The following is a 72089-nucleotide window of genomic DNA, read 5'->3' as shown; positions in this document are numbered from 1 at the left end:
TCTCCTGTGGCTGGTCTTCCGTTATGCCACCCCCCACCGCTGGGCTGCAGAACCGACCAGGTGGTTCTGCCCCAGGTGCCTAATGGACCCAGAATGGTTCCATTTGGCGCTTGGTTCTATACCCATCGCCCTCACTCACAGCCCAGTTGATGCCTTGGTGGGTGCCTGGGAAAGGGCGGCCACTGAGGCACTCGACCGTGTTGTACCCTTGCGACCCCTGACCTGGTGCAGATCCCGTTGGGCTCCATGGTTTTCTGTGGAGCTCCGGGAGATGAAGCATCACAGACGGGGTCTAGAGAGCGGTTGGAAGTCCAGCCATTCCAAATCTGACCGATTGCAGTTAAGAACCTTTATAAGGTCTTATCTTGTGGCGATGAGAACGGCAAAGGCTAATTACTTTGCTGCCCTCATCGCATCCACAGAAAATCACCCAGCCACCCTGTTTAGGGTGACTCTCTCCCTCCTTAATCAGGAGGTGAGGGAGGAGCCCTTGCAGGGGCGGGCTGAGGAGTTTAGTCATCATCTGACGGACAAAATCTCTCAGATCCGGGCCGGTTTGGACTCTAACTGGGCAGAGTCTGATGTGGCGGAATCGGACGGTCTTGAGCATGTTATCTGGACTGAGTTCGATCCTGTTTCCCCTGATGATGTGGACAGGATTATGGGGAGGCTGAGCTCCACCACCTGTTTATTGGACCCATGCCCCTCCTGGCTGGTTTTTGTGGCCCGGGAGGAGACACGAAGCTGGTTCCAGGCAGTAATATCTGCCTCTTTGAGTGAGGGTGTCTTCCCTGCCGCTTTGAAGGAGGCGGTGGTGAGGCCCCTTCTCAAGAAGCCTGCCCTGGACCCAGCAATTTTAAACAACTATCGTCCGGTCTCCAACCTTTGCTTTTTGGCGAAGGTTGTTGAGAGTGTGGTGGTGCATCAGCTTCCTCTGTTCCTGGAGGAAACTGATTATCTGGACCCGTACCAATCAGATTTCAGGCCCAGGCACAGCACGGAGACGGCATTGGTCACGCTGGTGAATGATCTCTGGTGGGCTCGGGACAGGGGTTATTCCTCTGTCCTAGTCCTATTAGATCTCTCAGCGGCTTTTGATACCATCGACCATGGTATCCTACTGCGGCGTCTCAGGGGGTTGGGAGTGGTAGGCACTGTTTTACGGTGGTTCTCCTCCTATCTCCTGGGCCGCTTGCAGTCGGTGTTGACGGGAGGGCAGAGATCCGCCTCGAGGCCTCTCATTTGTGGAGTCCCTCAGGGGTCGGTTCTCTCTCCCCTCCTGTTCAACATCTATATGAAGCCGCTGGGCAAGATCATTCGTGGTTTTGGGGTGGGGTATCATCAGTACACTGATGATACCCAACTTTTTTTTCTCCACCCCGAACCAACCCAGTGATGCCCTCACCGTGATGTCCCACTGCCTGGAGGCGGTCCAGGTTTGGATGGGGAGAAACAGGCTTCGTCTCAATCCTGCCAAGACTGAGTGGCTGTGCATACCGGCATCTCGGGTTAACCAGACTATTCCATCATTAACGATGGGGGGTGAGGTGTTACCCCCTGTTGATAGGGCTCACAACTTGGGTGTCCTCCTGGATTTGCGGCTCAGTTTTGAAGACCATATAGGAGCCGTGACCAGGGGGGCCTTTGCCCAGGTTTGCCTGGTGCACCAGTTGCGGCCCTAACTGGACCGAGATGCCCTGCGCACAGTCACTCATGCACTCGTGACCTCCCGATTGGACTACTGCAATGCTCTCTACATGGGGCTGCCCTTGAGGACCACTCAGAGGCTTCAGCTGGTGCAGAATGCAGCCGCGCGGGTTGTGATGGGGGTTTCACGATACTCCCATGTAACACCTCTGCTCCGCGAGCTGCATTGGCTTCCGGTTGCCCTCCGGGTGAGATTCAAGGTGCTGGTGATGACCTATAAAGCCCTAAATGGCTTGGGTCCAGGATATTTGAGGGAACACCTGCTGCCAGCATCAAGCTCCCTTCGTCCTGTGCGCTCCCACAGGGAGGGTCTTCTCAGGGTACTGCTGGTAAAAGATTGCCGGCGGATAACACCCAGGGGGAGGGCCTTCTCTGTGGGTGCGCCTGCCCTTTGCAACCAGCTGCCCGTAGAGCTTAGGACTGCCCCTGACCTTCGCTCATTCCGCCGGGACCTGAAGACTTGGCTCTTTGAGCTTTCTGGCCTGGACTGAGAGTATTAATTGGGGTTTTAATTGGATTTTAATTGGGGATTTATATTTATTCAAGGTCTAAATGTAATCATTTTAACTGTTCTTAATTTTTGTAATTGTTGTATTGTTATTTTAAAAACCTTGTGAATCGCCCTGAGTCCTACAGGAGAAGGGTGGTATATAAGTCTAATAAAGATAAAGATAAAGAAAGATTTGGATGCTTATCATAAAATTTATGTATTAATCTATCAGCTTTTTCATCAGCACTTTTCACCCAGGTAGTGGGTAACCCTTCCATTGCACTAGATACTGCAACATACCCTTATACAACCTTGAATCAAGGATTCATTTTATTTCATAATGCGTCTCTCCCTCCACAATAAGTGGACCAGGTGCCTGTTTGGGAGGAGTTCTCAATGTGGACTCTCTGTATGGCTTCAATAGGCTGCAGTGGAACACAGGGTGAATTTTCGTTAGAAGAGGAGGAAGCTTTAATTCCACTGTGACTGGATTTATAATCTGTACTATGGGGAAAGGTCCAAGGAATTTTGGCCTCAATTTTTTACTAGACTGTTTGAGTCTTAGATATTTTATAGAGAGGCAAACCTTTTCACCCAGATGGAATGATCTTTGAGGGCTCCTCCTCTTGTCTGCCTGCTCTTTGTAAATTTTTGAAGCCTTTGCCAGAGCTGCTTTTGCATTGTCCCACATGGTTTTCCAAGAAGTCACCCATTAATCTAAAGTTTGAGAAACAGGAGCACAGGCATGGGAATGAATTCTCTACCAGTAGCTATTTTAAAAGGAGTGAGTCCAGTGCTACTATGTACTGTGTTATTGTAAGCCACTTCAGTGAAGGGGAGGAGATCGGCCCATGTGGTCTGTTGGTAGTCCACATAGCATCTAATATATTGCTCCACCATCGAGTCAACTTTTTCAGCAGCTCCATTAGTAGATGGATGAAAAGCTGATGACAGTCGCTGTGTGGACCCAATAAGCTTTAGAAAGTCTCTCCAGAAGTTGGCAGTGAATTGCAACCCCCTAGCTGATATAATCTGCTTCAGATCTCCATGGAGTCGGTAGATGTGCTTGAGAAACATCCTTGCCAATTTCTTTGCAGACCGGTGCAGGCAATGAAATGAGCTTGTTTAGAAAAAAAGGTCTATCACAGTCCATATTACCATATTTTCCCTACTTTCTGGCAATTCTACAATAAAATCCATGTCTATTTCTTCCCATGGCTGGGAAGGGTCTGCAACTTGCTGTAATAATCCAGGGGTTTTTCCTGGACATTTTTTCATGGTAGCACAAGTTGCACAGCTTTTCACATAATTCTCAACATCCTTCTTCAATCCCAGCTACCAAAACTGCTGTCGAATCAAATGTATAGTTTTTAGATAGCCAAAGTGACCCACCTGTTTGCTATCGTGGCTGCACTGGAGAGCCTGATAGATACAGTTTTGATCCCTTCAAGAAAACTTTGCCATCTCACAGTGGAGGTTGCTGTAGGGGTAGACATTTCACAGGATCTCGCTTTGATAGAGATACCAAAGCAGCAGGGTTGTGGTACTGTGTCAACTCGATATCCATGTTTGTAGCTAAGCAGTACAAATCATGGAGTTGATTAGGATTACCCCTGCAGATGCATGTCTGGAATAGGTTGTGATCCAACCCAGCTTTGAAATAGTGAATTAATGATCACTCAGGCCATTGCCTGATTCTTCCTGCCAATCTTTGAAACTTTCTTATGTAGTCTCTTGTTGGTCAACCCCTCTGCTTCACATTGTGGAGGTCTTTTTCCACTTCTACTGCTTGGGATTCATCTTTGAATCTGGCCCTCAATCTATGTGTGAACAGATTGAAGTCCTACAGTTCAGGTGCCTGCTCTTCCCGTGGACCAGCTACCCACTCCACAGCCTCCCCCTCTAGATTGGCAGCCATGTCACCAATCATCTCAGCTTTGTACAAATATGCCCATTCATAACAATTAACCTGAACCTGGTTCAGAAAGATAGTCACCTTTTTGGGGTCTCTATCAAAAGTGTACTTAAGAGGAGGTGGGTCAGCTGGGCGGTGGTTCCAAAAGGCCTGCAGTAAGCCAGAGAACTGTAGTTGGGCCTGTTGCAATCCCCCTCATCGGAAAACCCCTGGTGGAGGTCTTGGGCTGGCAGGATGCTGACAGTGGTCAGGGTTGGCATGACATTGATAGGGGTCAGGTTCCCCTAGGCGCTGGTGGTGATCTGGGCTGCAAGGACGCCAGCGGTGATCAGGGCTAGGAGAATGATGTTGCCAATCTGGGCTAATGGGACACCTCCATCACTCGGGGATGGCAGGGCACGTATAATATTCCAGACTATCCTGTCATTGGGGTTGTTCCAGGCTGGCTTGGCATTGGTAATGATTAGGGCTCTGTCAATGCACCAGGCTAGACGTCAGGTAGGGCTTCGACAATTGGGAGGCTGCCTGCTTGCTCACCACAGGGCTAGGACTCCATCAAGGTGGCAGAGGTGTATATGACCACTTTTCCTCCCACCCACCTGAAAACACATGGCAGATGGCCTGTCCTCTTTTGCCCATCTCCAGCCGATTGAACTTCTCCATCCGGCATTCCACTGAGTGGCTGTGGATGGCTGTCAGATACTTCCACTCACTGGATTCATCCCAGGCTGCTGGCCACTTCGCTTTCATTGTTACAGGTGAAGGGAGACCCTGCAATGAAATCAGTGGGAACTTGACCTCTGCAACCTTCAGCATACTCTTAAGTGGCAGGGCAGCATCGGACCGCCAGGTCCCTCCGAGGATGATTGCTTCCTCCTTCTGAGTTAGCTTCTCCACCAGGATCTCATAGACCTTTCATCTCGCTCCAGTAGATAGGACCACATCTCCACAAAAGTAGCAGCCTGCATTGCATCCACTGCAGTTGCTCCAAGGCTCAAGATGATTTCCCTTTCTTTTCCATCTCTTCATCTTCCCTGAGTCTTTATCATCCTCCCAAGGTTTGGGTAGGTGACCGGGGCTCAGGACCCTGTGGATAAATGAAATTTGGAGTCTTGGTTTAATGTCATGGTTCCGATAGATGAGACCAATAGAAATAAGAAATTTGAGGCAATTGCTTTCCTCAAAGAACACTTTTTAAAATAATATTTCATTAGTTTTCTAATTTTACATTTAGGTATTTAAAAAGCAACATGGTAGCTGGGTTAATCAATAGTTCAATAACATACAAAAATCTTTAGTACAAATTTCAAGTTACAACATCAAATATTTCCTCTCTTTTTCCCTTAATACCTACTATCTCGTATTTAAGCTAATACAGTTCTTATTATACCAACTAAGTAAAAACATCATTATTACATTTATCAATAAATTTTTAGTTTATATATATCTTGATTACTTTTACATTCAATCTTTATAGACAATCAATGTCTTGTTATTGGTTTTACCCCAATTTTTAGTTTCCCATCAATATTCAAACTTAACATTTGATATTTATAATTTCCAGGCTTTAGGAAACCAAAGTTTCCCTTATCTCAATTCATAACAGAATCTAATATTCAAAATACGCATCTTATCTGAGTATCATCTTGCTCTATTTTCTAAAAGTTATCTATTTCCTACCACATTAAATCATCTAATTAATAATGTCTGGGTTAATAATAAATCAAACATATTCATATTTTTTTTCTTTTGGGTCTAATTTTTAAATATGAAACAAATAGAATCCTTATTTTCAACTAATTTCCAAATATTTTAAACTTAATGACCAAAATTCTCCCTTTAACCCTCTAATTAGTAATATGAAATCCCCTCAAATAAATCAAAACCCCAATTTTCTTAGCCTTATTCTGGCTTTTTTCCTTTGCCAACTAGCCTTCCATGTCAGTGCTTTTAAATTATCAAATAGATCTCTATTATTATATATATTATTTGAAATAAGAGAGACCATTTAGTTGCCATTTTTGGGAAGGGCTAGCCCATTTGTATTCATTAGATCATCTCCCTATTATTTCAATTCACCATGATTGTCCTTATATGTTTATCTTCCATTCAATCTGTTCTTTTCTCCTCAAATTTCTTCTGATTTATATAGAAAGTCTTTTCCATTTTCAGTGTTGTCACTCCCTTACCTGGATTTTCCATTAACTGTATTTGTTGGTCAATTGAGTCCTCTGTCTTAGTATTTGATTGTTCCACTTTTTCTGTTATCTTCTGTGTTGTTAGTTCTTTGGTTGTAGTCAAAATTTGGGTTTGTATATCTAAGCTGGCATCTTGTTCTTTTATGTTGCATCTTATTTTGTCACAAGTTGAAAGAATGAATGGTTTCATGTATTGCTTTCAACATGGAAAGGATCTTTTCCTGGTCTTTATCCATATTCTTTTAATAGTGTGTTAAGTTGAGGACTTTAAAATCAGACATTAAAAATAATTTTATAACTAGGTATGGGACCTCTCTTTCACGTATTATAGGTGGTCTTTATACTAAAAATTGTTTGTCAAGTAAGATTTTATAGTCCAAGGTATTTCATCATCTCATGTAATAACCAATGTTCCTCAGATAAAAAATAAGAAAGGAATTCCCCACATATAGCTCTGAAAGTCAATAAAGGTTTACATTCATAGTTCAAGCAGGCCAGTTATGCCACCCAGAAATTATTTTTACAGCTGAGTTTCTCACAGGTGGTATCTATTAAGGTCGAAGGAATTTTATCTGAAGTCTGGGCTTCAAGCCAAGTCTCTTTTAGGCAATAACAATTTGTAATACCAAACCTTGCCACAAGGTGTCACCAATGTCATTTAAAGTGTCAATGCTGCAAACATTGGATGTTTTTGCTCTGACAATTTAAGAGGCAGCCTTTTCCTTTAAACTGTTTTGCTTTGAATCAATGAAGTTGGGGGGGAGGGGAGGAGAATGCTAACCTGGTTGTTTTAATAAGATAAGGAATGGTGCACTACAGAAAGGAAGTGAAACTTTGCATGTTAAACTAATTGGAGAATGTGATTTATGACATATAATTAAGGGAGGGAATTGTGTATGATACGATGTGTTCAGGGGAGGAGAATTCAGATTCTGGCATCCATCCATGAGTGCCGATCCTTCGTTGTCATTATTATAGACTTTTTAGAATAAACAATGCCTGAATGTTCTTTAATCTGTCTCATTAATCAGAACCATGACATCATGCCAGAATCTATTTTCTTTTCAAACAACCTGAGGGTCCTGAGCCCCGACCGCTGTCTCTAGCCTTGAGAGAAGCTGGCTAAGGGAACACCTTCGTCCTGTGCGCTCCCACAGGGAGGGCCTTCTCAGGGTACCGCTGGCAAAAGATTGCCAGTGGGTAACACCCAGGGGGAGGGCCTTCTCTGTGGGTGCGCCTGCCCTTTGGAACCAGCTGCCCATAGAACTCAGGACTGCCCCGACCTTCGTTCATTCCACCAGGACCTGAAGACCTGGCTCTTTGAGCTTTCCGGCCAGGACTGAGAATTTTAATTGTAATTTTATTTAATTGGGTTTTAATTAGAGTTTAATAGGGGTTTTATTTTATTCAAGGACTAAATTTAATTATTTTAATTGTTCTTAACTTTTGTAATGTGTATTGTTATTTTAAATTCCTTTTTTTTTAATTGAAAAGTTTTAAAATACATTTTATCTTTAACAATCCCCCCCTCCCCCTCCCCTACCTATCCCTTGTGAACCGCTCTGAGTCCTACGGGAGAAGGGCGGTATATAAGTCCAATAAACATAAACATAAACATAATGATAAGGAATGGTGCACTACAGAAAGGAAGTGAAACTTTGCATGTTAAACTAATTGGAGAATATGATTTATGATGTGTAAATTAAGGGAGAGAATTGTGTATGATACGATGTGTTCAGGGGAGGAGAATTCAGATTCTGGCATCCATCCATGAGTGCTGATGCTTCGTTCTCATTATTATAGACTTTTTAGAATAAACAATGCCTGAATGTTCTTTGATCTGTCTCATTAATCAGAACCATGACATCAAGTTTAAGTCCAAAAATTTTATAATCCTTTTTCTAGTTTTATTTCTTTTTTATAGATAAAAACAAAAGTATCCAGTAAAAATAACAAAACTTTTGATCCCCAAGTTTCAGAAATATAAATCCAATTAGATTAAAATTGTTCTTTTAGTGCTTTAACTCCCCTGGGTAGTCAGTTGCTGCTCTTCTTAGAGGGTGGGGTAGAAATTCCCTTCCCTCTCTCCTCTCAGGGGGAAAAGATACTTTGGGCAGTTTTTACAGGAAAAGAAAATACTCAAGATCGTAAAGAGAAGATCAGATCTCACCCAGTTTCATCCGTGTTGCTTTAGAAGTGCTTGATGGTAAGTTTGACTTCAACTGTCTGCAGCTTAGTGATGAGCCATCTTGCTATGGTAGGTCTTTCCTCCGCCTGTTTGGAGGGCTGTCCTGGATTGAGCAGAAGGACTTCTGCCTTCCTGTGATCAAGTGGGGGTCCCCTCCTTCCTTGTCACCCCTACAGGGTGACATTTGACCCTTTCCAGGGTCCCCCAGCAGAATGAAATCAAACATGGAAGACGGAGCTTGTTTTCCAGTGGCTGCGGCAGCTGTGATGGCGAACCAGAAGTCTCCTCAAAGAAGAGGTCTGGTTTCTCTTCAGATCATATAAATCTTTCGCCTTTTACTCAAAGAACACTTTTAATGGCTACAAAATATCAGCATGAACAAAGGTGAAACCAAGACTGAAAGTTACCCCCCCCCAAAGGTTATAAAGTAAAAGTTGAATTACCCACCCCTTAGTGTGTCATAAATCACAATCCTCAATTAACACATTTGGCGGGCTTCCTAACGGTAGGTCCAGCCTGCCAAACCTTAAGTCTGCTTGACCTTGGTTCCCACAAGAAAGTTATTGTTTTGATTAAACTATAAGAATGCATCTCCCCCCTCCCATCACTGTGGCAAAAATGAAGAAACATGGCTGATTTCAGAACATTTGAAGGTTTGACAGTCTGCTTTTTGGGAAAAAGCTAAATACTTTTTTGGGAGGAGGGAGATCTGTCTTAATTTTTTTATAATTCATTTTATTTTTATTACCGTAATTATTTTTTATTATTTAAACTCTGAGACTCCTATGACTGCAGTGGCATACAAATTTATTATATATGGATAAATCAATAAATTAGACATAATTTTGACAGTGAGAAAAAAACATTGTGAATCCAGCATTTCACAATACAAGCAGGTATCTACTAGTCATCACACAGCATAAGTCATATGACAAGTGTGTGGATATGCATACATAAGCATACAAACATTCATGGAGGAGAATTCAGGGAAGTGATGAAATACGTGTTACAATTATCATGATGCAAAGCCCACCTCTTATATTGATTTTACAGTGATTTTAGTCATAGTTAGTATGCACACATGCACTCCCCAGTAACAACAATGCAGACACACATTTCTATTCCATGTGCATTTGTGTTATGTGTAATACACATGCTCCATGATAATCTCTTTTTCTTGCTATACTAATCTTCATCATGCCAACAATGTTTAACTTTTTGCTATAAGGCCAGTCGCTAGACAGTTCAGACACATTTGCCCTTTTGTCTTCTGTTTGTTGGCTTACACTTTCACAAGTAATTTGTTTCACAGAATTCAATAACAAATGCTGTTTAATCAAGGTCAAGTAAGAATGCAGGTCACATTCTTAGTATTCTGCCTGTGTGTGTATACAAGAGAGGAGAACAAGAGGCAGTTTGTATTTTTCCAGAAGAAGGGATTTTCATAGCTGGCTGGGGGGGCAACTATTGTGGCTTTTACACGCTGTGAATATTTTAGGATATGTGAGTATGACTCTTATTTCTTCTTCTACTTTGGTATGTGCATATAGGCATAGCTTGACACATAGTTTACTCACTCCAGCCTGCAAATGAAACAAATTCCATACATCTATCTTTGGGATTCTCTGCTCCCTGGGCAATAGTTTCTAATGGATGCCCTGGAACTCCCTATCACAAATAACTTCAGCTTGTAGTTGAGCAAACCATCCATTTTCCAATGGCATGTGACAACTTGCTCATCTTGATTTATGTTTCCTTTTTTCTGCATTTTCCCTTAATTAAAGTACTGTTGAAGAAGAATAGGTACAGTATATTCTAGGTGGGGGAAAAGAGGGGAGGGTATAAGTACAAGGGCTTCTCAGCTGTTGACTAGGGAGGTCCACATGACCCCAGTTCATTACAACATTTGGTGACACTGGGATGCCTCCTCCAGAGTTATCTGGTAAATCTCTTTGATATTTGATAGCCTCACATTCTTCTTGATGTGCCTGATTTTTGCTCTCTCAAAAAGAAAATCTTTGCTTTGCTATACAGTACATCTTTTGAAGACAAAATTGTTGTCTAAACCATCAGGCTCTCAGCCTGATATATAGGGTCCCCTATAAACACTTTTCCCCCTTACAGATGGCCTTAAGTCTGAAATTTCACTGAATAACAACAGTATGCATATTATTAACTTCAGGTGGATTTACAAAGAAAAATGCAAATACACAGTTAGAAAAAAAGATAAACATATATTAAAATAATTATTATAAGGAAGACAGCAATTTAGTAGATAAACTCAAAGAGTTGTGCACTTAAAATAGGCTGAGCTTTAGATATTAAATGTGCTCTTTGTTTTTAATGAAAATAATATCAGTGCAAATAACAGCAGACAAAAACGCTGCCAATTTGTAATTAGCAGGACAGCAGCAATGGAAAGTAAAATCATGAAATCATGAAAATTCATTATTTTAATCTGCTATTTGCAACAAGCAAAACTTTCATTTTCTCAATGGTAAGTAATAAGTTTTAGAAGAGCATTTTTCATTTAGATTACAAAATAATCACTCCCACTTGCTCTGACCTTGATACTAATTAAATTCCCTAATCACTGCTCTTTGTATTAAGATATATGCTTGTAAAAAAGCACTGAATGACATGTCTTTTTTCACCTTCTTTGTCATTATTCATTTTTTCTATACTTTTCTTAACCTTTAGTATCTTCCATTACTAACTCTACTCTGTTCCAATTATTGAATCTAGGTACTACCACAAGCCATGGCTTGTGCTCCCACTTTATATTAGGTTCCATAACTCCAGCAGGAAACTATGGAGACTTGAGATTCATATATTGTAAGAAACTAACTTTTAACTAAACAAACCTTTCATTCATATTAAATATGAACCCAGAACATGAACCCAGAACATGTTATGCTTTCTTGTAATAAAAATGTACATCAATGCAGTCTTTTCTCTAAATATTTAATAGATGTTTATAATAGGATGTACCCATTGCCCAATCTTACATATGTTCATTCAGTAATTACTATTATGTTGAAAGATGTCATTCTCAGGTTTTATTTATTAGATTTAATATCTAGCCTTTCATTCTGGTGCTCAGAGAAGCAGTAATAATGCTTCTTCCTCCTGTTTTTCCCTTTGGTAACAACTGTATGTGGCATGTTGTATGCAAGGGGGTGTCTCATCTAAAATAATCCAGTAAAACTTCCATGGTTGAGGGTGGACTAGAACCACCATGCTGGTGTCCTGCCATTTGGTTGGGGGAGGGGAGGAAGGTTGCTGGCATTCTTTGCATACTTTCACTTTTGTTGTAACCATCTGGGAATTAGGGAGGAGGATAGTCTTTGGAGAAGAAGCAAACTCCTTCCCAGGTGGTTCCAGCCTGGTTCCAAGGCCATTGTGTCCTGAGGGTGACCTGTTATCTAGCACCTCAGAATTCTCATAATAATCCTGCAGCATCACATTGGCTGCCAGTGAACTGGTTAGGGGGGTTGGGTTTGGGGAAGTGAAAGAATTGCTTATACTTCACGTGGGACCTTCAGATTCTGCTGATGTTCTCTCGGTAAAAGTTATTTTGATTAACCTCAATGGAGTCAAGAGTTTTACTTTCCTGAGGGACCAGCTAGGGCAGATCCTTACATTAGGTGGAATCTGCAAATTTGTTTAATGCAGAGAGGCACTCAGCCCTACTGTAGGGATTGTGCAAAAGATGTCAGCTCAAGGCAGTGACCAGAAGGAAGCTGAATGCTGGGGGGAAGCCTCCTCCAGGGCTTCCCCTGGACTGGACCTCTCTGAATGGATGGAGGAGGTTGCCAGCCTGGGAGACTCATCAAGACCTAGGTGGTCCATTGGCATCGGCAAGAAAAAGGAGGGAGCCACATGAAGGGTGCTATGGCAGCCAATGATGTGAATTGCAACCAGAGGTGGAAGAGCTTGAGGATGAGGATGAGGATGGCAGGGGGACTGACCATACCAAACTCCTGATGAAGTAAGCCATCTGGACGCTTTCTAGACTCTCAAGGTATGCGAATCCCATGCTACAGCTACTGTAAGAGTGACTCACTAAGCCCAAGAGGAAGATGACGGTGGGAAACCATCACCACTAGATACCACAGCAGGAGTTTCAGCAACCCTAGAATTTAGTGCCATGACTGTGGGCACAGCACAGAAGGTGGACACCAGAGCTAATGCCTCAGGCATCCTGAAACCAAAGAGGCACAAAGCCCCACCCCTTGGTGTGAAGTTCAGTTGATTTTTTTAGTTATAATCACAGTTTGAATTTGCATATCTGAGCTGCTTTCTCATTTTTCTCCAAAGGCTCTAATTTCATTCCCAGCTGTAAGGAGGATTTGATAAGTTGCTTTTAGTGTATCCAGAATTTGTGCCAAAATTTCCTTCATAAGAAAAGTCTGTTCCTGGTCTTCTTCCATAATGATGAATTAAATTAAAAACTTTTACAGTTTTTTTCCCGGTAGATAAAAGAGCACAGCTAAGTCTCTCACAGCTGGTGTTGAAGGTTACAGAAATCTTATCTTATTTTCTGAACTGCAGTCTCTTAAAGAATAACAGATTGCACTTTCAGATTTAACCACAAGATGTCACCCCACTGTTTAAAAATTTCCTTTGAATTTCAAAGTTATTTTAATCCTTTCAGTTTTTCTTCTACTTTATGAGGAAATGCCCCAATCTTCAATAAAAATAGAGTAAAGAAATAGATAATGAAGAGTCTTTTAGTCCACAAATTTTAGGAAATAAAGTTCCAATTGGGCTCCAATTATTTTTTCAAATGTTTTAAGCTCCCCTGGATCATCAGTCACCGCTGTTTCTGGAGAGAGGAGTAAAATCCCCCTTCCCTCTCCACAGGGGGGAAAAGTACTTTGCAGCTTTCATAGGTTAAAAAAAGAAGTTAGAATTTAAGAGAGGTAGATCTCACCAAGTATCTTCCATGCTGCTTTAATGTTGCCTGATGGTAGGTGTGACTTCAGCTGTCCTCAGCCTAGTGACCGGCCATATTGCTATGGCTGGTCTTTCATCCGCCAGTTCGGAGGGAATGCTGGCTCTAACGGGAGAGCTACCACTTTCCTACAATCCAGCGAAAGTCCCTCCTTGCTGGTTGCCTCTCCGGGGTGACTTTTTGACCCTTTTAGGGCCCCCCAGTGATATGAAACTGGGCGAGGGAGATGGAGCTCATCTCCCAAGCGCCCATGGTGGCTGCATCAGCAAACCGGAAGTCTCAGGAAATACCATTCATTATATGGGTCATGACTGATTTTTCTAAACAAGTATACTTTATCCTGTGTCCAAAAATTCCATTGGCATGGAGCCTAGCCAAACTATTCTTACAGCATATTTACTGATTACTTGGGGCACCTCAAAGCCTTATTTCAGACAGAGGGGTGCAGTTTATTTCTAAGTTTTGGCGGGCCTTCCTTAACCTCCTTGGGACTGACTAGGGGCTTAGTTCCAGTCATCACCCCCCCAAAAATGGGAGGGGAGGTTGTGAATGAGTGAACTCAGTGTTGGAACAGTACCTGAGATGCTTTATAAACTATCAGCAAGATTATTGGACTGATTTGTTGCCTTTTGCAGAAGTGACATAAAGGTAAAGGTTCCCCCGCACGTGCGTGCTAGTCGTTTCCGACTCTAGGGGCCGGTGCTCCTCTCCGTTTCAAAGCCGAAGAGCCAGCGTTTGTCTGAGGATGACTCCGTGGTCATGTGGCCAGCATGACTAGACACCAAAGGCACACGGAACGCTGTTACCTTCCCACTGTAGTGGTCCCTATTTTTCTACTTGCATTTTTACGTGCTTTCGAACTGCTAGGTTGGCAGAAGCTGGGACGAGTAACAGGCGCTCAACTCTGCTATGCAGCACTCGGGATTCAACCTGCCAAACTGCCAACCTTCTGATTGACAAGCTCAGCGTCCTAACCCACTGAGCCACCGCATCCCTAGAAGTGGCATACAACACTTCTATACATAGTAGCACAAGATTCACCTCTTTTAGAGTGGCTACTGGCCAGGACTTTAAGCCTATACCTGAACTACCTCTAAATGACCTCCAAGGCTATCATTAAAAAAATAGGTCTCCTAATTACAAAATAAATGGCTGGTGGTGAGAAAAGCCCTTGCAGATGCCCAGGAGGGTTACAAGACCCAGACCAACAAGAAACTTATGGAACCCAAACTGTTCAACATTGGTGATTGTATCTACCTCTCTATCTTCAGTCTCTACCATCTTCAAAGAAATTAGTTTATAGGACCTTTTTTCATCAAATGTATTATAAATGCTGTGACAGTAGAGTTGGACCTGCCAAAGTCTCTTCATTGGGTCCATCCTGTGTTCCATTGTATATTAAAACCTGAGGTCATTTCCCCTCTTAGGCCTAACTTTCCACCACCTCCCAATGCACTGATGGTCAAAGGAGAGCAACATTTTGAAGTTTGAGAGATATTAGATTCCCTCAGCCATAGAGGAGAGCTCCAATATCTTGTAGTGTGGAAGGATTTTCCAAAAGTTCAAAATGAGTGAGTGCACCATCACCATGTTAGAGCTTCCAGACTTGTAAAGTGGTTTCATAATCAATTTTGTGACCTGGCATGCCAACTTAATGACTGCTTGGAGGACCTCCTCATGAGCTGTTTCAAGGATGGATTTAATGATGACTTGTACAATGACAGTGTTGCAAGGGGAGCCCCTGCAACCCTCCATGGCTGGTACATCCTAGATGAGGAGGTAGAAATTGACCAGAAAGCAACAAGTATTGTATGGCATGGCCATGGAAAAAATGCCCTCCAGAGAAGAGGGAGGCAATGAAGCTGCAAGCTCCACAGACTCATTCCACTAGATAAAATCCCTCCAGAATGTATATGGGTCGATATAAAAGGGGGGGAGTGACATTGCCATTGGATATACTACAGGCCACCCAACCAATCATAAGAAATAGATGAACTCTTTGCCAACCAGTTAACAAATGTATGTAGGAAGCATACCACAGTAGTAATGGGAGACTTCAACTACCCAGATATCAGCTGGGAGACAAACTCTGCATTGAGTGGAAGATTAAACAGATTTCTAACCAACCAATTGAAAAAGGGCTGATGTGGTTCCCATCTTCAAGAAAGGAAAAAACAGATCCAGGAAACTACAGAGCAATCAGTCTAACCTCAATACCTGGGAAGGTCCTGGAAAAAATAATCAAAAAACAAATCTGCAAACAACTAGAAGCAAACAAAGTTATAACCAGTAGCCAGCATGGGTTTGTTAAAAACAGATCAGGCCAAACCAATCTTCTTTCATTCTTTGATAAAGTGACCAAATTAGTTGACCAGCAAAATGCTGTGGACATAGTATACTTAGATTTCAGTATGGCATTCAACAAAGTAGACGACAATCTACTGCTTGTTAAGGTAGAAAAAGGTGGAATAGACAACATCACCACCAGATGGATTTGTAGCTGGCTGACAAACTGTACTCAATGAGTAGTCCTCAATGGTTCAACATCCACATGGCGTCATGGTTCTGACAGATGAAACTCTTCAAAAGAACTTCGAGGCATTGTTTACCTTAAACAATCTTTTATTTGAGAAGCATAATATCGGCGCTACATAACTGAAGCCAAAAACTCAATTCCTCTCCCCTTGGCACAAAGTAGCAAAGCACAATTCCCTCCTCCAACTAACAGTCATAAAACACATTCCCCAATTAGCTTGAAACATGGCCTCTCTCCACAGCTCTCCAGCCTGCTAAATCATTATCAGCTCTGGGCTCAGTAACCTTGATTTCCCATGACTTGAAATTGTTATTATGACTAACTGTACTCTCATCCACATCCCCCATCCCAGCATCAATCAGCTCTAAAAGCGAAAGAGAAAAATGAATGCATTTCCATCTGTTGTCAAAGCAATAACACCCGATGTTAGCAGCATTGACATCCAGGCCCCCTTAGAAGAAGGACAAATCCTATAATGCAAACAAAAGCATAGGTTAGGGGTTGCCTCTTGGTTTGTTAGGGTGTTTCTTATAGAATCTATTAATGAGTCTGTCACCCGATGTTAGCAGCATTGATACATGGAAAGAAGTAAGCAGTGGGATACCACAAGGCTCCCTTTTAGGCCCAGTATTCTTCAATATCTTCATTAATGACTTAGAAGGGGAACTCATTAAATTTGCAGATGACACTAAACTGTCAGGAATAGCCAACACCCTAGAACCGTGGTGGTGAACCTATGGCATACATGCCACAGGCAGCATGCAGAGCCGTTCCTGTGGGCACGTGCGCCATCGTCCCAGAGGAGTGCAGGGCTGGGCTTCTCCCCTCTCCCTCCCCCTCTCCATGTGCACCAGCACTCTTGCTCTCTTTCTCTGCACCGGGAATCAGGAAGTAGCTGCAAGAGCTGGAAGGGGAGAGGGAGAAGCCAGAAGCAGCACAGAGAAAGCTCATGGGCCAGGGAGGGAATGGGGAAAAAGATTGCTCTTGCCATGATCTCTCTCCTGCTGGCCCCGGACTTCAAAGTGAGTTTCGGCACTCCCCAGGTTTTAGTGCACAATGGGACAAAAATCAGCAAAGCACTGAGTTCTCTTCGCATGAGTTTGTGGTGCCTTCACGAGAATGGCTGCTCCCCTCCACCTTCCCATCTCCCCTTAGCTAAGGGGCATGGGCAGCTGGGGAAGGGGAGGCCCAGCTTCTCTCAGAGGGCTGAATTAAGTGCACATTGGAAGGGGAACCTCTGAGTTGGGGGCATCCAAAGTTAGCCCTCCAGCTTGGGAGAGGAGCTCCTTCCTTTCTGCATGCAGCGACTCCCACCTCCTGCAGCAAAACTCTGCAGGGGCAAGAATCACGGAGTTTAGGTGGCAAGTAAAATGTGCAAGATGATTGAAAGCCCTTTTTAAGATTTTAGGGGGGAGCAGTGGAGGGGGGGAAGGTGGCGTGGAAAGTTTGGTAGACGTTGCTAAGAAGTGAGCAAACGACTTCAGTTCCAGAATCTCCAGAATCATGTGGAAACATGTGCAATACCTGGAGTATGGGTTGGAAAAGGGCGGGCTATTCTTCTATTCTTTTGTGAGTGGAAGTCTCTAAATTGGGAGAAAAGGTGGGGGGAGGTTCAACCAGTGTAAAGGAATAATCTATATGTCAAGGAATTCGACTTTAGAAATTGAATTGAAACACACACCCTCAGATAGCAGAAAGCATTTCTGCCTCTCCCCCCCCCCAAAAAAAAACCTGATAAAAGCAAATTTCAGCATTATTTTACTCCAGTCCAATCAGATGCAGAGGGAAACTAAAACTGGACAAGAAACCAACAATAACTCTCCATTCTGTGTATAGAAGGTGTAGTTTTGTATAAGGAGAAGAAAGATAAAATTAATAATACATGCTGGATAAACCAGTACTGTAAACTCCAACTGTACTTGCAGTGTGACAGCAGTTAAATCAGTGACACTCTTCTGTTTTAACTTTTTTTCCTTGTCACTTTTTGGAGTTTTCATCCTGCTTTCATGAGAGGGCAGCATTTGGGAGGGGAGTGTAGCTACCCCTTCCCTCCCCCAAGCCATCAGCTGAGCAAAACCCCACCTGCCTGCACTCTTTCCCCTGCCCGAGGCTTTCATTGTCATGAGCATTTCTGTTGAGGATTTGGGGGGGGGCTGTTAGGTTGTTATTCCGCTCCCATCTGATGGGTGGTTGCAGCAGGTTTGGGTCTCTTCTGTCATGCTGCGAGGTTACCCACAAAACACGTTTGTTTTTTGGGGGGATCCCCACTTCAGTTGCTAAGCTTGCTTAAACCCTCTTCCTCCTCCTCCTCACCAGAGCCCCCCTTTGTCTGCAACCAGCCCCTGCCTCGCCTTGCCTTGCCCCACAGCAATGGCACCCCACCCTGCCCCTCCCTCACCTTGCCTCATCCTGCAGGATGAGCCTCCTGCCCACCATCCCACCCACCAGAGACCCCCTGGATCTCCCCCAACCCTGCCCAGCTCCCACAGGCATCCGTCTCCAGGAGCAACATCAAGGTCGCCATGCTCACCCTGGCCACACTCACCCAGTCAGCCGTGACCACCATGGGTGTGCCCACCCTGTGGGCCATGCCCACCCAGCACCCAGTGATACATAAGTGGGTTTTGGGTTGCAGTTTGGGCACTCGGTCTCTAAAAGGTTCACCATCACTGTTTTAGACTTTAACACCATGACTCCAGGGACAGCTTAACAAATGAAAGTTTAATATTGCACTGATAACCTCAGAGAGCACCAAGAACACAACAGATGAAGTCTAGTCTAATCCTGTATAGCAATTTAGTTGTGATGTCTAAAATGTGCTTTGATACTTCATTGAATATGAACATACCACCTGCCTGCAACATCTTAAAACAATTTTCTCAGATTGTGTAGGCTATTTATATATTTATTTACATTTATTATGGCTGACCTCTCCCATACACTTTGTATTCTGCAGCAACTACATGATTCATTTGTTCAAAGAGTGGGTATCATAACACTAAAAAGCCTTTATGGCTTTATATATTTCATCAACAAAAAGATACAGAAACCTATTGTTATGTTTTCGGTTTGGTAGGCATTGACGAGGCAGAGCGGTGAAAACAGCAACATGTTTATTCAGTAACAACAGAAGCAGCCCTAATGGCTGCTGAACTCCTATTTATATGGATGGCCACTAGGCAGCAACCAATAGAATTAAAGTAACACTTCCCATGCAAAAACACAGTTAACAGTCCTGGATACAAGCAGTCTGGGTTTCAAACAATACAGCCATTAAGCAATCATTCAACTGATTACAGCAATTAAGGCCAATACATTACACCCCTTCCCCCTAGATAGTTCATAATCTCAATGCTTGACATAGTCCTGTAAATACTTAGGTGGCCTTTGTGACCATTCTGAATGTCTTGGGGTCACTGGAGGCTCCCGGTCTACCTGCTTGCCTGCCTGGCTGGGTAGACAAGGACCTTGAGACCCGATTGCTTCGGGTTGGCTCAAGTCCCTTTGGCTGGCCTGTTCCAGTAGGCCCAAACCAAAGTCCATTTGGGGAACAGAGTCCGCCGGGCTGGAAATCAGAGCCGTTTCTGCTCAGTGGGTGCAGTCTGTATGTCTGGAGGAAATTCACTTAGGGCCAACCCCCCATCTCCTTGGGTGAGAGTTCTCTCAGAGCATGCAGACTCCACCATTGGACTGCTGTCATGCCGATCCTGTGACTGGCCCTCATGAGAGTCTTGAGCCAGCAAATGGTTCACTAGCCTCCGACGCAGTTGGTTGATGTGCCGTCCAATGTCTCAACCATCTTCTAGGACCACTTTGTACAAACGTGGTCCTGACACCTTAGCAACCACACCTACCACCCACAATGCCCCTTGACCATAATTCCAGCCCCAAACCCAGTCACCAACTTGCAAACTTCATGGTGGTTTTCACTGTGCTGTGTCTGAGACAACTCGGTCGGGGTGTAGCCAATCCAGCTTAGTAATTAAGCGCCGGCTCCATCTAAGTTCTGCCCATGGAAGTGCAAGGAGTTGTGCGTTGGCAGAGTAAAAAGTCTGCCAGCCTGTGGTGCCAGTCCCTGTGATGATCTTTAAGGATTCCTTGGTCGTTCAGACCATGTGTTTCGCTTGGCCATTTGAGGCAAGGTGAAAGGGGGCTGACGTGGCGTGCCTTATTAAATTAGCCCTGAGAAAGGACTGAAATTCTGCAGCAGCGAATTGAGCCCCATTGTCTGAGACTAGTACATCTGGTAACCCATATGTTGCAAAGATCCTGTGCAGTTCCTAGATGGTCCTGGAAGTAGTCATAATTGGGATTGGTCTGACCTCTAACCATTTGGAGTGACTGTCCACCACAATGAGAAAAAGCTGTCCCTGAAATGGCCCTGCAAAGTTGATGTGGATTCTTGACCATGGTGCATGTGTGGCTTCTCATAGGTGGACAGGAGCTTGAGGCATCTCGGGCCTGAGCTGCTGGCAAGTGTAACAGCCATGTACTTGGGCCTCAATATTTTTATCTAGCCCAGGCCACCAAAGGTAGCTCCTCTCTAGTGCTTTCATCTGGACTATTCCCAGATGTCCCTCATGCAGAGACACTAAAACCCTGGGCCACAAAGAGTTTGGGACTATGACCCGACTCCCCCAAAGAATGTAACCCTTATGAGCTGAGAGCTCATCTTTCCATGTGTAGAAACTCTGGAATTCTGGCCCTGGACATTTGTCCGGCCATCCTGTGTGCACCCAATTGAACACGTGGCTAAGTGTCTTGTCAGTGGCTGTCTCAGCAGCCACGTTCCCAGCATGAAGGGGAGACTACGGTAAATCATGGATAGCTGGGATGCATGCAGTTGGAGTAGGATCTGGCTCTATGTTTGGCAGGGGCAACCTGCTAAGGCCAACTGCATGGCCCATTTCTCTGCCCGGTTTATGAATCAGCCTGTAGCTATAGGCTGAAAGGAAGATAGACCACCTCAGCATTCATGGAGACAGAATATGAGGTGTCTGCTTGTGAACAACCCTAGAAGTGGCTTGTGGTCCATGAAGATCGTGAACTGGTGGCCATACAAGTAGTTATGAAACTTTTTTATGCCAGCCACTATGGCCAGAGTCCCTCCTTGTCTATTTGCGCATAGTTGTGTTCTGCTGATGACGGGGTCCTAGAGTAGTAAGCGATGGGAGTCTGTCCCCCATCAGCCATCAAGTGGCTCAACATGGCCCCAACCCCATACAGAGATGCATCACAAGTGATGCAGACAGGCAGCTTCTCATTAAAATGGGTGAGGACTGAGTTCAAAGACAGCAGTGATTTGACTACCGTGAAGCTTTTCTTGTGGATGCTAGTCCACTGCCACTGTGCCTTTTTGTCCAAGAGCCAGTGTAACGGCTCTGCCACTGTGGCTTTGTGTGGAAGAAAGGTATGGTAAAAGTTCAAAAGCCCCAAAAAGGCCTGAAGCTCCCCGATACACTTTGGACTGGGAGCCTGCTGAATTGCTTTGAGCTTGGAGTCGGCTGGATAAATGCCTGCGGCATCTATGTGAAAACTGAGGAATTCGGTTGAGTCTACCCCAATCTTGCATTTTTCTTTTTTCAGCTTCAGCCCCACTTCGTGGAAACGCTGGAGGATGGCTTTGAGCCATTCTGCCACAATCTCCTCTGACTCCCTGGCTATGAAGACATCATTGAAATAGGGGCACACCCCTGGAATGCCCTTCAGTGTGCACTTCATCACTCCCTGAAAAAGGCCTGGGGCTACACTGACCCTGAACTGTAGGCGCTTAACCCTGAACCTCCCCCTGTGGATGACAATGGTCTGAGCTTCTGCCATGGCCTCATCAACGGGCAGTTGCTGATAGGCTTGGGCCAAATCTAATTTGGCAAATACATGACCTCCCTGTAGTGATGCCAAAATGTGGCTGACTACAGGCACCAGATATTTGTGTTGTTGAAATGCCCTGTTAATAGTGCACTTATAATCCACACATTGGATTATAAGTGACCATTGGCCTCGTGGTGTGACTATGGAGGCCTCCCACACCCCACTGTCTATGAACTGCAATACCCCTTGTTGCACCAGCTTGTCCAGCCCTGCATCCATTTTGGGTTTGAGGGTGAAAGGCACTCTATGAGGCTTGATCCATATTGGGGTTACAGTATGATCAAGGTGAAGGGCAATAGGAGGACCCTTGTACTTTCCTAAACTTGAGCTGAAGACATCAGCAAACTCTTGGCAAACTGCAGACAGGTCTGCCGCTTGTGTTCTGTGAATGCCAGTTACTTAGATGCACAAGGCATCAAACCAGTCGAGGCTGATGAGGCTTGTGTGTTGGCCCTCCATTAGTACGACATCCAGTGGAACTTCAAACCCCTTGAACTGTACATGGAATGTAGCTTCTCCCTTGACTGCTATGCAGGAGTTTTGGAAATCCGTCAGCAAAAGGTTAGATGGCCTGAGTTTGACTCGTCTGCCGCTGCGACTGCCAATGTGCCTGAAAGTCCCTTGGGAAATTATGGATAGGTCAGACCCTGTGTCCAGTTCCATGTTGCATGAAACTCCCTGAAGCTTGACCTTGAACCTAAGCTTCTATTTAAGGGGGGAATGGGCACCAGCCCTGAACATGCTCCTCCGGCTGGAACAAAAGCCTACTCTGTGTTGCCCCGAGGCCCCGGTACTTCTCCTGAATTCTTCTTCTTGCAGTCCGTCCCTCTGGCAACCTCTGCAGATGACGGCAATGTGGCCTGGTTTGCCAAATACCTGGCACATTGCTGCTCAGAACCGGCATTCCGAGTGTCTATGATGGCCTCTGCAGCCCATGCACCAAGGGAAGGAAACTGCCTTGTCAGCTGGCCTCAGTCCCGTCTCCAGTGGCTTCTGCAGCTGATTGACTTTGAGGTCCAAGTCAGAATCTTCGCCTTATTTGGCGTCCTTGTGGTTGATGGTATCTGGGCTGGGAGTGTTCTTGGAGGGCCGCAAGGCTTTAACGGCCCCTCTGGCAGCTTCGGCGGCCATCACCTCCTTCAAGGCATCTTGGAGTGAGAGGGTCTGTCTGCTTCGCAAATAACTTCTGCTGGAGCTCTCGGTTTCGCAGTCCACAGACTAAATGGTCCCAGAATCTTTCCTCGAGGTTTGCAAAGTTGCAAAGCAGAGACGCCTGTTGGAGAGTGGCTATGAACTCAGTTGCAGACTCGCCTGGCTGTTGCTCCCACTGTTCAAATGCGTGTCTCCAAGCTATGAAGGAGAGTTTCAGCTCGAAGTGGTCCTTGAGCTTCTTTTTGAGATCTGCGTAGGCGACCGACTTGAGCAGAGCAGGGGCGACCAGGTTCTCGGCTATGTTGAAAGTAGCCAGGCTACACATGCACAGAAGTGTTGCAGCCTTCAAACCATCTTTGCTAACCTAGTTAGCTTGCAGATAATTCTCGACGCGAGACATGTAAGAACTCCACCTCTTGGGATGCACCACATCAAATTCCTCCAATTTGCCGACCTTGGCCATGTTGAGTTGTTTCTTGCTCACAATGCCTTGTGCTGCTAGGCTTCTGTGCTGGCCCTAGGTTGTTGAGAGCATGGTGGCGCAGCAGCTCCCTTTGTTCTTGGATGAAGCTGATTATCTAGACCCGTACCAATCGGGCTTCAGGCCCGGGTACAGCACGGAGACGGCATTGGTCGCGCTGGTGAATGATCTCTGGCAGGCTCAGGACAGGGCTTGTTCCTCTGTCCTAGTCCTATTAGACCTCTCAGTGGCTTTTGATACCATCGACCATGGTATCTTGCTGCGACGTCTCAGGGGGTTGGGAGTGGGAGGCACAGTTTTTCAGTGGTTCTCCTCCTACCTTCTGGGACGTTCGCAGTCGGTGTTGGCAGGGGGGCAGAGGTCGACCTTGAGGCCTCTCATTTATGGAGTTCCTCAGGGATCGGTCCTCTCGCCTCTCCTGTTCAACATCTATATGAAGCCGCTGGGTGAGATCATTTGTGGTTTTGGAGTTGGGTATCATCAGTATGCTGATGATACCCAGCTTTTTATTTTGACCCCAAACCACCCCAGTGATGCCCTCGATGTGATGTCCCATTGCCTGGAGGCGGTCCGGGTCTGGATGGGGAGGAACAGGCTTCGGCTCAACCCTGACAAGACTGAGTGGTGGCTGTTCGTGCCGGCATCCAGGGAAATTCAGATTACTCCATCTCTTGCCATGGGGGGTGAGGTATTACCCCCCGTAGATAGGGCATGCAACTTGGGGGTCCTCCTAGACTCACAGCTCTCTTTAGAAGATCATATTGGAGCTGTGACTAGGGGGGCCTTTGCCCAGGTTCGCCTGGTGCGCCAGTTGCGGCCCTATCTGGACCGGGATGCCTTGCGTACAGTCACTCATGCGCTCGTGACCTCTCGTCTGGACTACTGTAATGCTCTCTACATGGGGCTGCCCTTGAAGACCACTTGGAGGCTCCAACTGGTGCAGAATGCAGCCGCGCGAGTTGTGTTGGGAGTCTCCCGATACTCCCATGTTACACCTTTGCTCCGTGAGCTGCATTGGCTGCCGGATGCCCTCCGGGTGAGATTCAAGGTGATGGTAATGACTTACAAAGCCCTACATGGCATGGGTCTGGATTACCTACGGCAACACCTGCGGTCGGCATCAACTTCCCTTCGTCCAGTGCGCTCCCACAGAGAGGGCCTCCTCAGGGTGCCTCCGATCAAAGAATGTCGACTGGTGGCCCCTAGGGGGAGGGCGTTCTCTGTGGGCGCGCCAGACCTGTGGAACCGCTTGCCAGCTGAGCTCCGGATGGCCCCCGACCTTCGCTCCTTCCGGCGGGATCTAAAAGCTTATTTATTTGAGCAATCCGGCCTGGTTTGATGGGTTTGGGGTTGGGGTTTTAACATGGTTTTTAATTATTGTATATATCGGGCATAATATTTAATTGTTTTTTAACTTTTGTACTTTGTTTTTTAATATTTATTGCCCTGTACACCGCCCTGAGTCCTTCGGGAGAAGGGCGGTATAAAAATTTAATAAATATAAATATAAATATAATTTAACTCAATAAAGTCTGACACATTTGGAAATGATGAAATATTTCCTTTCTTTACTTGGCCTATCCAGAGAGAGATTTTCTTGTAGAATGCACAAACTTTGTCTTCCATGATAAACACATTATGACCGTAGCCCTGCAGTGACCAATTAATTTCATTTAGCTTTTTAAATATGTCAGCCAAATAGGCAAGACACCCAGAAGACATTTTCAAACTTTTCTGCTTATAGCAATGAAACATTCGTTAGGAACAGGTGTGTTTCATCTCATAGCTCGAATAATCTCGATAGTGTTTCACCTCTTGACAATCAACATGCTTCTGTATTAGAGAACAGTGCTGTGCTCAGAATTCAAATCATTGCATAATTGTTGGAATAATGGCCAGATTTTGATGTAATTTATTATTTTTGCAGCATCCTCCAAAATCTCATGCAACAATGGACTCATCCGTTTAGAAGCAAGTGCATGTCTATGCAAGATGCAATGATTTGAAACAATGGAACTGTTTCTTGTCTTAGCTCATACTATCATTCCCGAAGCTCTTCCTGTAATAGCTGCTGCACCATTGGAATAAATTGCTATACACCAAGTCCATAATATTCCATGTTCACTGAAAAAAATTGTCGATTATTGTGAATATTTCTTCCCCAGTCATTCGGCCAGGTAGTGGGTGGCAATATAATATGTGCTTCAGTATATTGTCCAAATCAGGAACACGCACAAAGACAATTAATTGTGCTTCACCAGGAATGTCAGTGCTTTCATCCAATTGAAATGCAATTTTTTCTGCTGCTGTGGTCTTTTCCACCACTTGTTGAACAACATCTGTGGCCATATCTTGTACTGGTATTATCAGAACATGGAATATTACAAATAGCATCAACCATTTTTTTCATCCAAGAGAATTGAAGCAATTGCAATGGCAGAGGAAACCACAATTTCTTCAATAATTGTGTGAGGCTTATTTATTTATTTATTTCTTTTTCAAATAAATACAGGTTTAATGCATGCTAACACACTACAAGAATCTGAACTACTAATAGTTAAAACAAATTGTCATTAGATCAGAGTCAGTAGAATTCAAGGTGGGGTGGACTTAGATCTCCTGTGAGCATGAAGAGATTCAAGACTAAGCCCTAATAGACTCTTTAACCATTCCAGCCCTAAAATCATTGGGCATTCCATGCCTGGGGTCACTATAAACGTTATGTCTTCCTCATGGGTCCCCAGGGACAGGTGAACTGGTAAGGTGGCTAGGGTAGCTGGTACCCCCCCTGCTATGGACCCATCTAACTGGCCAAAGGAGATTGGTTGCTTTAGCCTCCTCACCGGAATGCCCAAGTTCTCCACTAGTGTCAGGCTAATGAGGCAGCGGGTGCAGCCAGAGTCTATTAGGGTTTTTACTTTGATGGCTTTGGGCATGGAGGAAGCTAATATAGTCACTGTCTTAAGGATGGGTGGAATGGATCCACTTACCAGGATTTCGCCCTCCGAGGTGTTCTCCGAGGTGTCCCCTGCCCCTGCGGTGTAGGCCGGACTTCCCTCCCATTCTTTGGCAGATACTGCTATCATGTCTCCCCTATTTCTTCTTTTCTTTAGACTAGCCAAACCCAAGTCCTGCAGCTGTTCTTCATACGTTTTGGTCTCTAGGCCTTTGATCATCTTAGTTGCTCTTCTCTGAATTTTTTTCCAGACTCTCAACATCTTTTTGTGATATGGTGACCAAAATTGGCTGCAGTATTCGAGGTGTGGTCTTACTAGGGCTTTATAAAGTAGTACTAATACTTCATGTGATCTTGATTCTATGCCTTTGTTTATACAATCCAGGATTGCATTAGCTTTTTTGGTTGCTGCTGAACACTGCTGGCTCATAGTTAAGTGATTGTCCACTAGGACTCCAAGGCTCATTTTATATGTTACAGAATGACATTTTATTCTATTATAGTGATATCAGCCCCTCATATTCTTCAGCACACAGCCAGACAATTGCACACATTGGTCTTCAACTAAAATTCTCTTCTCCTTCCATTCCAAGCTAAGCCATATAGTTACTACCATGCTGAAATGCCATAGACACCCAAGTCTGGAGATTTCATAGCAAAACAGTGCCTTGAATTCCAAATCTCTCTCCACTTTGATGACATAATCCCTTTAATTTATAAACCTAGAATGAATGCAGAGGTGAATTGACAATACTTTTTCTGATGTTACCTTACTGCCATCACTTCCTCAAAAGATACAAACTTGCATGTGTGTATGTGTATAGATGAATGTGTACTGACTTGTGTGCACAAATTTGGAAATACAAAGAAATTTGCAAAAACTTAATACATCATAGCACACCAAATGGTCAAATTAGCTCAGCATGACTGATCACACATAAATGTTTGGTTTGAACTAGATGTATTTGCATAAAGATTTGTTTGTATAGCAATGTCTTAGCACCAATACTAGTCCTCATAAGAATGACAAAGCAAAACAAAAAGATGGAAATAGAGGATCATGGTTCTTCAAAAAATAAAAGAGGAGGAGATGTTTCTAATGGTAGGGAAAGTTTCAGCAGCAAAAGGTGATCACACAGCGAACAAAATAGCCAGATGGCAGAAATGCAGAGAAAGAGAAGTTACAGAATGCTAGTTTCTGTAATAAAAAAGAACATCATATGTCTTGTTCTAAGAACAGTTGGAATGTTACAGATGTTTACTAGAAATTTAAAGGAGCAATTTGATAGATATGAACAGACTTAAAACATAAAACCCAAGTTAATTCTGAGAGATGATAAAGGAAATTTCTTTGGATTTGTGGCAATGTAGCTGAATTGAAACCTGCTGAATAAGCATGATTAAACATCTCTGAAAGACACCTAAATCATAATCATAATAGTAAAGTTCGAAGGCACCTTGGAGGTCATCTAGTCCAATCCCCTGCTCAGGCAGGAAACCTATTTCAGATACTCAGATAGATACTCAGAACAAAATAAACACCAAGAAAATAGGCCCAGATGATGCTTTCACCATAGCTTGAGGGGAGGATGTTTGAACCACATTTTCTGCCCGATCTTAGATGACTAATTTAAGAGTAACTTAAAAGAAAGCAGGTTCATAAACTCTTTCATCTAATTAGAGCAACATAGCCATAGTGATACATTTCTAGCTAACAGATGTAGAGTTTTTCACATTACAAACTACATAACAAATTGGTAGATGTGTCTGTTATAAAAAAGCTCATTCTATTGCAATAAACTATCTTAATGCTATATAGCAGTCCATAAGACTCATACCTCTAAAACAGAGGCAAAAATCATATCACATTCTATTTACATGGAATACAAATATTTATGGTGAAAAAGTAAGGATTACGGTAAGTACAACCTTGGATATTAATGTAGTTTTGAAAGAAAAATCTTCATCAGAGTCCAGTCCAAGCCAGGAATAAATAAAATGGAGACTGCTTTAGAAAGATGGTTGCAATTTATTGAAGAGCAGAACCACAAGACATGTGGCTCTAGAGCAGCTGACCACATGTTGCTGGGAATAGTGGGTTTTAATCAGTGGTGGGATTCAAATATGTGAACAACCGGTTCTCTGCTTGGATGTCACTTCCGGAAGTCCATACTGGGCCTGGGCAACAAAAAATTAGCTACCAGTTCTGCCAAAGTGGTGCGAACCAGCTGAATCCCACCACGGGTTTTAATACCTTCTTGGGCTTTTGTGTTTGGAGTTGTTCCTGTTCCTTTGGTTTTGAATTTCCTGTGTCATGTACTTTGACCTGAATCTGAGTGTGCCCTTTTTTTATTCTGATGGTGGTAGGTTACTCCTATTATGTCCTAAAGGTCATGTTCTGCTTTCCTGTGGCTGTGGCTGATGACTATGTCTTGTGTTGGATGAGTTGGGGGGGCGGGTTTGCTGGTTCTAATCCTATCACTCTGCTATTGTTAACTATCAGTTTTGCTGCAAGGGATTTCAAAAGATCCTGTCTTGAATGGGTTTCTGCAGGCAGTATTTGCTCATGAATGGGGCCTCAGACTTTCTGAATGGGATTATCAAATCTGCATTTCTACAGACCTGGCCTCTGACTAGTTTCTGCCTGGGGCTATTAAGAAAAACTGGGACTGTTTTTCTGCCTTTAAGATCCTTTGGGGAAATATAATATTCTGCCTTTTTAATATTCCCCAAAATATTTTTTTCTCTGGTTGGGGGGCTGACTATCCACAGTAGATTAAGAAGAAAGGTGCACCTTAAGATATAAAACTGTTTTCTGACTTAATGAATCAGACTTCAAAAGTGGTCTTCTCCCACAGTGAAGAAAGTATTGTATTAAGCCTACAAAGTATTTCAGAAGCATACCTTCTATAGACCAGTATTCAAGTTGCAAACATTCAAAACAAACATATATAAAGCAATATAGGAAGAATCTAGAATATATTATTGGTGGGTAGCTATAAGGGAGGGGACTTGTGGTATATGTTAGGAATAATGGGAGCTGTAGACCAGTTTGCCTGGAAGGCTGCAAACTAGTCCCAGAAAAGATTTCCCAGACTTCATTTAAAGACATTTATTTGATATTTACCTCATTTAAATAGTTTCCATCATAGATGTGTTATATTGATGTTAAAATGTGTTATTGTTGAAAAGTTATGTTAACCACTGTTGAGGTAAATAGCCGTGACAGGAATACATGCGGCAGCTTTTGACAGCTGTCAAAAGCTGCCGCCGGCGAGTGCGCAGGCGCAGCAGCTGACAGCTCTCAGCTGTCAGCACGGGTTACCACCATGCATGCGCAACCGCCACGAGGACGCGAAACTGTCAAACACACCCCACAGCCGATTGGCTCAGCAGTTCAGGCAGGAGGAGAACGCGCAGCTGATTGGTGCAGCCAGCCGGCGGCCAGCTATAAAAGAGCAGGAACGGAGCATATGATTGTCTGGTACCTCAATAAACAGTTAGACTAAGCCAGCTGTCTCCGAGTGGTTCTTAAGCCACTTCACTGGCGACGAAGGTGGGATCTTCTTTGCCAAGCTGAAGTCACCGCCAGGGAAGAGATTTCCCGGCGACCAGAGCAGTCACGGCTGAAGTCACAAACGGGAAGTTATAACTTCCACAGACGCAGCAAAGCAGATAACCAGACCGAGACAGTATGGCCAACCTCGGACGCGTACGAGAGTTTGACATTCGCCACCCAGAGCATTGGGAGTCGCATCTGGGGCAGGTCGAAGGGTTCCTGGTGGTCAGCAAGATCACCAAAGACCGCTCCAAAGCGGCAGCTCTCCTATATCTAAGCGGCCTGGTGGTATACAACGTCGCCGTCGGCCTCTTCAGCCCAGAGCCGGTAGCTGAGGTACCCTACGCAGAACTAACGGAGAAACTCAACAAGCATTTTATGCCTATACTGGAGGGTGCAATTTGCGCGTCGACACCAGCTGCCAGATGAATCTGCGACAGATTTCATCGCAGGAGTCCGGCACACCGCCCGTAGCTGCCGATTCCCGGATTTGGAAGACTGGATCCGGGACCAAATAGTTATCGGCCTGAAAGATGACTGCCTCCGGAAGAAAATTATGGTGAAACTGGCCTTAAATTTAGCAGAGGTTTCCAGGGAAGTTCAGGCGTATGAGGACAGCCACCAAGGAGACCCCGCACGGCCCACAAACGAACAACATGGATCGGTGCATCAAGACGCGATAACCCTGAGCGACAATGAGGAACTGGAAGACCTAACCAACGTGGACGCAATTCAACGGAGACTCGAGAGACTCCAAACCCGCTGGAACGACCACGGGGAGAAGCTAAAATCCAAAAACTGCAGCTTCCCAAGAAGCTACCCCAAAGAACAGCAATCCACCTGTGCCAGCTGCGGAGGGAACCATGCCCGAGCCACCTACCGGTTCCAAAATGCCAAATGCCATAACTGTGGAAAAACCGGGCACATCAGAACCGTATGCCGGAGCCGACCCCGCAAGAACCTTCACGAGTTGGAGGCTACCTCCCCAGGTATGAGACCCACAAGGGCCACTAGCGAAAAGTCCCCGGGGTTCCTAGTGCAGGCAGTAAACAGGGACGGGGAAGAAAAAGGAGTCCACCAACTAAACCCTAAGGTTAAAATCAGAACAAAATTACAAGGGGTCCCCTGTGACATGGAAGTAGATTCAGGATCCTCAGTCTCATTAATTTCCTTTAAAACATTCAGGGAAATTTGCCGGCAGAACCGGAGGCAAATTCCATTAGAACCCCCCCCCCCAGATACACCTGGCAGATTACCAGAAACCCCCATTCAATTAAAAGGAAAGGCCAGAATAATTGTGGAATTCAAAAAATTCTGAGGTCCACTAAACGTGTTAGTTACGCAGGGAGACCGAACCAGCCTAATTGGCCTAGACCTTGTTCAAGGCCTTAGGCATCACCATTACGGGGGTTAATGCAACACAGGCCGCAGGCCTCAAAGCCATCTGCAATCAATTTGCAGACGTCTTCAATGGCTCCCTGGGGAAATACACAGGGGCCCCTGTCTCCCTAAAACTCAACCCCGAGATACAACCAATAAGGATCAGAGCCAGAAGAGTCCCATTCGCCCTCAAAAAGAAAATTGAGGACGAACTGGAACGCCTGGTTAAATTAGGGGTCCTAGAGCCTACGGACGGGGGAAGTTGGGAAACCCCAATCGTCACCCTAATTAAGCCAAATGGCCAAATTCGGCTCTGCGCCGACTACAAAGCTACCCTGAAACGAGCATTAAACGCACATGCTTACCCAGTCCCCGCGGTAAAAGACGTCCTCTCTTCCATCCGATCTGGCGCCATCTTTGCCAAGCTCGACTTGGCACAGGCGTATTTGCAACTCCCGGTAACCCAGGAAACCGTGGATGCGCAGACCATAGACACTCACAGTGGGGCTTTTAAAGTCAAGCGGCTACAATTTGGCATATCGGCAGCCCCAGGAATATTCCAGGAAATAATGGAGAAAATGTTAAAGGCAATCCCCGGGGTCTGCCCCTACTTCGACGATGTCCTCATCGCCAGAGAATCAGAGCCAATACTAGCTGACAGGCTGACAGCTGTTCTAACCCGATTTAGAACAGCCGGTCTTAAACTCCAAAAAGAGAAATGCTCAATTGGGGTTCCATCCACAGAATTCATTGGGTACAGAATTGATGCCCAGGGAATTCATCTGACCAACTCCAAGATTAAGGCCATCAAAGCAACCCCCACCCCAAAAAACAAACAGGAGTTACAAGCCTTCTTAGGGCTGTTGAACTTCTATCATGCATTCTTGCCCCATAAAGCAACAATAGCCGAACCTCTCCATAGACTACTAGATAAGGGGAGCCCATGGATCTGGATGTCAAAACATGATGCCAGCTTCCGCAACCTGAAAAACATCCTATGTCACAGCTCCACGGTTACACTATTCAGAGAGGACCAGCCCCTATGCATTGCGTGCGACGCATCCCCGTACGGAATAGGGGACATCCTCAGCCATTTAACAGGGGATGGGCTACAAAGGCCAATAGCATTTTATTCAAGAACCCTAACAAAAGCGGAACAGAATTATGCCCAAACTGACAGGGAGGCACTAGCAATCGTCGCCAGCGTGAAAAAATTTCACGATTACCTCTACGGCAGACAGTTCACCATTTTCACCGACCACAAACCCCTCTTAGGCATATTCACATGGGACAAATTAACACCCCAAATCCTGTCACCCAGAATCTTAAGATGGTCAACCTTTTTATCAGCATATACATATAAATTAGTGCACAAACCGGGAAAAGAATTGGGCCATGCAGACGGACTCAGCAGGCTTCCCTTGCCGGCCAATGACCCCGACCCAGCCCAGGAGTGGTAAAGATGAAAGCCCTAGCTAGGAGCTATGTTTGGTGGCCAGGAATAGACAGAGACATTGAAGACCATGTGGCAGGATGCTACCCCTGCCAATTAGCAAGACCAGCCCCACCCCAGGCCCCGGTCCATAAATGGGAGACTACCAGGAACCCGTGGTCCCAGGTACACCTGGAGCTCACAGGACCCCTTCAGGGACAACATTTCCTAATAGCTGTGGATAGTTTCTCCAAATGGTTGGAAGTCATTCCAGTCAACAGTATCACCACAGCTGCCACTGTACAAGGGCTTAGGGGGCTTTTTGCCACTCATGGCCTCCCTGATGTCTTGGTCTTGGATAATGGGCCCCAATTTACTTCTCGTGAATTTCAGATATTCACAAGGGAGAACTCTATTAGGCATGTCACGTCGGCTCCATTTCATCCCTCATCTAATGGTATGGCTGAAATTATGGTGAGATCTACAAAAGATGCCTTAAAGAAATTCATCAAAGGAAACTGGCACCGGCGACTATCCTAGTTCTTACTGGCCCAGCACACCACCTCCTGCACAACCACGGGAAAATCGCCAGCAGAACTACGATGGGGAAGGCGACTAATCACCAGGCTGGACAGAATGCACCCAGACAGGACTAACGCTGACACAGAGCAACCCCTTCTGCAAAAATCCTTAAGGAACGGGCAAACCGTGTGGGCAAGGAATTACTCTGGGGGACATAAATGGGTGCAAGGGGTCGTTATAGACTGAACAGGACCCCTATCATATCTTGTGGATACTGGCCGCAACGGGCACATCCGGCGACACATCGACCAACTAAGGAAACGGAGCCCCCAAAATAGAGCAGAATGTGTAAACCCGGACATAGAAGAGGAGGGAGCCCCACAGGAAATTAACCAAGACCTAACTAACCAGGCACTACCAGAGACCACCACTCAGCAACTACCAGAACAGGGGGGAAAGGGAGCAGGATGCAGAAACACCCATACGCCGCTCTGGGCGAACAAGGAAACCCCCTGCCTACCTACAAGACTACGAGTGGGCAGGCAGCGATCTACAACAACAGGGCGGGGAAGGAACTTGTTCGGGGGAGGGGTAAGGGGTGTGTTATATTGATGTTAAAATGTGTTATTGTTGAAAAGTTATGTTAACCAATGTTGAGGTAAATAGCCATGACAGGAATACACGCGGCAGCTTTTGACAGCTGTCAAAAGCTGCCGCCGGCGAGTGCGCAGGCGCAGCAGCTGACAGCTCTCAGCTGTCAGCACGGGTTACCACCACGCATGCGCAACCGCCACGAGGACGCGAATCTGTCAAACACACCCGGCAGCCAATTGGCTCAGCAGTTCAGGCGGGAGGAGAACGCACGGCTGATTGGTGCAGCCAGCCGGCGGCCGGCTATAAAAGAGCAGGAGCAGAGCATATGATTGTCTGGTACCTCAATAAACAGTTAGACTAAGCCAGCTGTCTCCGAGTGGTTCTTAAGCCACTTCAATAGATATCTGGTGCTGAGCTTCACCCATTCATCATATCATTTGCATTTATCTTTTCCTTTACAAGGTCTTAAGAATCTTTCGTAAACTTTTTCTTCTTCTTTTCACTTTTGCAATTTTCAAACATTGCAAACAAAGTCAGGAATTTTTGCTATTCCATGACAAAATGGAATGAAATTAATGTTTATGTGCCCTGAATATGAACTCTCCTACTATTGGCATGAATTATTGGGCTAAGGTTTTCCCATAGAAGATGGTACAAAGTCTACACTTCATAAATTTTAAATATAAAACTATAGTTGGGCATTAAAATACATACAGTATTGTTACATCCTGCTTTGTTGTCTTCTGTTATGAGTTTCCACATAGAAAAATAACTTGTAGTTTAAATACTTTAAATGCTTGGCACATACTTGTGATCATTTAGCCAAAATCAACAATTCCTACTCCTTGACATTCTTTAATCAACATCTCCTATTAACAGCTAGAGCATTTGAGAAGTAAATGTTTTTAAAAGAATGCAGACTATCAGAACTGAATGAGATCCCAGCTGGTTTAAATCTTGAAACCTGATTACATGTCTGGAAAGAAGACAAATGCCTCAGGAAAAATATTACTTGTTACTAGAAGAATCCACGGAGGGGGGTGGAAGTCCAGCTATGCAGAGTATGCCTTATTTGGAAAACCCACATTTTAGAGAAATTCTGAAATGCTGGTGACAAGTCTAATGCTATTAAATGCATTATGTCATTGCTTAAAAAGGGGGTAGTCCTCTAAAAATTCCTACCTATTCTATACATTTTCCAAAGAAATATCCTTTTCATTACAATAAATCAGTAAATTTATCATTTGTTCAGTATGATTCACAAAAGGAGCAATTTTGAAAAGATCATTGTATAAATTCTGCCCTGGGATAAACCCCCACTCACTGATATGGGACAACAGTGATCACTAAAGCATTTGATTAAGTTGACCCTATGCTTAGAGGCCTGAATCAATGCATTTCAGCATTTGTTTCCCTAAGAAGCCTCTCCAAAATAATGCTATTTATACAATGAAATAAATAGACCAACATTTGTCATTTTACCAGGCTAGATTTGGCACTAAATAATTGTCTGATTTCTTGGCTAGACCATGGATATCACATATTTTATTTGATTGGGCACAACAGCAATATCTCTAAAGTAAGGCTGTCTTTCCAAAAATATTCACTTTCTATAAAACATGAGGAAAATGCTAGAAGAGGGAGGGGGCAGGGAGGAGGCAGAAGGCCCCAATGACCTCTCCCCAACCATCTTCTCTACAATGAACTCTGCTTGAATCCCAAGAGCTTATTTAAGCAGGAAATAATAAGTAACTACTTTGGCTAGGCTGATTGTTGACTTTCATCAGAATTCTCTGTGTGTGACTCTTATCTTTCCTTGTTTTTCCTATATTTCCCTTTCCTTCCCCAGGCAACTCTTTTTTATATTTATCAATTTGGTTCATAGGTTTTACTTTATAAAATTGATTTTTTTATTAAATATATTTTATAGAATAAAAACATTTTTAAAAAGAAGATAAAGAAAAGAAAGCAGTGAGAAAAGAATAATGAAATGAAAAAATAGAAATAGAAAAAAGAAAATATAGACAGTGCAAAGACATGATTTCTGATTTTCTTTATCACAGTTATAAATAAGTTCAAATTTTATCCTCTCTCTCTAAGGTTATATCATAACTCCTTTCTTTCCAATATACCCTTTCTAATCATCAAACCCATAAATCACAAATAATTTTTCCATATTCAGCAAAAAATCTTTTTTGACCTTTACATAAGCTTTACAAAGGAATTTTTTGTGAATCTTCCACATGTGAAAGATTTCATGACTTTTTATTGCTTTATGTTTCAGAAGCAAACACCTTCCGTTCTAGCTTTTCCTTGGGATGAGTGAAAGGAAAACTCCATGGTAGGAGTTTGAGCTGGATAAACTAAAAACTAAGAGGAAGTTTAGTCTGATGTGTAACACAATTCTTTTACTGAAATATCCATGAATTTGCCAGTGAAGTTTGAAATTATCACTTCTTCTGGTATCATTCCTGCCTTTAGATTTTCCCTGATCACCCTCCCCTGAGGATTTTGCTCCAGAGAAACATTTCAGACCAACCCAGCCAAAGATTTGGGCCTTTAAGGCAGCACATAGGCAATGACGGCAACAATGCAAAACTATGGACTGGTGAGATGGCTGGAGGCAGCACAGAAGTGGCAGGCAGTGGCAACATGAAGCTACTGACTGGCAAGGTGGCTGGCAGCAGTGCAGAGGTGGCAGGCAATGGCAGCAGCAGACCAGGAGATCTACAGGCAGCGGAAAGGCAGTACGACAGAGATGACAGAGCAGCAGAGGACCCAACCAGCAGCTCAAGAGAACCAGGCTGAATGTCAGAGACAGAGCAACGGCCGGAGATGGAGCGATGGAGGGACGGAGGGAGGCAGCAGGTGGCAAGGCACAGCGAAGAAAACCTGGCTACTAAACCTGCTCACCAGATATGGCTGGAGGCAACTGGAGGCAGCTAGAAAGACTGACTGAGCACAGAAAGGCAGTCAAAAGGCAAAGAGGACAGAGATAAATAAGAAACAAATTAAGAAAAGGAAGGATAGCGAAGAATTTTTAGGCAGAGAGCAGAAAGCTAAGAGCAAATTCCTTGTGGAAGAGAAAGCAGCCCTTCCATTCATTAAATAGCCCTATTCCAACACTAACTCTTAACTTCAATATAAACTGCAATTTTTTTTCTTTTAAAACCCACCGGCATACTACCACATACTTACCTAAACCAAAACAGATCATGCCAGACAAATCTTATTGCATTCTTTGACCAAGTGACAAAATTAGTGGATCAGAGGAATGCTGTGGATATAATTTACTTGGACTTCAGTAAGGCATTTGATAAAGTACATCACAACCTTCTACTTGATAAGATCGAAAAATGTGGGTTAGACAGAATCACCACCAGATGGATTCGTAGCTGGCTGACCGGCCGTACTCAGCGTGTGGTCCTCAATGCATCTACATGGAGGGAAGTATGTAGTGGGGTGCCCCAGGGCTCTGTTCTGGGCCCAGTGCTCTTCAACATCTTCATCAATGGTTTGGACGAAGGGATAAATGGGGAACTCATCAAATTTGCAGACGACACCAAGCTGGCAGGAATAGCCAGGGCTTTTTTTGTCATAGAATGCTCAGAACAGAGTTCCAGCACCTTTTTTGGTAGGCAAGGCGGGTTGTATAACATGTGTGAGTTCCGGCACCTTTTTCTTTTACAAAAAAAGCACTGGGAATAGCCAACACTCCAGAAGACAGGCTTAAGATACAGGAGGATCTGGACAGACCTGAACATGAGGCGCTATCTAACAAAATGAAATTCAATTGTGAAAAAAGTAAGGTTCTACATTTAGGCAAGAAAAACCAAATGTACAGGTATAGTATAGGGGGTACCTTGCTCAATAGTAGTAACTGTAAGAGGGATCTCGGAGTCCTAGTGGACAATCACTTAAATATGAGCCAGCAGTGTGCTGCAGCTGCCAAAAAAGCCAACACACTGCTAGGCTGCATTAACAGGAATAAAATCAAGATCATGTGAAGTATTAATACCACTTTACAATGCCTTGGTAAGGCCACACTTGGAATACTGCATCCAGTTTTGGTCACCACGATATAAAAAAGATGTTGAGACTCTAGAAAGAGTACAGAGAAGAGCAACAAAGATGATTAGGGGACTGGAGACTAAAACATATAACGAACGGCTGCTGGAATTGGGTATGTCTAGTTTAATGAAGAGAAGGACAAGGGGTGACATGATAGCAGTGTTCCAATATCTCAGGGGTTGCCACAAAGAGGAGGGACTCAAGCTATTCTCCAAAGCACCTGAAAGCAGGATAAGAAACAATGGATAGAAACTAATCAAGGAGAGAAGCAACCTAGAACTAAGGAGAAACTTCCTGACAGTTAGAACAATTAACCAGTGGAACAACCTGCCTCCAGAAGTGGTGAATGCTCCAACACTGGAAGTTTTTAAGAAGAGACTGGACAGCCATTTTTCTGAAATGGTATAGGGTTTCCTGCCTGAGCAGGAAGTTGGACTAAATGACCTCCAAGGTCCCTTCCAACTTTATTATTATTATAATTAAATAACAAGGCAGAAAAACAAGCACAAACAGGCAGAAGAAAGGATAGAAAAAATAGGCATAATTACCTAGAACAAAGAAGCTAGAAACAAAGCTAACAGCAAAGCACATCCACCAACCCAAAAGAGGGATTTTCAAACAACATATTCAAGGAACGGATGACTGACACTATTGTGGTATGCAGTACATGTTCCATGTATGTGCTTATGCCCATAGTACACCTAAACTACACATGCATTAGATGTAAACTATGTGAACTGCTACAGGAAAAGATAAGGAACCTAGAGGCAACTCTAGCCAAACCCCAACATACAGAATAAAACTCTACCCAAACAGAACAGATTTTATTTTCCTGGGCTCCAAGATCACCGCAGATGGGGACTGCAGCCAAGAAATTAAAAGACGCTTGCTCCTGGGAAGGAAAGCCATGGCAAATCAAGACAGTACACTAAAAAGCAGAGACATCACCCTGCCAACAAAAGTGCGTATAGTCAAGGCTATGGTCTTCCCAGTTGCAATGTATGGCTGTGAAAGTTGGACCATAAGAAAGGCTGAGCGCCAAAGAATTGAAGCCTTTGAACTATGGTGCGGGAGAAGACTCCTGCAAGTCCCTTGGACTGCAAGGTGATCAAACTGGTCAGTCCTAGAGGAGATCAACCCTGACTGCTCTTTAGAAGGCCAGATCCTGAAGTTGAAACTCAAATACTTTGGCCACCTAATGAGAAGGAAGGACTCACTGGAGAAGAGCCTAATGCTGGGAAAGATTGAGGGCAGGATACAACCCAAACAGAAACAATTAATGAACAAATAACTCCCAAAAGTTTGATCCTACTGATAAACCCTTGGAGGAAGACAAATGGAGGTATGTCACACATAGAAGGAAACACAATACTCAAAGAAAGAAGCAGCAAACAACTAACAAACCCCTTCTGCCCAATCCAACACAACCAGAAACAGCCCCACTAAAACTGAGCAATCGACTCCTCCCCCTAGATGGAAACATGCAGACCCACAACCTTTCCCTCAAAAAAACATGCAGACACCTGGCAAGGAAACAACTTCAAATATCTCTAAAAAAGTCACCTCAAACAACCCTAAAAAATCACATCAACAAACACACCAGAGATAAGCACCCCAGACTGCAGCCCCCACCCACCCACCCAAAAGAAGGCGACTGTTGGTAATAGGAAATTCTATCCTCAAAAGAACAGAATCATCCATCTGCAGACCAGAAATAAAATCCAAGGAGGTATGTTGTCTCCCTGGAGCAAAAATCAAAGATGTGGCTGAGAACCTAACCAAAACAATTAGGCCTACAGATTACTACCCCTTCGTCTTCCTCCACTTTGGGACGAAACACACAATAAAGAACCTGAGTACAATTGTAAGAGATTATAAACAAATATAGGCAATAAAGTTAAGAAGCTAGGAGCACAAATAGTGTTCTCATCTGTACTCCCAACAAAAGGCCAACACCCATTGAGAGAAAAAAGAATTCTAGAAATAAACCATTGGCTAAAGGGTTGGTGTCACCAAGAAAACTTTGGTTTCCTCGATCATGGAATGCATTTCCTATGTGAAGGATTCTTGGCAAGGGATGGGCTGCACCTCATGAAAACAGAGGAAAATGTACTTGGGAAAAGACTGGCCCAACTCATCAGGAGGGCTTTAAACCAAAATTGAGGGGGGAGGGTGACCAATCTTCAGAATCTCTAGAACACAAACCAATCATAAATCCCAAGAAAAGAAATCAAACAATGAGGCGGGCAGAGATGAAAAAAAAGAATAACTCAAACAACATTCAGGAGGTGCAGGAAACATAAACACGGACAGGCATAAAAGCCTTAAATGCTTATGTACAAATGTTCAAAGCTTGGGGAACAAACAGGGTGAACTAGAAGCAATAGTACATGGGGGCAGGTATGACATAGTTGGTATTACAGAAACCTGATGGGATGAAACCCATGAATGGAATGGACTGATGGATGGATACAAATTGTTGAAAAGAAACAGGTATACAAAAAGAGGAGGGGGAATTGCACTGTATGTAAGAGAACACAACATATCTATAGAAATGCACATGATCCAAGATAAAAATCTCTCCAGCATGCATATGGATCAATATAAAAGAGGGAAAAGGTGACATTGCCATAGGTGTACATTGCAGGCCACCCAACCAATCAGAAGAAATAGATGAACTCTTTGCCAATCAGTTAACAAATGTATATAGGAAGCATACTACAAGAGTAATGGGAAACTTCAACTATCCAGATATCAACTGTGAGAAAAACTCTGCAATGAGTGGGAAATCAAACAGATTCCTAACCAACCTAGCCAACAACTTTGTCATCCAAAAGGTGGAGGAGGTAACCAGATATAAAGTCATACTGGATTTAAATTTTAACTAACAGAGAAGAACTGATAGAGGGAGTTGAAGTTCCACATCAAACTGGAATTTAATATAACACAAACACTAGCAACAGAAAACAATCCAACCAGTGTCTTGAACTTCAAAAGAGCTGACTTTAACAAACTCAGAGAGAACCTAGGAAAGATCCCATGGATGAAAATCCTAAATGGGAAAACAATCCAAGAAGCATGGGAAGCTCTCAAAAATGGAATCATAAAAGCCCATGCCAGCACAATGCCACTGAAAAAGAAAAACAAGAAATTCAAAAAGAAACAAGTATGGCTGCACAAAGATGTCTCAGATAAACTGAAAGACAAATAGGACAAATACAAAAAATGGAAAGAGGGACACAAAACTAAGGCTGATTATCAGCAGACAGCCAGAAAATGTAAAGATGAAGTCAGGAAAGCAAAGGCTCAGAATGAACAAAGACTTGCAACAGAAATCATGGATAATAATAAAAAAGATGCTTCCAACATATTAACAACAAGAAAAAAGTCAAGGAAACTGTAGGTCCACTAAAGAGAGAAGATGGTAAGGAAATAACAAGCAACAGGGAAAAAGCAGAGCTGCCTAACTCATACTTTACATCAGACTTCACACAAAAATAAACCATAGCCCAACATACCAAAAAAAACCCCACTGCAAAAGACAAATTAGAAACAAAAATTAAAATACGCAAGAAAATAGTAAGAGAACAGCTATCCGACCTTGACAAATATAAATCACCAGGGCCTGACAGATTACTTCCCAGAGTTCTGAAGTAACTGGCAGATGTTATCTCAGAACCACTGCATCATATCTTTCAAAAATCCAGGAGAGGTACCAAAGGATTGGAAAAGGGCTGATGTGGTTCCCATCTTCAAGAAAGGAAAAAAAAATGGACCCAGGAAACTACAGACCAATCAGTTTAACATCAATACCTGGGAAAATCCTAGAAAAAAATAATCAAAAAACAGATCTGCAAACTACTAGAAGCAAACAAAATTATAACTAGTAGCCAGCACAGGTTTGTTAAAAACAAAACATTCCAAAACAATCTTATTTCATTCTTCAGCAAAGTGACTAAACTAATATTTATTTATTTATTTTATTTTATTTTATTGAATTTATATACCGCCCTTTCCTGAAGGACTCAGGGCGGTTTACAGGGTACTTAAAACATTGATACAAAAATTAAAAAGAATTAAAAAGAATTAAATTTAATCCCTGAAAAAGTATAAAAAACCCCAATTAAAAACTTTCAGCCTGGGCCAGAAAGCTTGAAGAGACCACCTGGGTGAAAAGTGCTGATGAAAAAGCTGATAGATTAATACATAAATTTTATGATAAGCATCCAAATCTTTCATCTTTATCTTTATTACACTTATATACCACCCTTCTCCTGTAGGACTCAGGGCGATTCACAAGGTTTTTAAAATAACAATACAACAATTACAAAAATTAAGAACAGTTAAAATGATTACATTTAGACCTTGAATAAATATAAAACCCCAATTAAAATCCAATTAAAACTCCAATTAATACTCTCAGTCCAGGCCAGAAAGCTCAAATAACCAAGTCTTCAGGTCCCGGCGGAATGAGCGAAGGTCAGGGGCAGTCCTAAGCTCTACGGGCAGCTGGTTGCAAAGGGCAGGCGCACCCACAGAGAAGGCCCTCCCCCTGGGTGTTACCCACCGGCAATCTTTAACTGGCAGCACCCTGAGAAGGCCCTCCCTGTGGGAGCGCACTGGACGAAGTGAACTTGATGCCGGCAGCAGGTGTTCCCTCAGATATCCCGGACCCAAGCCATTTAGACCAGCAAAATGCTGTGGACATAGTATACTTAGAGTTCAGTAAGGCATTTGATAAAGTAGACCACAACCTACCCTTGGTAAGCTAGAAAAAGGTGGAATAGACAATATCAACCCCAGATGGATCTGTAGCTGGTTGACAAATCATACACAATGAGTAGTCCTCAATGGCACTACATCCACATGGAGAGAAGTAAGCAGTGGGGTACCACAAGGTTCCATCTTAGGCCCAGTACTCTTCAATATCTTCATCAATGACTTGCTGTAGATGAGGGAATTGAAGTGGAACTCATCAAATTTGCAGATGATGCCAAACTGGCAGCAGTAGCCAACACCCCAGAAGACAAACTTAGGATCCAAAAAGATCTTGACAAACTTGAACAATGGGCGCTAACAAACAAAATGAGTTTTAATGTGGAGAAAAGCAAAGTTTTACATTTAGGCAGGAAAAATCAAAGGTACAAGTACAGATTGGGTGAGACCTGGCTTAAAAACAGTAAATGTGAGAGGGACATTGGAGTCCTAATGGACGATCACTTGAATATGAGCCAGCAATGTGCAGCAGAAATAAAAAAAACTAACACAATCCTGGATTGTATAAACAAAGGCATAGAATCAAGATCACGTGAAGTATTATACTGCTTAACTCTAGTAAAACCACACCTGGAATAATGCAGCCAATTAGCCAATAGCCAATAGCCTTGACTATACGCACCTTTGTTGGCAGGGTGATGTCTCTGCTTTTTAGTGTGCTGTCTAGATTTGCCATGGCTTTCCTCCCCAGAAGCAAGCGTCTTTTAATTTCTTGGCTGCAGTCCCAGTCTGCGGTGATCTTGGAGCCCAGGAAAATAAAATCTGTCACTACCTCCATTTCTTCCCCATCTATTTGCCAGGAATTGAGAGGGCCAAATGCCATGATCTTGGTTTTCTTAATGTTTAGTTTCAACCCAACTTTTGCACTCTTCTTCTTCACTTGCAACAAGAGGCTCTTTAGTTCCTCTTCACTATGAAAGACTGCTAAAACAAATAAAATTGGACTTGGAAAAATCTTCAACTGTTATTGTTAGGAAGAATAGCTACAGTGAAAATGAATATCCTACTGAAAATACTCTTCTTATTTCAAACAATTCCTGTAAAATTGGGAAAGGTCTTTTTTGATGAGCTAAACGCAATAGTACTGAGATTTATTTGGCAAGGGGAAAAACCACGAATTAAAGTGAAAATGCTACAAGAAGCTAAAGATAGTGGTGGATTTGGACTCCCAGATTGGAGACTATTTTCAAGCAGCTATTTTACCATGGCTTAAAGAATGGATAATGTTGAGAAATAAAAGACTATTGTACCTCGAGGGACATGACCTACAAATTGGTTGGCATGCCTTCCTATGGTACGGAAAGAATAAAACACACAGATATTTTCAAAACCATTTTATAAGGAATATACTTCTTTTAGAATGGAAAAGAATAAAGGAGAAAATTTATATTAAGCTACCTGAATGGCTTTCAACAATGGAAGCTTTTGCTTACCCAGATTTAATTAACTATGACAAAGTTGTGATTTATAAAGATATCTTGGATAACGAAGGGAAACTGAAAGATAGACAAGATTTACAATTACAAGGTATTGATTTAGTATGGTGGCCATATTTGCAAATTCAAACAAGATATGAAAAAGATCTAAAGACAACAGGATTCTATAAAGAACAGACAGAATTTGATCAAACATTGTTAAAAACAGATGAAAACTTGATTAAGAAACTCTATAGATTTCTGCTAAATTTAAAGATGGAAGAAGAACAAGTAAAAGAAACAATGATAACATGGACAAAAAACTTTGGATATCCTATAGATTTGGAAGACTGGAAAAAACTATGGAATAGAAATATTAAATTGACTAAAGCAGTCTCATATAAAGAAAATTTGTATAAAATGTTTTATAGATGGCATATGACACCAGTAAGGTTAGTGAAAATGTTTAAAAGTACTTCGAATAATTGCTGGAAATGTAAACAAAGGCCAGGTAATTACTATCATGGTTGGAAAAGATGACTAAAAGACTGATAGAATTTAAACCAGAATTGTTTTTGTTAGGAATATTAGGACCTAATTATGAGAAGGACAATGAATATTTAATATTGCATGTACTGACAGCAGTGAGAATAGCATTTGCCCAATACTGGAAAAATGAAAACTTAACAACTGAAGAGGTTTTAATTAAGAAAATCTTAGAATGTGCAGAAATGGATAGATTGATGTTACAGATTAAAGAGAAAGAAGATTCAGTTTATTATAGAACATGGGATAATTTTTACCAATGGTTAGGAAAACGAACTAGTGAGAATTGAATGTGATATGTTATTTTGAATATATATTAGCAAGAAGAATATGTATTGACTAACTTATACTGTTTTTGATTTTCATTTATTACATTTACTACAGTTATCTATTACTATATCAACTATTGATAATTGAACATATGTACCTGGACAATAGCCTGTTTGCTAAAGAATGAAAATGTTATTGGGGGATAACCCCAAAGTTGATCCCAACCCTGTCCTAATCCCAATCCTAATCCTAAACCCACCCTAAATCTTAATCCCTAACCCGATCCTATTTTATCCCTAACCCTATAAAATTCAATAAAATCCTAAAAAAAGAAAAGAAATAATGGTTGGAAACTGATCAAAGAGAAAAGAAACCTGGAATTAAGGAGAAACTTCCTGACAGTGAGGGCAATTAACCAGTGGATTAGCTTGGCCCCAGAAATAGCGGGCGCTCCATCACTGGAGATTTTTAAAAAGAGGCTAGACAGTCACTTGTCTGAGATGGTATAGGTTCTACTGCTTGAGCAGGGGGCTGGACTAGAAGACCTCCAAGGTCCCTTCCAGCTCTATTCTATTCTAAGATAACAAATAGGATACTTCCAGCTGTAAATACTGTAGGTTTGTTGGTGAGGCTTTATGCCCCTTTTCAGCCAGGGAGAGGAGTAGATGGTGGGTGTCGATTTGATAGTCCCCTTTTGATTTTGAGGCTATCAGCAGGTCATCCACATACTGAATTAGGATGGACTTTTGGGGTAGCAGGATGGAGGATGACCCCCCCCCCAAATTTCAAAGCCAAAACTGTACTCCATGATCCCTAGGGAGTTGAACAAACTGTATCAGTTCATTGATAAGAACTTGGCCCATGGGTTCATCCAGCTAGCTAGACTCTGGGTGCCCCCCCCGTGTTTTTCAAAGAAAAGAAAGATGTCTCTCTTCATCTCTGTATAGATTACAGAGGTTTGAATGTGGTGTGCATGGAAAATGTATACCCACTGCCCCTCATGAAAGATATGCTGGCCCACCTATGGAAATGAAAGATATTTTCCTGCGCCTATGGGAGGCATATTACTGAATTAAGGAGGAGGAGTGGAAGCCTCCTTTCAACTGCCCCATCAGCTGTTTCCAACTTAAATTACTCCCTTTTGTCTTGCAAGGACCCCCTGCAGTGTTTAAGCCTGATCAATGAGATGTTTGATTTGATTTGATTTGATTATTATTAAATTTATATGCCGCCCTTCTCCCTGAGGACTCAGGGCGGCTCATAACAATAAAAATTTAAAAACATAGAGTAATTTTTTTTTAAAGAATTAAACAATAAATGCAAAATTACGAGACAATTTAACCCAGTAAAAAGCCTAATTAAAAACCGTGTCAGTCCAGGCCTGCTTGTTGGAACAACCAGGTCTTCAGGTCACGGCGGAAGGACCGAAGGTCAGGGGCCATCCGCAGCTCCGGGGGCAGTTCATTCCAGAGGGTCGGTGTGCCCACAGAGAAGGCTCTCCCCCTGGGGGTCGCCAGCGGGCATTGCCTGGCCAACGGCACCCTGAGGAGGCCGACTCTGTGGGAGTGAACTGGGCGATGGGAGGTTGACAATGGCAGAAGGTGGTCTCGCAAGTACCACGGGCCTAAGCCATGTAGGGCTTTAAAGGTTATTACCACCACCTTGAATCACACTTGGAGGGTAACCGGAAGCCAATGCAGCTCACGCAGGAGTGGTGTAACATGGGAGTACCGAGATACTCCCATAAGCACCTGTGCGGCTGCATTTTGCACCAGTTGAAGCCTCCGGGTGCTCTTCAAGGGCAGCCCCATGTAGAGAGCATTGCAGTAATCCAGGTGAGAAGTGACGAGGGCATGGGTAACCATGCATAGGGCATCTCGGTCCAAAAAGGGGCGCAACTGGCGCACTAGGCAAACCTGTGCAAAGGCCCCCCTGGTCACGGCCGTTAGATGATCTTCCAAATTAAGCCGTGAATCCAGGAAAACACCCAAGTTGCGAGCCCTTTCTGAGGGGGACAATACCTCCCCCCATCAAAAGAGATGGAACTTGTTGGACAATACGAGATGCCGGTATCCACAGCCACTCAGTCTTGGAGGGGTTAAGCCTGAGCCTGTTCCTTCCCATCCAGACCCGCACCACCTCCAGGCACCGGGACATCACGTCAAGGGCATCACTGGGTTGGCTCGGGGTGGAGATGAACAACTGGGTATCATCCGCATATTGGTGATACCTCACCCCAAAGCCATGTATAATCTCACCCAGTGGCTTCATATAGATGTTAAACAGGAGGGGGGAGAGAACCGACCCCTGAGGCACCCCACAAGTGAGGGGCCTCGGGGTTGATCTCTGTCCCCCTGCCAATAGAAACTGCGAGCGGCCCGAGAGGTAGGAGGAGAACCACCATAAAACAGTGCCTCCCAATCCCAACCCCTCGAGTCGTCGCAGCAGGATACCATGGTACCAAGCCACTGAGAGGTCAAGTAGGACCAGGACAGAGGAACAGCCCCTGTCCCGGGCCCACCAGAGATCATCCACCAGTGCGACCAATGCCATTTACGTGCTGTAGCCGGGTCTGAAACTGGACTGGTACGGGTCCAGATAGTCCACTTCATCCAGGAATTGCGGGAGCTGACACACCACAACACTCTCAACAACCTTCACTACAAAGCGAAGGTTGGAGACAGGATGGTAGTTATTCAACGAGGCCAGGTCCAGAGCAGGCTACTTGAGGAGGGGCCTCACCAGTGCCTCTTTTAAGGTGGAGGGGAAGACACCCTCCATCAAAGAAGCATTGACAACTGCCTGGAGCCAGCCCCCTGTCACCTCCCAGGCAGCCGAAACCAGCCAGGAGGGACATGGGTCCAGTAAACAAGTTGTAGTGCTCAGTCTATGCATGATCCTGTCCACATCATCCAGAGTCACAGGGTCAAACTCACCCCAAATGGTATGATCAAAACCTGCCCTCTCCACTCCGCCGGATTCCGCCCAGTCGAACTTCAAGCCAGTCCAGATCTGAGCGATTTTGTCCTGCAGATACTGTACAAATTCCTCAGCCCTACCCTGCATGAGCATCTGTACAAGGGGGCTTTGGTGTACCTGGACAATATCCTAATCTGCACCATAACAAAGGCAGAACACATAAAATTGGTCAGGGCAGTCTTGAATAAACTCCGAGCAGCCAAGGTTTATGCAAAACTATCGAAATGCAAGTTCCACAAAGAGCAAATTGACTGCTTGGGCTACCAGATCTCACATGAAAGGGTGGAAATGGATCTGGAGAAAGTACATGCCATTCTGGAATGGGTGGCTCCCCACACCAGAAAGCAACTCCAAACTTGGGAGTTTGTGAATTTCTACCAGCAATTCATCCCTTCTTTTGCCCCAATTGCCCTATCTATCACCAACCTGTTAAAAACAAAAGGGGTTGATAAGCTGAAGCCCTGCCAGCCCCTGAAATGGACAATAGAGCGCCAAGCAGTGTTTGAGAAGCTGAAAAGTCTTTTTTTGGTGGAGCCAATTTTAAAACACCCAGACCCCAAAAAGGGATTTGTAATTCAAGCTGACATCAGTGATGTGGCCACGGGAGTAGTATTGTTCCAAGAAGATGAGAACAGCCAACTACAACCATGTGCCTACAGCTCCAAAAAAAAAGTATCAGAAACTGAACAGCATTGGGCAGTCTGGGAGAAGGAAGCTTATGCAGTACACTGGCTCCTCCTTACCTGGAGGCATTTCTTGGAAGGGAGAAAAATCCCTTTCCAAGTATAGACTGAACATAAAAACTTAGAAGCTCCCAAAACACCTAGGAAGCTGTTGTCTAAGCAAGCACAGTGGGCCCAACACTTCCACTGATTCAATTTCACTCTCCACTACTTGCCAGGGGGGAAAGAACTTCTTAGCTGATGCTAAGAATGGCACAATATAATAGCTCCAAGGCTAATGTTGTAAAATCTTTATTATCAGAACAGCAACTAGCTGCCCAGGTGGTCATGAGGTCACAGAAGAGAAGCCCCACACAATTGGACAATGTTGCCTCAACTGTGTTCAAATAAGCTTTAGAGAAAGATGAGCTGTTTTCAAAGCATAAAAATCTTTGCTCCATGCAGGATGGACTAGCGTGAATGGGGGGGAAACTCTATGAGATTAAAAGCTATGCAAGTTTCCCATGATTCAAAACTTGTGGGACAATTTGGATTTGTGAAGACTCTACACCTGATAAAAAGGGAATTCTGGTGGTCATTGTTGAAAAAGGACATTGAAAGTTATGTGGACAGCTGCCCTACTTGCACTGCAGCAAAGTGAAGGTAAGGGAAAATCCCTGATCTTTTGCAACTGGTAGTGAGCCCTTCAGCACCCTGGAGAGAGATTTCTATGGACTTTATTGTAGAAATGCTAAAGAATTCAGGAAATACAATTAGCTGGGTCATAACTGATTTATTCTCCAAGCATGTCAATTTCATTCCATGCCAAAAGATCCCAACTGCTAAAATGTTCCTCAAACATATTTACCAGTTGCATGGAACTCTTAAGCACATAATTTCAGACAGGGTGTACGGTTTACTTCAAAGTTCTGGAAGGCCTTTTTGGAGCTATTCAGCACAGAACAAGACTTGAGTTCTAGTCATCATCCTCAAATGAATGGGGGGACAGAACAAACAAATTCAGTTCTAGAGCAATACCTTAGGTGCTTCATCAATTACCAGCAGGACAATTGGACTGACCTCTTGCCCTTCGCTGAGGTAGCCTATAACAATGCTGTTTACTCCAGCACCAGGTACACCCTCTTTCAAGTTGCCATGGGACAGGTCTTCAACCTTTTGCCCAAATTACCTACCAGTGAACCCACCATCCATTCCCTTATGTAATGGATGAATCAGTTGCAAAATACCTGGCCAATAGTCAGAAAAGCCCTAGACGAAGCCAGGGAAGCTTATAAAGCTCCAGCAGATAAAAAGAGAAGGGAACCCACATCCTTTTGCATTGGGGACAAAGTTTATTTGACCACCAGGTTTCTGCAATCACTGCAACCTTCCAAGAAGTTAGGATGCAACACACACACACCCCCGTTTCATTGTAGCTTGCTGAAGCCCGAGATAACTTCGCCTTTAAGGCCAAAAGCACCTCCTACACCATAGCCCATTATGATGGAAGGTGAACAACACTTGAAATTAAAGAAATCCTGGACTCATGTAAGCATTATGGAGCTGTCCAATATTTGGTAGCCTGGAAAGATGTGCCACTTTCCCAGATTGAAAAGCATGTTAGGGCCCCAAAGCTTCCATGAACGCTATCCTGATAAACCCTGCTAAATGTCTATTTTTCTTTTCCCATTTTCTTACTTTCTCTCTCTTGCAGGTAGATCTTCCAATTTTTTTGGGGGGTGCACCATGTCAGACCTTCATTTATTATATGGGGTTTCTTTCTATGTTCAGGTCTGCTATTAAGCTGGGAGGCAGGAGGAAAATGCTTTGCTGTTCTGCTGTTGGGAGGGGGAGGCTGGTACGGAGTGTCAACAGAAGAAGAAATGCGTCCTGGGCCATCTGTCTTATCTCTGCACCAGGGAGAGAAGATTGAAAGGCCAAGAGGAAATCAAAACCCTGAGAATGGTGCCTGGGAACTACACTTATCAATCTGGATGAAGTCAAACCAGACTTTTGGCCATTGGGGTGGGGTCTGTTAGGGATGCTTTAGTGTAATGTTTCACATGGGAAAATGCAAGATCTTGCTTTGATTTCTTGCTGTCACTGTCTCTCAATAAAGGTTCCTTTTGAGATAATGCCTGTCTCAAGAGTTTTGCTTTTTTGGGAGGACTAGTTGAGGCAAGACCTTACAGTTCCAGCTGATGTCCCATTTACATCATCATGTTTACTATTGAATTACCAAGGGCTGATTTGGATCTTTGAGAAAATATAGAGTGTCAACTGCCCCAAAAAGACATCAAATGTATTAGCATGTGGAATATTCCATCAGCACATTCAGGAAGCAACCTGGATTTATGAAAAACTTGTATGAACCATTTTAACCAACCTTTTGCTCCTGCAGAAGTTTGTGTCAACCATCAGACTAAAAATAACCAAAGAGGGATCTGTCAATGGTGATGGAATTGTGCAGAACATATTTACCTTCCTATAAGTTCTATCAAGCAGAATACCAAATTCAACATGTTGCCTACTGCATGCGTGGGACTAAATACTACTTGGGATGGTCATGTGTGAAGCAGATGTTGTCTGGCCCACTTTGTACATATTAAATCCCCTATTCAACTATAAGATATGATTAAAGATGGAGACCTTCATTATTGGGAACAGATGGAATTTGGAACTCCTGTCATATCTCAAGGAAGAATCCTTGTATGGGCAATCACTATAGATAAACAAGGGAGTTTCACAGTGTTTAATTTAGCAGCAATCTATTTGAGCAATACTTGCCTAATAATAAAAATTATGTCTCTTACAGTTAGTAAATATGACAGCATTCTCAAGTTGCTTTTAATAGAAGAATTCTGGCTGCAGATTACTGGAAACATGATTAATTATGGTGTATTTCCTGTCCATTTCTACAAAGACCAATTTTTTTAAAAAAATATAGATATTCTAAATCCCACATTTAAAACAAAAAATTTAGTCATATGGAATGGATTTTTCTCGGTTTGCATGCAGTAATTTGCACATAGAATAAATAAGTGAAATCAACAAAACAGACAGGGTAGAGGAAATCATAAAATAAGCTTCAGTTGGTTTGTTCCATGGGAAAAAAAGTTATTCCCCCCTGGGGGGGCTTCTTGATATAGAACACCATATTAAAAAAAGTATTCTACAAATTATTTGATTGCAATAATTCAAACAAAAACTTTTAAAGGTTAAAATGGGTAAAATGTAAAGTATGATACAAGATTATCTTGTTTTTGTTGCTATTTTGTTGCTTCAGAGAAACTTGTAGGCCTGTTAATACAGGTACATGTGGTACATTGGCACCTGGCAGGTGGTACGCGACCATCCTAGAAAAGTGGTAGTGGGGGAGGGGAATGAGCTGAACCAGTGGCAGCACCGCACAAGCCTGAGCGAGAGATGGCTGAAGCTGCAGGGCTGTCAGGGCTCAGCGGAAGCGCCAGGATCAGCAGTACTTCGGGGCTGTCAGGGCTCAGTGGAAGCGCCAGGATCAGCACCAGGCTCTAGCTGGAGCTCAGTGCTGATCCTGGCACTTCTGCTGAGCCCAGAAGAAGCACAAATCAGCTGGAATGTTGCAACAACTCCAGAGTCTTGTGATTTACATTCAGATGCTTGGCAACTGATTCATATTTATGATGGTCACAGTGTCCCAGGGTCATGTGAAGTGACCAAAGCCTGCTGCAACCACCCAGCAGATGGGGGGGGGGGGTAAAAAGCAAATACCTCCCACCCCTCCCACACTGCCAATTCTCAACAGAAATGCTCACAACAATGAAGACCTCAGACAGGAGGAAGAGCGCCCCCCGGCGGGCAGGAAGGTTTCTTGCTCAACTGTGGCTTGGGGGGCACTTTTTTCAGTGCCATTGTAACTTCGAACAGTCACTAAGCGAACAGTTGTAAGTCAAGGACTACCTGTACTTCATCACTTTTTTCTTTTTTTTGTCATCAAGTTTTTGACACCTTGCTAGGTGACTGGTGGTACTTGGATGTTGCCATATCCTAAAAGTGGTACAATGGGTAAAAAGATTGAAAAGCCCTGTGTTAATATCTCTAGGAATTGGTATTAGGAAATAGGAGTTAACATTTTCTTTCCACTGTGTTTTTCTGCTCAAAATAATTTCTCATAACTGCTAATTTCCTTTAAAGGGTGCAATGGGGTGGAGAAAAGACCCTGGAGCCATTGGAATCAGAACATAGAAATAATTTCAAACATTTTTAACAGTTTATTTAAACAGTTATAAACAGTTTTAAAAGGATGATTTAAAGAACAGAAATAAGAGGATAAAACCAATGTAATAGTAGATTGTAAGATTAGAAAGTTGGATTCAAATATCCAGTTAGTCATGAAACTCACATCTTATTTGTTAGAGTTATGTTTCTCTTTCATTCCCAAACAGGAGAGCTTACACAGTGTTCTTCCTCCCATTTGTCCCCACAACAATCCTGTGAGATATATTAGGATGAGAGAGAACAACTAGCCTAAAATCACCAAGTGACTTTTTATCCAAGGAAAGAAATAAAAATAAAAATAAAGATGTTAACAAAATAAATAAGACAGAATAAGCAAATTTCCAGGCTGAGAGGAGACTTAGACCTGGTTCTAAAAATCACAGTGACTCTCTTACTATAGATTAATTCCTCAAATTCTTACAATGGTAAAATGGATCCAGAACATACATCTGTTTTTCTTGACAAAAATGTAAGAACATGAAAATTAAATGTTATTTGGCTTGTATTATTATCTTTCCTCATTATATTAGGATATATACACATTCCAGATGTGATGTTAAAATTAAATGAGGGGAATTCCAAGAACTGGACCTAGAAGAGTGTTACTATCTCAGATTTTTGATTAGCAGCAGAATAACAGTTAAATCATATGGGTGTTTTTTGCTTTTCTGTACTGTGATTTTATTAATTGGTTATCTCTAGTTTTAGTACATTTGTCTCCAAATGTTTTGCCACATTGACTTTTAGAACTGGGCATATATGTGCACATTTGGCAAAAATATTAATTGCATTTTAATAAGTTGCTGATATATTGCTGGTAAATAAGCAAAATATTTTATAGGATTACCTTTTGATATTTTATTTGCAATTGCATTGATTGCATCATGATGCTGTCTCTTGGCTGCCTTTTAAAAGAAAAGAAACACAAATTGTGTGACTGAGATTATTTTTTAAAAAAGAATCAATTTACGGAAGGAGACTTTAGGATAAAGGTGACTAACCAAGTAGATGAAAAGTCTATCCCACAGGAGTATGTAGACCAGTCTGTTCTACAACCAATCTTTTAAAAAGTTATTAACTATTAACCACCATTCTGAACGTTGTTTAAAAGCTTTTTTGGAACATAAAGTTTGTGGGAACTATTATCTTATTGGTCTCACATCTGCCTGTGGCTATGAAACCTTCTTCTGGGAGATACCAACTAACTTTCCCAGCAAAGGATGAATGTACCCTGGAGACAGCATAAATAGCCATAAGGGAGATTTGCTATTTTATTCATTTTTATGTTGTGATGAGTGTGTATTATAAATATCTATTAGACTAACACAGTTCCCACAGGGGCAAATGCATTGAACTTGTCCTGTCTACATCTTACAGATATGGTAATCTAGAAATTACGTGGTAAATTACTTCTAGGTAAATGAAGGACTTGATATAATGACACATGAGGGAACTGATGAACATATGCAGATTGTCTTTACTCACTGGTAGAATACTTGCTTTGTGTGCAAAATTTTCAGGGCCAGTCCTCACTATCTTTGAATTAAATTATCAGGCAGGAACTGCATATTCTGCTTCAGAGCCCTAAGAACTTCAATCTGTCACAACAGGCAGCACTATGTTAAATAACCTTGTCCAAGTCACTTTAATGACCCCCTAACTTCTCTGATATTGCTACAGTTGAGAAGTAGCACTTTTAGGGCATTGGGAACAGTTTTGATGATTTCAAATCTTTCACTCCACTTTTTTGAATGTTTACTAACTGTGCAATAATAGAAGAATTCTTAGTATGGTTAAAACAGACAGTGATAGTTAAATTTTATATTACTCACATTATCTAAATTATCTGAGGACAAAAAAGTTAGCAAAATAAGCAAGCAGAATAAGTGAGCTGGATTTAGATATTCCTGAATGTTTATCCTGTCATGGCTACAGGTTCCATGTACAAATTCTACGCACGGGATAGACCAGGGGTCTTCAAACTTGGCCCTTTTATTACTTGTGGACTTCAGCTCCCAGAATTCCTCAGCCAGCATGCCTGACTGAGATTCTGGGAGTTGGACTCCACTAATCATAAAAGGGCCAAGTTTGAAGACCCCCTGGGATAACATTCAGTGTAGGAAACCACTTCCGGTTTTTTTTTCCTTTTAAAAGAAGCACCTTACAGTGGGCAATAACAGTTTTTGTGTCTTAAAGCATAACCTATAGCATTGTGTTCTAACATAAATAACTCCTTGCTCAGTTTCAAGCCTTAGTTGGTAAGACTGTGTAAAATGCAAGGCTATATTTTTTAAAATATCCAATTGTTAGCCTAAACAACTCTAAGATTGATATTTGCAGATTATGTGTACAGTATTGTATTTCTAACTCTATCTAGTTCCAAATATAAAGTTAAAATAAAATAAATAAAATAAAAAATATTTCATTCTGTCGCTTTTTGGTACTTCATTGTGCTGTTCTATATTGATCAGTTATTATCTCTTGTGGTCTTCATTTTATTCTGCTTCATCAATTCTATTCAGCAATTTTTTGGGACTTGTTTTTGAACCAATCTTCAGTGGTGCCAAAACTAGTCAATCCAAATCAGTGTTCTTTACTGAAATCAACAACTTATCTATAAAGGCAACTGCTGTCTATTTTGTTTCAACCGCTAGCCATTTCTTCCAAAATCTTCCTTTCAAACCATTCTGATCTTTCTTCTCAATGCCAGCTCAAGTGGGCACTACTTCTTTAATTTCCTCTGAAAACTAGTCCTTGTGAGAGCTAAACTAACACCCATTTTCAGATTTTTATCAGCAAACTAATATACAGCATTTGTTTAGTTTTGACAGGAAAGCCTGCATATATGACAAATCAGAAGACAGATATGGCAACTGAAGGTGTATCACAATGATAATTTAAAACCATTAAAATACAGAAAGGCTATATTGTTGTTGTTGTTAGTTGCGAAGTCGTGTCCGACCCATCGCGACCCTATGGACAATGTTCCTCCAGGCTTTCCTGTCCTCTACCATCTTCTGGAGTCCATTTAAGCTCACGCCTACTGCTTCAGTGACTCCATCCAGCCACCTCATTCTCTGTCGTCCCCTTCTTCTATTGCCCTCAATCTTTCCCAGCATTAGGCTCTTCTCCAGTGAGTCCTTCCTCCTCATTAGGTGGCCAAAGTATTTGAGTTTTAGCTTCAGGATCTGGCCTTCTAAAGAGCAGTCAGGGTTGATCTCCTCTAGGACTGACCGGTTTGATCGCCTTGCAGTCCAAGGGACTCGCAGGAGTCTTCTCCAGCACCAGAGTTCAAAGGCCTCAATTCTTTTGCGCTCTGCCTTTCTTATGGTCCAACTTTCACTGCCATACATTGCAACTGGGAAGACCATAGCCTTGACTATACGCACTTTTGTTGACAGGGTGATGTCTCTGCTTTTTAGTGTGCTGTCTAGATTTGCCATGGCTTTCCTCCCGAGGAGCAAGCGTCTTTTAATTTCTTGACTACAGTCCCCATCTGCAGTGATCTTGGAGCCCAGGAAAATAAAATCTGTCACTACCTCCATTTCTTCCCCATCTATTTGCCAGGAATTGAGAGGGCCGGATGCCATGATCTTGGTTTTCTTAATGTTTAGTTTCAACCCAACTTTTGCACTCTCCTTCTTCACTCGCAACAAGAGACTCTTCAGTTCCTCTTCACTTTCTGCCATTAGAGTGGTATCATCTGCATATCTTAGGTTGTTGATATTTCTTCCAGCAATCTTAATTCCAACTTTTGACTCCTCTAGCCCTGCCTTTCTCATGATGTGCTCTGCATATAAGTTAAATAGGCAAGGCGACAGTATACAGCCTTGCCGGACACCTTTCCCAATTTGGAACCAATCAGTGGTTCCGTGTCCAGTTCTCACTGTTGCTTCTTGGCCCGCATATAGGTTTCTCAAGAGACAAATAAGATGTTCTGGTACTCCCATCTCTTTAAGAACTTGCCACAGTTTGTTATGATCCACACAATCAAAGGCTTTAGCATAGTCAATGAAGCAGAAGTAGATGTTTTTCTGGAACTCTCTAGCTTTCTCCATGATCCAGCGTATGTTGGCTATTTGATCTCTAGTTCCTCTGCCTCTTCGAAATCCTGCCTGTACTTCTGGTAGTTCTCGATCCACATACTGCTGGAGTCTAGCTTGTAGGATTTTAAGCATAACTTTACTAGCATGAGAAATGAGTGCAATGGTGCGATAGTTTGAACATTCTTTGGCACTGCCTTTCTTTGGAATTGGAATGTAAACTGATCTTTTCCAATCCTGTGGCCACTGTTGAGTTTTCCAAATTTGCTGGCAAATTGAGTGTAGCACTTTTACTGCATCGTCTTTTAAGATTTTGAATAGCTCAGCTGGAATACTGTCACCTCCACTAGCTTTGTTGTTGCTCAGCTTTTCTAAGGCCCACTTCACTTCACATTCTAGGATGTCTGGCTCGAGGTCAGTGACCACCTCATTGTGATTATCAGGGACGTTAAGCTCATTCTTGTATAGTTCTTCTGTGTAATTTTGCCATCTCTTCTTAATCTCTTCTGCCTCTGTTAGGTCCCTGCCATTTTGGTCCTTTATCATGCCCATTTTTGCATGAAACGTTCCTTTCATCTCTCCAATTTTCTTGAAAAGATCTCTGGTCCTCCCTATTCTATTGTTTTCTTCTATTTCTTTGCACTGTTCATTTAAGAAGGCATTCTTATCTCTTCTAGCTATTCTCTGGAATTCTGCATTCAATTGGGCGTATCTTTCTTTTTCTCCCTTGCCTTTTGCTTCCCTCCTTTCCTCAGCTATTTGCAAAGCTTCCTCAGACAGCCATTTTGCTTTCTTGCATTTCTTTTTCTTTGGGATGGTTTTGGTTGCTACCTCTTGTACAATGTTGCGAACCTCTGTCCATAGTTCTTCAGGCACCCTGTCTATCAGATCTAATTCCTTAAATCTATTTGTCACCTCTACTGTATATTCAACGGGGATATGATTTAATTCATACCTGACTGGCCTGGTGCTTTTCCCTACTTTCTTCAGTTTAAGCCTAAACTTTGCAACAAGAAGCTCATGGTCTGAGCCACAGTCAGCTCCTGGTCTTGTTTTTACTGACTGTATAGAGCTTCTCCATCTTTGGCTGCAGAGCATATAGTCAATCTGATTTCTGTGTTGACCGTCTGGTGATGTCCATGTGTAGAGCCGTCTCTTGGGTTGTTGGAAAAGAGTGTTTGCTATGACCATCGTATTCTCTTGACAAAATTCTATCAGCCTGTGCCCTGCTTCATTTTGTACTCCAAGGCCAAACTTGCCTGTTATTCCGGTTATCTTTTGGCTTCCTACTTTAGCATTCCAATCCCCCATGATGATAAGGACATCATTTTTTGGTGTTAGTTCTATAAGGTGCTGTAGGGCTTCATAGAACCGGTCAATTTCATCCTCTTCAGCACCGGTGGTTGGGGCATAGACTTGGACTACTGTGATATTGAATGGTTTGCCTTGGATTCGAACTGAGATCATTCTGTCATTTTGAGGATTGTATCCCAGTATTGCTTTTCCTACTCTTTTATTGGCTATGAAGGCTACTCCATTTCTTCTGAGGGATTCTTGCCCGCAGTAGTATACCTGATGGTCATCTGAATTAAATTCACCCATTCCTGTCCATTTTAGTTCGCTGATACCTAAGATGTCGATGTTCAGTCTTGTCATCTCTTGTTTGACCACGTCCAGCTTGCCTTGATTCATGGATCTTACATTCCAGGTTCCTATGGAGAAAAAATCTTTACAGCATCGGACTTTCCTTTCACCACCAGACATATCCACAGCTGAGCGTCCTTTCGGCTTTGGCCCAGTCGCTTCATTCTTTCTGGCGCTACTAGTACTAGCCCTCTGCTCTTCCCCAGTAGCATATTGGACGCCTTCCGACCTGAGGGGCTCATCTTCCAGCGTCATATCGTTTTGCCTTTTGGTACTGTCCATAGGGTTTTCATGGCAAAGATACTGGAGTGGGTTGCCATTTCCTTCTCCAGTGGATCACGTTTTGTCAGAACTCTCTGCTATGACCTGTCCGTCTTGGGTGGCCCTGCACGGCATAGCTCATAGCTTCATTGAATTACGCAAGCCCCTTCGCCACGACAAGGCAGTAATCCATGAAGGGGAAGGCTATATTATCACTTTACAAATCTAAGTCAAAGTTTTAGTACTATAGTATTATGCACATCTATTTAGAAGAGTATCGTAATGTAGAACTGTGAAGATCCTTTGAAAGTAACACTTCACAATGCAGAGGAATAGATATTACCGGTAACTTTGAATTAATATATAGCAGCTATATTGCTTTCCATCTAACAATATAGCTGTTCATAAGCTATTCCCAGCATCCTCCAGTGAAAGGCGTGTGTATGTGCACACACACAAACCAGGAAAAGCTTCTGAAGCAGTCATGCAAGTCTAGATCTTTTGAATTATTAAATGAATATAGAAAAGCACTTATTTTGTAGTATTGGCATGGTCCTATTGCACTGAACTCAAGTAAATATATTCAAGATTACAAGCTAACTCATTTTTTCAAAGATTGCCCTGGTTTTTCTCTCTCTCTCCCAGTTCCATTAATATGTTTTGTTTGTGCTCTAGAGGGGGAAAAAATTATTGACATAAATTTTATTGGTCCCCCCACAGCCTAATTTTTTTTTATCATGCTTGACCAATGAGGCAAGGTTGTATTGCTACCCTCCCATAATTTAAAGCAGGTAGATTCAGGACCATGATTGGTGGATTCCCTGTTGTCTTTTTTCTTCCTACTCAGTATCACCTTCTTGTGGGAAAGTCAGTTATCAATTACTCTCTTGGATATGTTGTGTAGGACAGGATAAAGGAATCAAGCCTTTATATGTATCATTTCTCATTTTTATTTGTGGCGAAAAAGACCAAAATAGCGAAGTACAAATATAGTAAAAAAATTGGCATTAGATAAAATATCTTAAAACGGTAAATCATATTTATTGTACTATGAATTTTACAAGTGTTTTCAGAAGGATATTCTCTGAGATTGTGCATCTGGGAAATTTATATAGAAAGAGGGTTAATGGACAAAGAGCTGGAAAAAAAAATATGGAACTTTCATGTTATATATGTTGACAGCAGCAAGAGTACTCTATGCTCAGAAATGGAAGACTACGTCAATTTCCACAGCGGAGGGATGGTTACAAAAACTGATGGAGCTAGCAGAGATGGCTAAACTGACTGTACTGATTAAAGAAAAGAATACGAATCCTTTTATTGTTACGTGGAAACCACTTCTAGACTTTGTGTTTGAAGGGGGGAAATGAAATTTTGATTATGAGTTTTACCAATTAGATAGACGCTGTTATCAAAATGGCTAGTTTACATTATTTTCTAAAAGTAAAAAGTTGAGGTTTGATGTTGATATTCTACTTTTCCGCACCAAAGGAAGTCAAGTCAATATCTTTTTTTCTCCCTTACCTCATTTCTCTACTCCTTTTCCCCCCCTTTCCTATCTTTTCTGCTATTTACATTTGTATTTTCATTATATTTATTTTTTATTTTTTTTATTTTAATTCCATTTATATCCCGCCCTTCTCCGAAGACTCAGGACGGCTTACAAGCTTAGCAGTAGCCTTCATTCTATGTATATGCCTGCTTATTAGGGCTTTCACACACACCCCAAGCGGCATTATTACAAAGTCAGCTTATTGCCCCCAACAATCTGGGTCCTCATTTTACCTACCTCGGAAGGATGGAAGGCTGAGCCAACCTTGAGCCTGGTGGGATGCGAACCTGCACTAATTGCAGGCAGCTGGTGTTACTTAAGGAGGCATTAGCCCACTGCTCCACCAAGGCTCTATTGTATATTATAAACTAATAAAACCTTTGGGGAAATTTATATAGAAAGAAGGAAAATACCACTTCCTCCAAACCGGAACAATTAAAAATAGCTCTACGTTGCTTCAGCTGTGGGCTGGCAGTAAGATGGAAGTGATATTATGAGGACCTATCCTTCCAAAATAATAAGCAAGGTATTTGTGTGCAATGGCAAGTAGGATATAAACTCCTAGGCAGCAGGGACTGGAAGTGTGCAAAAAGAGCAATAAACTGAATAGAGACTTGGGACATACCCAAAATTGACCAAATTGATCTTTCACATAATATAAATCTATACAGTATACTTTATATTGTATTCATATACATGCTTATATGTATTCTAGTAAACCCAGTAATATCCTTCTTTTCTAAACATTGTGAAGCTTAGAGAAAATATCCCATTTAGTCCTGATTGATTTTGAATGTAGATGAGATTTAAGTCAAAATTACAACCAAGGAAGGGGTTAAATCTCCATATGATTTCAGTGAAAAATAGGAAGGGAAATAAGCCTGTAATGAAATCTTCTTTAAAAGCCTAGCATAGGCTGTTAATAGAATAGCAGGAAATTGTGCCAGTAGTCTTTAGTAATTCTGGTCAAGGAATCAAAATGGACCTTTGAAAGCTGGCATTTTTATACCCTAATTTAGACCAATATAATTGTTATTGAAATGCATTCAGCTTGGCAGACATGACTTTCCCTGGAGGCACAAGCAAATTCAATTTCTTTTCAATTAAATAAAAGTCAAGGAATTTCACTGCCAATTACAATATTATACTATTAGAAAGCCATAGCATGATGAAATACTGTTTCTCAGCAAAAATGCAGGATTTGTTTATATTCCATGTAAACTCAACAGACTGTTTAAAATCTTTTGAATATCAGTATAGCAGTAAACATTGGTATAATTATAAAGTTCAATTCCTTTGAGCAATAATTTGTAATTTTGTTGTGAACATTTAAAAATTGTTGAAGGGTTTCTAGCTATTGCTATTTCATTGCTTTTTGTAAATAACAAATTCTTTAAAAAACTACCAAAAAAATCCCACAGGTTTTATTTCACTACAATATTTTTTTTCAAAATGCTAATTTTTGAGATAACCATGAGAAAAAGAAGAATACATTTTTTCTTCTATCCCACTTCATAGACAGAAAAAGAGGGAGCAAGATAGGACAAAAGAAATAATTATACAGTACATAATCTGAGTTTGTCTTCAAATAGATGCTAAGCAAATATAACTGACACACAGAAACTGTAACAAAAAACTCAATTCCAACTTCTGTTTCTATTACTTTATTGTTAAAGTATTTAGTTATGTCATGGTCTGATGTACAACTCCAAATATTGTCGATTAAAATACTTCAGTATAATATGATCAAATATATAGAATACAATTCATTTTTTGTACATTTATATTTATTTGAAAAATGCAATGAATCTGTATCTGTTCTAATGGCATATATATATAAGCTAATACGTGGAATACTGGAATAAACAGTGATTCAACAAGGATAAGGTATAAAATTGTTTCTGCTAGCAGGGGTGTCAAACTCAATTTCATTGAGGGCCGCATCAGCATTGCAGTTGCCCTCAAGGGGCCGGGCGGGTGTGGCCAGGGTGGGCGTGGCCTACTGGGAGGGCATGGCTAGAGTGCATATGGCCTACCGGGTGGGCGTGGCCAGCTCTACATCATTCGCATCAAGGGTGCCTATGGGGGGCTGGGCAGGAGTGGGACAGATCTGAGGGTCTCTGGTAGAAGGAGGGTTTCTGGGCCAGGGCCAAGGCAGTGGGGGCCGTTCCCTCACTGTTTCCAGGATGGCTTCGCGGGCCACATGAAACCACTTCGTGGGCCGGATCCGGCCCCCGGGCCTTGTGTTTGACATGTCTGTGCTAGGGTATTACTGTGTCATCTGAATGCAAGATGAAGGCAGGATTCTCTCTAGTGACATACAATATCTTCCAAAGTGGTGCAAGAAAGCATGTTCCATGCTTAAACATAAATCAAGATAAGAATGACAATGTGAGCAGAGATATTATTAAATGGGTGGTACTCTGTTCATCAGCTGCCTGAAAGTTACAGCAAACCCTTCTGTTCCAAAATTTCCAACAGTGATTTATTTTTATTTATTTTATTTTATTTTATTAGATTTATATACCGCCCTTTCCCAAAGGACTCAGGGAGGTTTACAGGGTATTTTAAAATCAAACCAATACAAAATAAAAAAGTTAAAAAACAATTAAAAAAGATTAAATTATCCCTAAAAATAAAAACCCCAGTTAAAAATTCTCAGCCTGGGCCAGAGAGCTCAAAGAGCCAGGTCTTCAGGTCCCGGCGGAATGAATGAAGGTCAGGGGCAGTCCTAAGGTCCACGGGCAGCTGGTTCCAGAGGGCAGGTGCACCCACAAAGAAGGCCCTCTCCCTGGGTGTTATCCGCCGGCAATCTTTTACCGGCGGCACCCTGAGAAGGCCCTCCCTGTGAGAGCGCACTGGACGAAGGGAACTTGATGCTGGCAGCAGGTGTTCCCTCAAATAACCCAGACCCAAGCCATTCAGGGCTTTATAGGTCATCACCAGCACCTTGAATCTCACCCGGAGGGCAACCGGAAGCCAATGCAGCTCACGGAGTAGAGGTGTTACATGGGAATATCGGGAAACCCCCATGACAACTCGCGCAGCCGCATTCTGCACCAGTTGAAGCCTCCGAGTGGTCCTCAAGGGCAGCCCCATGTAGAGAGCATTGCAGTAGTCTAAATGGGAGGTCACAAGCGCATGAGTGACTGTGCGTAGGGCATCTCGGTCCAGGTAGGGTCGCAACTGGCGAACCAGGCGAACCTGGGCAAAAGCCCCCCTGGTCACGGCTCCTATATGGTCTTCAAAATTGAGCCGTGAATCCAGGAGGACGCCCAAGTTGCGAGCCCTATCAACGGGGGGTAACACCCATCGTTAAAGGTGGAATAATTTGGTTAACCCGAGATGCCGATATGCACAGCCACTCAGTCTTGGCAGGATTGAGACGAAGCCTGTTTCTCCCCATCCAGAACTGGACCGCCTCCAGGCAACGGGACATCACGGCGAGGACATCGCTGGGTTGGTTCGGGGTGGAAAAAAAAAGTTGGGTATCATCAGCGTACTGATGATACCCCACCCCGAAACCACAAATGACCTCGCCCAGTGGCTTCATGTAGATGTTGAACAGGAGGGGCGAGAGAACCGACCCCTGAGGGACTTCGCAAACTAGAGGCCTTGGGGTGGATCTCTGCCCTCCCGTCAACACCGACTGCGAGCGGCCCAGGAGATAGGAGGAGAACCACCGTAAAACGGTGCCTCCCACTTCCAGCCCCCTGAGACGCCGCAGTAGGATACCATGGTCAATGGTATCGAAAGCCGCTGAGAGATCTAATAGGACTAGGACAGAGGAGCAACCCCTGTCCCGAGCCCGCCAGAGATCATTCACCAGGGCGACCAATGCCGTCTCCGTGCTGTGCCCGGGCCTGAAACCCGATTGGTATGGGTCCAGATAATCAGTTTCCTCCAGGAACAGAGGAAGCTGATGCGCCACCACACTCTCAACAACCTTCACCAGAAAGCGAAGGTTGGAGACTGGATAATAGTTATTTAAAACAGCCGGGTCCAGGGCAGGCTTTTTGAGGAGGGGTCTCACCACCGCCTCCTTCAAGGCGGCGGGGAAGACACCCTCCTTCAAAGAAGCAGTTATTACTGCCTGGAACCAGCCTCGTGTCCCCTCCCGGGCCGCATAAACCAGCCAGGAGGGGCACGGATCCAACAAACAGGTGGTGGAGCTCAGCCTCCCCATGATCCTGTCCACATCATCAGGGGAAACAGGATCGAACTCAGTCCAGATGTCATGCTCAAGACCGTCCAATTCCTCCGCGTCAGACTCCGCCCAGTCAGAGTCCAAGCCAGCCCAGATCTGAGCGATTTTGTCCATCAGATGATGACTAAACTCCTCGGCCCATCCCTGTAAGGGATCCTCCCTCACCTCCTGGTTAAGAAGGGAGCGAGTCACCCTAAACAGGGCGGCCGGGCGATTATCTGCGGACGCGATGAGGGCGGCGAAATAATTAGCCCTTGTCATCCTCATCGCAGCAAGATAAGACCTTATAAAGGTTCTTAACTGCAATCGGTCAGATTCGGAACGGCTGGACCTCCAACCGCTCTCTAGACCCCATCTCCGACGCTTCATCTCCCGGAGCTCTACAGAAAACCATGGAGCCCAACGGGATCTGCACTGGGTCAGAGGTCGCAAGGGTACAACACAGTTGAGTGCCTCAGTGGCCGCCTTTTCCCAGGCATTCACCAAGGCATCAACTGGGCTGTGAGTGAGGGTGATGGGTATAGACCCAAGCACCATCTGGAACCATTCAGGGTCCATTAGGCACCTGGGGTGGAACCATCTAGTTGGTTCTGCTGCCCAGCAGCGGGGGGTGGCATAACTGCTGCAGGAGATGATGGTCGGACCATGACAGGGGGGTAACAACTGGTAAACCCCCTCCCAAAACATCCAAACACTGTCCAGACAGGAACACCAGGTTGACAGTGTGTCCCCCCACATGAGTCGGGCCTTGAATTACCTGGGTCAGGTCCATGGCCATCATGGAAGCCATGAACTCCCGGGCTAGCTCTGATGACCCTCCCAGGGAAGGCAGGTTGAAGTCACCCAGCACTATGAGCCTGGGGAACTCCACCGCCAACCCTGAGAGGGTGTCGATCAGCTTGGGCAGAGCTGTTGCCACACACCTGGGCGCCAGGTATGTAAGCAACAAGCTCATCTGAACCCGAGAACCACATCTCAGGAGGAGGGACTCACTCCCGCCAATCTGGACAATGGTGGTCTCCCACGGACGTAAAGTCTCCCTCCTCGATCAAGTCACGAATGAGGAGAGCCTTATTAACAATGGATCTGGCATTAAGATAAACCAGCCTGAGCTCAGGGGCCTGATCACCCTCACCCCTGGGCAAAGGGGTGCTAACCAGAGGGTCGGAGCGCGTCACCGCTCCCAAGCAGCGGGGGCGCGATCCCAGATGTCGATACGGCCCTCCGTGCACACACCTGCTGCCATTCCCTATCGTCGTGGGGATTTGAAGCCCCACCCCCACAGATCCAGAACCAGTCGCCTTTGACCCAAACCTCGTCCCACCGGGACCCCAAACCGGCCCAGACTGAGTGCCGGTTAATAATTCCCTCTCCTCCCTCACCCTCCCTAACCTATTAAAATAACTGGCTAAAAAGTGAATTAGAGGCCTCTTAATACGTCTCCGCTCGAGGCCCCTATCTAAGCCCAATTTGAAATTCAGTAGCATATTAATTATTTATTTATTGAAATTATACAAAGCCTTATAAATATTCTTTCAGGGAAAAATGATGAGGATGTACGTAGATCATTAAACTCTACAGGGGAGTTATTTTCACAGAAAAATAGTATTAGCCCACCTGTTATAAGGCTGACTGAGTCAATAGCTCTGAAGGTTTTGTGCTGGAGGAAGAGTGACCCTGCCCATTTAAGCATCAATAAGAAAATGTCTTGACTCTTCTCCATCTATTGTTCAGTCTTTTCATTTTTTGCTTATAATGACATCTTTCCTGATGCATTGAATGTTTGGCAATAGTAATGAAATGAAAAATCTGATTTCACTGTTTCAACTTCCTTATAATGTATATTAAATTCAATTAGTACAACTGTCATTTGTACTTTGAAGCAAATATAGTCCTTTATAGATAACTATTTCATATAATTGTTCATGGACAAAAGCAAGAGCAACAAGCAACCTGGAATTAAGAAGAAACTTCCTAATAGTGAGGACAATTAACCAGTGGAACAGCTTGCCTTCAGAAGTCATGGGCACTCCATCCCTGGAGATTTTTAAGAAGAGGCTAGACCAGGAGTGTCAAACTGCAGACCCGCAAGCCGGATGCATCACAGTGAAACCATGCCCACCCCATTGCTGGCAATGGCAAAAAAAAGTTGTGAGTTTGACACCCCTGGACTAGACAGTCACTTGTCTGAAATGGTATAAGTTGTCCTGCTTGAACAGGGGGCTGGACTAGAAGACCTCCAAGGTCCCTTCCAGCTCTATTCTATTCCAAATATGAGTTGTGTACTAAGCTGAAAAAACAAAGTCAGCATCACTCAGATCAATAGCTTTGCAAACAAATGACTTAAAGAACTATTGACTGTCAAGATTCAGGCAGTTCAAATGAGTATAAAGATTTATTGCAAGCTTAAGCTCTCTATAAGAATCTGACCAACTGGCAGTTAAGGGAAATGAGGAGATAAGAGAGGCATTCAAGGTTGGCTGGGTTTAGATCTTTTGTGGGACTTGTGACTTATGATACATTTGACCCCTCCCTTAGGCTCAGTCTGGTCATCTCCTACACTGGCTTTCCTTACACAAATGCAGTGCTCTTTGATAATTCATATAAGTTTCTCCATCTCAAGGAAAGATGTGTTTAAGCACTTGCAGTCTGAAGTACAGACAGAACTGTGATAAATGCAGGATGGTGGCAGTGGAAAGCTGAACAGGTAGAAAACTATGGAAACATGCATGCCACCAGAGATTCTTCAGCTCCATAAAGTCAGTTTATGATCCTTCTAAATCAGGATGCTCCTCTTTGCTGTCATCTAATGAGTTGACCCTGATCAAAGACCAGGAAGGACAGAAAAAAATGCTAGGCTGAACACTTTTCCAACTTACTCAACAGGCCAAGCATTGTTGCTTAGGATGTCTTATAACACGTTCCTTAGAGGCCACTCTTGGATACCCTAGACCTGCCTCTCTCTACTCATGAGAGAGAGAACACAATCTCAAAGATGAGCTCAAAGTAAGCAACAGGGTATTCCTGCTGAGATCTACAAAGCACTAAACCCTTGCAGGCATTCCAAGACATAGTGGGAGGCATTTGACCCACAAATTTATTTATTTATATCTTGCCTTTATTATTTTTAGAAATAACTCAAGGCAGTGAAATATCCAACACACCTTCCTCCTCCTATTTTACCCACAACAACCATCCTTGGGCTGAAAGAGAGTGACTAGCCCAAAGTCACCTAGGTGGCTTCCATGGCTAAGGCAAGACTTGAACTCACAGTCTCTTGCTTTCTAGCCTAGTGGCTTAATCAGTAGACCAAACTGGTTCTCTTAAGGAAAGATTTGATTTTTTACAATTTAAAAGAAAATGTTTATAAAAAGATGCATTGTTGGTATTTAACACCAGATAAGTTGTCAAGAATGTATGTAGGTATTTCAAATAAATGCTGGAAATGTAAAGAAGGGACCTTTTATCATTTATGGTGGACATGTAATAAAACAAATAAATATTGGAGTAGGATTCACATCTTAATACAGAAGATTCTCAAAGTGAATAGCCTATTTTAAAATGCTGTTTCCAAAATACAGGCTGAAAGGTTAAGGCTTCAATCGGAAAAAAAAGTTTTTATGTACAAAGACAACCAAATGAGAAGCATCAGCACAAGGGCATCAGCAGCTAGGAATTAAATTTAACAGAACAGAATGAACTAACACTACTTATCTTTCAAACTGTTATAATGAAATGTCAGTGATTGATCCTAGCTTATGAAATATTTCAGAGGTTGTGGGGAAAAGTTCATAAGAGAATAAAGCAGTTAATTTTTTTATGGTTAACTGATTCCACCAGATCTCAACCATGTATGGGCCATAAAGTAATAAGTGAATTATTTACTAAATACACATAACTTGTCTAAAGCATATTTGCTGCCTTTTTATAAATGAATAGAACTTGGTTTCTCAAAATACTTTGTCCTTTAAAGAAAAACTACTCAAAGTTAGTGTGTTTTAGAAAACTAAAAGTAATGCGGTTTTGAAAGCTGCCTTCCTCTGTGAAACAGGGTTGCTTTCCATCTAGTTCTCAACATACTCCGTAATCAGTGGTGGGATTCAAATATGTGAACAACCAGTTCTCTGTGTGGATGCCACTTCCGGAAGTCCATTCTGGGCTTGGACAACAAAACATTAGCTACTGGTTCTGCTGAAGTGGTGTGAACTGTCCATAATGTCTCCTGTTTTGTTTTGTTTTTTGGCACACACCTCTTTATCACTTCATCACTCTCCCTGTCTACCCTCATTTCCTGATTTAAAATGCTCCAGAAGATTCCTTCAAGTCATATTTCCTTGGGATTAATTCAAATCCTGTAAAGCCAGTCAGAAAGATGTCTGTACAGCAAAAAAAACCCAAGATGTTCATCTCACAGACACAGTGGTGACTTTATAACAAGAGTACCGTATTTTCCTACGTATAAGACGACTGGGCGTATAAGATGACCCCCTACATTTCCTGTTAAATTATAGGGTTTGGGCTATACTCGTCGTATAAGACTACCCCTCTTCCAACGCACACCAAATAAAAATTAAAAAACATCAGATTTGATTTTAATATGGTAATTTTAATTCAAATGCTTATGACATGCAGGTACTTAGTAGGAAAACTGTCACTTATAAACATAAGGCTGTTTGTCATCAAACATGTAAACATAAAACAGTGCAAGTGGATTAAACGTAATAATAATAATAATAATAATAATAATAATAATAATAATAATAATAAGAAGAAGAAGAAGAAGAAGAAGAAGAAGAAGAAGAAGAAGAAGAAGAAGAAGAAGAAGAAGAAGAAGAAGAAGAAGAAGAAGAAGAAGAAGGAGGAGGAGGAGGAGGAGGAGGAGGAAGGGACCTTGGAGGTCATCTAGTCCAACCCCATGCTAAGGCAGGAAACCCTATACCATTTCAGACAAATGGCTGGCCAGTCTCTTCTTAAAAACTTCCAGTGTTGGAGCATTCACCACTTCTGGAGGCAGGTTGTTCCACTGACTAATTGTTCTAACTGTCAGGAAGTTTCTCCTTAGTTCTAGGTTGTTTCTCTCCTTGACTAGTTTCCATCCATTGCTTTTTGTCCTGCTTTCAGGTGCTTTGGAGAATAGCTTGGCTCCCTCTTCTTTGTGGCAGCTCCAGAGACATTGGATCACTGCTATCATGTCACCTCTCACCCTTCTCTTTGTTAAGCTACACATACCCAATTCCAGCAACCGTTCCCTATTTTCCTAATTCACTTTTTCACTTTTCCTAATTCACTCTAAAGCTTTCCCTGCGCAGAGCCTTAAGTAACACCAGCTGCCTGCAATTAGTACAGGTTCGCATCCCACCAGGCTCAAGGTTGACTCAGCCTTCCATCCTTCCGAGGTAGGTAAAATGAGGACCCAGATTGTTGGGGGCAATAAGCTGACTTTGTAATAATGCCACTGGGGGGGGGGAGAAAGCCCTAATAAGCAGGCATATACATAGAATGAAGGCTATTGCTAAGCACATTGATTTGTGCTTTAAATTGTAAGCCGCCCTGAGTCTTCGGAGAAGAGCGGGATATAAATGGGATTTTTTTAAAAAAAAGACCAAATGGGAGATCCGCTCCAAGTTTTCCAGCCAGCCCGCCCAGTTCCTGAGTCAAATGTGTCCTTAGAGCAGACAGCTGCTCTTCAACTTTAGAAGGAAAGACGCCCAGACCCCAGCCTGTAAAAAATCACAGACTGCAGCTTCTTCTCCAATTGGTCCCGCTTTCCCTGCGCAGACTAAATGGGAGATCCACTCTAGGTTTTCCAGCCAGCCCTGTCCCTAAAGTTTCAGCACCCGGCGTATAAGACGACCCCTGACTTTTGAGAAGATTTTCATGATTTAAAAAGTCATCTTATACGCCGGAAAATACGGTAAATGCAAAGTGGATGTTGGTGCATATTAATGGAAATACCATTAATGTTTTGAAAGCAAAGTCTGAAAGCAATTTGATTTCATTAGGCAGTTTTGGCATGATAACCATACAACATTTAAGTTTCTTAGGAGCTAAGAAATCAGATAGATTATTATTTATTATTACAACCAAGTAGCAATAGCATTTAGAATTACTTACTGCCCCATAGTGCTTTACAACAGCACTCTCTGGGAGGTTTATAATGTCAGCATATTGCCCCCAACAATCTGGGTCCTCATTTACTAAGGTTGAAAAGGATGGAAGGCTAAGTCAACTTTGTGCCTCGTCACAATCAAACTCCAATACCATCAATTTAAAATGTTCTTAAAATCCAAACAATAATACATCACATAAAAACACAGATACTAATATAAGGTTGTACACTACCATGATGAATGTTTTCAAGATAATATTGCTATAGTTAAGGTGTGAAAATTTACTGCTACTATTCTACACCATTTGTGGAAACTCAATCATGCTGAAAAAGCTATATTCCGTGGGTCAAAGAACCAAAGAACCAAAAATACCTCTGAGGCCCATGAACATTGTCTACAAATGCCAGTGCATTTGGAATACTCCTGCCTACAAAGAAATCCAACAAAATTTAATTGGATTTATGCTTTTCCATAAGTTGCTTTTCATAATTTCCTATAGTCTATAATTGAAAAATTGAATGATGGATGTCCTATTGTGCAAATCTTAATTTTGGGAAGACTGAGGACAAAACAAAAACTCTGAATTTACAATCACTTTACACAAGTTGGCAGACCACCACCACTATCCTTGCTTCCATACAAAGCTAGTAACAGACTGATCAGTTCACAAAAATTGAAGTAAAGGAAGAGGCAGAGAATATTGTACTTTCAGCTCAGAAATCTCAATCACATAGCCCCCAAATCATATAAAACTCCATCCACTTATCAGACCAAGTGCCAGCTGACCCAGAACCCAAAGCTGTTGTTGCTGCAGTCCCTGGTTTCTGAAATAAAGGACCCCATTTCCCAGTAGCTTGCTTCTTGTTCTCTCATTCTGTTCATAGAATCAATCTCATCATTCCAGGTGGAAAAGAACAAACCAGACCTTTTTCTTCTGACAATTTGATGACCACAGCAGGACTCGCAGCTAACCCAGCTGACAGACCAGGCCCAGGTAAGTTACCAGCCGGGTGGCAATAGACCTCCTTCATCTGTGGGTGAGCTTCCTGGATCCTGCCCAGGTGGCAAAGAGTAGTAAAGGGAGTTCCTTTTAAGTCTTGCGCTTAATGGCTGCTCAGAAAGGAGGTGAATACCTCTACATAAGAGTTGCCTGGCCATTAAACCACCCATATTGGGACTATAACAATACCAACCACTGGGATGACTACAATTGGGCCAAAGGTAACTGACTGGAGGCCCTGCAAGAAATAGGTTGGAAACCACTCAATTGGTCAGAATTTCAATGCATGACACAGGGAGAAAATGCCTTCTTGGTTCGCTTCCTGGAAGCAGGGGGAGCTGATGTGCATCTGAACTTA

The sequence above is a fragment of the Vipera berus genome, assembly GCF_964194415.1.
Source record: "Vipera berus genome assembly, chromosome: 4".
Lineage (NCBI taxonomy): Eukaryota > Metazoa > Chordata > Lepidosauria > Squamata > Viperidae > Vipera > Vipera berus.
This window is presented reverse-complemented; position numbering follows the sequence as displayed.